Source organism: Mauremys reevesii, linkage group 20 (assembly GCF_016161935.1).
Source record: "Mauremys reevesii isolate NIE-2019 linkage group 20, ASM1616193v1, whole genome shotgun sequence".
Taxonomy (NCBI): Eukaryota; Metazoa; Chordata; order Testudines; family Geoemydidae; genus Mauremys; species Mauremys reevesii.
This window is the reverse complement of record NC_052642.1, coordinates 6298721-6360345: the sequence shown is the minus strand read 5'-3', so window position 1 is coordinate 6360345 and position 61625 is coordinate 6298721. Positions and strand designations below refer to the sequence as shown.

General features: G+C 54.4%; 1 protein-coding gene across 4 annotated transcripts; it reads left to right on the top strand.

Moving 5' to 3' along the window:
* The first annotated feature begins 2848 nt into the window (after positions 1 to 2848).
* Positions 2849 to 47921, top strand: SSC4D (scavenger receptor cysteine rich family member with 4 domains). Of its 4 annotated transcripts, XM_039507298.1 has the most exons (13): positions 2849 to 3658; positions 4878 to 5140; positions 17693 to 17873; positions 33745 to 33780; positions 34602 to 34907; positions 36663 to 36734; positions 37177 to 37491; positions 41148 to 41228; positions 42002 to 42076; positions 42545 to 42856; positions 43664 to 43741; positions 45533 to 45885; positions 46363 to 47921. In XM_039507298.1, exons 2-12 carry the CDS (start codon positions 5102 to 5104, stop codon positions 45847 to 45849), a joined length of 1812 nt encoding a protein of 603 aa, XP_039363232.1. In that variant the 5' UTR covers positions 2849 to 3658; positions 4878 to 5101; the 3' UTR covers positions 45850 to 45885; positions 46363 to 47921. The 4 variants fall into 4 exon arrangements, with proteins under 4 accessions (XP_039363232.1, XP_039363231.1, XP_039363233.1 ...); XM_039507297.1 differs by lacking the exon at positions 4878 to 5140 and having other exon boundaries at positions 2849 to 3518; XM_039507299.1 differs by lacking the exon at positions 4878 to 5140.
* Positions 47922 to 61625: the final 13704 nt, after the last annotated feature.

Here is a 61625-nt window from a genome sequence, read left to right as displayed (position 1 = left end):
AAAGGAAGAGAATCACCTGGAGGATTAAAGAATCTTTCTGTTCCCTGCCTTGAAGACAACAGCGGCAAAGAGAGAAAAAGATTTGTGTCTGCAAAGGAAAAATTGGAAAAGCAGAGGGGTGGAGTGTCTCAGTTTTCTCCCCTGCAAAATGCAGGGTCAGCTATAAAAGACTAAATAAAGTATTTTGCAGGGAACAGTCCTGCAGGGGTGGGCGGGGAGCAGTGGACAACACGACTTTGCTCTTTCCTCCTTCTGAGTCTTTGGTAGTTTTTTATTATGATGCCTTTTGTCGAAATCTTCTTCTTGCATGTGACCGGAGAGATACCAGTGCGGTTGCTTAGCAATTGATTTATAGCTCTAGCGCTCTTCTATGCTTTTGAACTGCTTTGGTTTCGTTTTTCTTTGGAATTAGTGAGGGTCAGATTCTGATCTCAGGAACAGGGGAGGAGGTTTTAAATGTTTTGCAGATTCACTAAGCGTGCACATGTGTCTGCAAGTTTACAAAACATTTGGAAAAGTTTGCAAGATAAAGAACATAAAAATGGCCATACTGGGTCCGACCAATGGTCCATCTAGCCCAGTATCCTGTCTCTGAGGTTGGCCAGTGCCAGATGCAACAGAGGGAATGAACAGAACAGGGCAATTTTCAGGTGACCCATTCCCTGTCATCCAGTCCCAGCTTCTGGCAGTCAGAGGTTTAGGGACACCTAGAGCATGGGGCAGCTGACCATCTTGGCTAATAGCTACTGATGGACCTGTCCATGAAATTAACTAATTCTTTTTTTGAAACCAGTTTTACTTTTGGTCTTCACAGCATCCCCTGGCAATGAGTTCCACAGGTTGACTGTGTGTTGTGTGAAGAAACACTTCCTTATGTTTGTTCTTAACCCCCGGCTTATTAATTTCAGTGGGTGACTTTTGGTTCTTGTGTTATGTAAAGGAATAAATAACACTTCCCTCTTAACTTTCTCCACGTCATTCATGATTGTATAGACCATTATCATATCTTCCCCCTTAGCCGTCTCTTTTCTAAGCTGAACAGTTCCCGTCTTATTAATCTCTCCTCATACAGAAGTTGTTCCATACCCCTAATCATTTTTGTTGCCCTTCTCTGTATCTTTTCCAATTCTAATACGTCTTTTTGGAGATGGGGCGACCAGAACTGCACACAGTATTCCAGGTGTGGGCAGTGGGGGGTCGGAGGGGGTGTATAAACACCGCACAGGGTACAGGTTCAGATTCATACTACGGCTTCAAGAGGCTGCATGGGGCAGAGCCGGAATAATAAGGAGGCTCTCGGTCAAAACTGAGGTGCATTGGTTGAGCTGTGTGTCTAGGACAGTTGGGTGTGACTGGAATAAAAGCATCAGCATTGAGGTGCATTGGCAGAGCTAGGTAAGGGGGTTCTGGACTAAAAAGCCCCATGTGATCAGGGCCGGCTCCAGCGTTTTTGCCGCCCCAAGCAACGGGGGTGGGGGGGGAAGCCGCAATCGGCGGCACTTCAGTGGCAGCTCTACTGCCGCCGCGTCATTCTTCGGCAGCAATTTGGCAGCAGGTCCTTCCCTCCCAGAGGGACTGAGGGACCCACCGCTGAATTGCCGCCAAAGAGCTGGACGTGCTGCCCCTTTCCGTTGGTCGCCCCAAGCAGCTGCTTCCTTTGCTGGTGCCTGGAGCCGGCCCTGTGGGTGGTGATACAGATGGAGATGGAGAGGTGTTAGCAGATCTGGGTGCAGGGCTAGGAAAGATCAGACTAAAGGTGCATTGGCTGGGTTATTTGAAGACCTTGAGGGCTTGTCTACACTTAACATGCTACAGCGGTACCTCTTTAGTGCTTAGGTGAAGACACTACCGTCGGTGTAGGCACTCCAGCTCCCCGAGAGGTGATATCGACCTAGTGCTGTCTACAGCGGGGGTTAGGTCAGATTAACTGCGTCACTCAGGGGTATGGATTTTTCACACTCCTGAGCGATGGCGTTTACCAACCTAATTTCCTAGTGTAGACCAGGCCTGAGTCAGACCAACAGAGAAGTTCTGTGATGCAGTCAAAGCTGGTTTTGGTCCATGAAGGAGGACTGCTCCTCTTCATGTCAAAGTGGATTTCGTACGGACAACATATCCATCCACTGTGTCCGTAGTATGAACATTTTCCTGGCTGCCGGTCCTAAATGTATTACTGTAGCCACTTGCTGATGTGAAACAACAGTCAATGCCCTCAACAGACCTTCTACTTTGTCAAGTTATTAGCAAAGCCACACCATCAACTACAATTTGAATATGGGGCCCAATGGAATGAATGTCTGTTGAGATCTAACCATTAGAAGTTGACACCGTTACAAGAGATGGGCTTAAGGGAAAGGACTCAAAACGTGACTGGTATTTAAGAGTATCTTTTTAAACTGTCGACAGCATGTTAAATATTGGTGAGAGTTCTCCGTCTGATAGGAGACATTATCATCAGCTACGAACTCCTAGGGTTAATGTTGTTTTCTATCACAATGCAGCAGCACTGTTAGAGGAGCAGTTCCTCATTGGAACCAATATGACAATTCACACCAGCTGAGGATCTACCCTGGGATATATCTACTGCTTTGCCAGAAAAGCCCAGGGAACCGACAAAAGACTTGGTTATGATCAACTGTCCTTGGGCCAGATTCAATCAGCTTGAATAGTTACCATCAATTCGCACCAGTGTAACGGAGGTGAGAATCTGGGCCCTGTTTCTGGAGGCTCCGGAGATGCCCAGGTAACACTATCTGACCACTCTGTGAACACATGGGTGGATGGAATGTTATCAGATCACTCTGACATCATAAATGTGGTTGTTGCAAAATCATCAGACTGTTCTTCGAAGCTCTAATCTATTATGTTTGTGTGCGTCCGCAAAGACCCTGGAAGCTCATTGGTGATAATCCTCAACTTGCTGCCTGCTGCCAGCAGGGCCTACAGATAAGGATGTGATGTCTCACTTTGCATCTCCCTCTGAACTTTGGCCGGACAATTTGCATTCCAAAGACAGGTTGCACTAACCAGAGCCCAAGGGTTCAGCTTGTCAACCCAAACAGCTGTAAAGGTGTGGCTCCACATCCCAGGACCATGTTTACAAACCTGAGAATGGATCTTCTTGAACCACCTTTAACAGATGAAGTTACACTGCGTATCCAGAAAACAAGTTCTGCATTTGGTCGTCAGCAGAACTGGGTTTGAAGCAGGGTGAGGTCTGCTTTTGTACAAACAGGACTCCCTTCTGTGTGCTGCGGAGACATGAACTTGCTACCAGAGCCCCATCAGAGTGCTAGATGGTGTTTACATGGGACATCTTTGTTGACTCCTGGGCATAAAGCGTCGAGGTAAAATAGCCAGCAACACTGTATTGGAGCACAAGAACCTCAACGACTCCTTTGCATTAGAGAAGCACGGAGAGGTCCCAGATGAGATCGAGTCTCCATTGTGCAGGGCGCTGCACAAACACAATAAGAGATAGCCTCTGCCCCAAAGCGCTGAGCCTCTACATTGACAAGGCAGGATTTTTATCCTTATTTTACAGCTGGGAAACTGAGGCACAAAGGCCCAGCTCCTGACAAGTACGTAGGCTCCAAACGTCTGTGAAATCACTGGGAGCTGGGAGCCTAAATGCCTTTGGCGATCCAGGCCAAAGAGGGTAAGTGACTTGAGGTTTGCAGCAATGCTGGGTGCTGCACACAGAGCTGCTGAGTCTCAGCTGAGGGCTTTACCCACAAAGCCAGCCTTCCAGCCTGCTGAGGGAGACGAGTGCTGCTTTGGGGTTGCCTTTAGATGTTTAGGAGGTGAACTCTGGGAGCTGGGACTGAGTAGCACTATGGGTACGTACAGCACCAGCACAATGGGGCTGTCTCAGGTCGGGCCCTGCACCTGCTACTGTAATACATAATATCATAAGGTGAGGGAGCAAAGGAGAAGAGTGTGTGGGGGGGATTTTCAGAGCACAATCTTACAGCACAGGGAAAGAGAGGAAGTAAAGTGGTAGCATCAGCACAGAGCCATGCTGGATACATGGGCCCAGATCTGCACCTCAGTCCCATTGATTTCAGTGGGTGATAGGAGCCTAAACACCTTTGAGGATGTGGGCTGCAGAGACTTCCTTTTTGCACTTCACATGCCGATGGCCAGCACAATGCAGTATTCTCTCCCATGCTGCTCTATGAGTGGATGCTTCCCGATACCCCATACGCACATACCCAGCTACCCAAATCACCAGCACAGACTGTGAGCACCCAGCAGGGGAGAGTCTGTTGTTAGCGTAGGCAGTAGTCAGGAACTAGCTAGCTCAAGATTTGTTCTCACCCTGGTTCTTTTCTTGCAGCAGAGGCTGAGTTAACTTCTCCATGATGACCACTTCCTCTGTGTTTTTGAATCAAGAACCTGTACTGAGGGATATAAACCCCCATGCTTCAGGCTCTGATAAGTGATGGGGGTTAGAGGTTGATACTTCAGGGAGGAACTGAATCACACAGGGCCTATAATAATATATGGAGATATACCTATCTCACAGAGCTGGAAGGAACCCTGAAAGGTCATGGAGTCCAGCCCCCTTGCCAGGACCAAGTACTGATTTTGCCCCAGATTCCTAAGTGGCCCCCTCAAGGATTGAACTCATGACCCTGGGCTATCCCTCTCTCCTGTCTGTATAGGGAAATTGACTGGGATAGCTAGAGCACTTTAAATTCCCACCCTACCTTATTTTGGCATAACTTCCCATGCAAACGCGTCCTAAGTGTTAGGAAGAAACTTCCCCTATGGGCAGGTTATTACATTTGTACTTTCTGGTGCTGCTCAGAGACAGAAGACTGGAGTAGACGGATCACGGGTGTGCTAAGATGGTCTTGTCTTCTGGCCCCCAGGAACCAGCTGATCCTTTTGCTACTGGAGAAGGGCTACATCTCCTCTGTCCCCGGGAAGTGGCTGTTGTGCTGTGGTGGGCAAGATGCCAGCCTGCAGCCCTCTTGGCTTCTCTTTCTGGTTCTGCTGCCAAATCGATGGCTGAGTCACCTAGGATAAATATTTCAGAAATGGCCCTGGATTGCGGGTGCTGAGTGTGAGACACCCGGGGGCCTGCTTTTCAGAGATGTTGAGCCCTCCCCCTGCCCCATCAACTCCAGCTGAAGTAAGTGGGAGCTGCAGGGGTTCAGTGCCATTAAAAAGCTACCCAGGGTGTCATGTTGGGTGCCTAAAAACGCAGACATTCCCAATCGGTATCCCCATAATTTGACCACTGTGGCATAAGTGACTGGGCCAGAGTCACACATCAAGTCAATGGCCGAGCTAACATTAGAACCCAGGTCTTCTGTGCCTCAGTTTCCCCACCTTTGTACAGTGCTTGGTGATGTATGGGCGGAAAGATCTTAGAGCGAAGCATTTTAGGGCAGATCCTCAGCTGGGGTAAATTTCCTTTGTGCTCTAGCTCTCCTGGGGTGGATGGTGGGTCTGGAGTGACACTCTAGTTCACAACGGCTTTTCCCTAGGTTGTTTCCTCACCTCTATTGTTTTAATTTGTTGGTCGTTTGATGCTCGGTGGTCAGCAAAAGGCAGATATTGCTGAGCTTGCCTCATGCCCGCTTTGCCTGTTGCCTTCATGTCCCAGGAGCAGGGAGCCTGGCGGTCTCAGGGGCCGGGAACAACTCGGAGTGGAGCTCGGGTTGCACCTCTTCCTAAACAAAATCCTGCTGGAGCCCTTCCAGACTCTCCCTGAAAACAGGTGCCACCTAGTGTACAGAGCTCTGCACGGCTGCTAAAAACCAACCCACACAAAAGTCGTTGGCAGAGTAGGGCAGATACTAGGGGTGGGCGGGGGCAGGACAGGGTGTTATCATTCGACCCAGATGAAACCCGGGGCCTTTTCCTGGTTTTGCTTCATGGGCGGTGAGTTTGCAGCCCTCATGCTTCACTTGAAATGAGAGCGGCGTTGACCGCTGGGGCGGGGAATTCAGAGGGGAGGCACATGCCAGGCTCACCAGCCTGGCTTTGTGGCCCAGCCATGGCACTAAGGGGGTGCGGAGTACGTGGCAGCAGCTCTGTGATCATTCATGCTGGAGGCTGAGCTGGTACTGGGGACATTTTCTGTTTGAATAGATGGTCTAGGCACAGCGGTACCATGAATCCCAGTTGAATAGGGGGCTGTAAGGAAAACAAGCCTGAAGGAAACAGAGTGGCCCAAGATAAGTCCCGCAGGCCTGTCTCCCAGCTGGGGAAGGACTGACCCCACCCCAGAGTCTAGTTCAGGGCTCAGCTGGGAGGTAACTGACCCATCACAGGGGAGGCTCAGCCCAGCTTCCCTTCAAGGGCCAGCCAGTCTGTGGCGAGCCACTTTGCTGCTCCCCCTCCAGGGTTGGGAGGAGCTGGACAACGCCTGCACTAGATGCTTCGAAGAGCCGGTCTCTGGGTTCCCGCCCGCTCCCAGAACTGCTTTGGAGGAGCAGGGCCAAGACCAGGGACCCAGCCGCTCGGAAGGCTGGAGCAGTTCGGAAAGGAACAGGCTCTCTCAGCGGGGGAGTCATTCAGGGCTCAGCACACGGGACCTGCTGGGGCGTCTGAACGGGAGGGTTGCCAGCAGGGGATGGGAAGCTTCTAGGTGAGCCAGAGGGGTGTAGAATCAGCAGACTGTCGTTTTAAAATCCTTTTTCTCTTAATGCTTTGGTCCGAGGGCTCAGACCAATGACACTCTGGTTTCCGGAAGGCTCTCTGCTGCTGTTCACCCCGCCCAGCCGCCCGGAGGGACCTGCGGGGTCAGAACGGTCCGTCCCCGGGGGGCTGGATACCTGGTGCGGTGCCCTCAGAGGACAGAGCTGCCGCTAGCCCTGCATCGTGCAGGGGCAAACGCAGTGGGGCCTGGGCACGCCCCCTTGGCACCGGCTGGCATGGCAGTGGCCCCATCCCCCCCGGTGCCCCTCGGGAGTTAACTTGGATGCTAGGGCAGAGATGGGCAAGGGGCAGCAGCTTGGCTCTTCGTCAGCTGTCGGTGGAAATGGGGCTTTTAAAGGTCTGTGGGTGCTCAGCGATGGGGGGCCGTGGAGGTACCGGGGAGATGCAGATGAATGCAGGCCTGTGCTGATGCATCCGAGATGGGAGGCTACACACCTCCCCTAGGCTGGCCCTGCCAGGGGCTGGCACAGGCTGGAGCAGTTTTAGGGGAAGCTCTAACTTGGGGCAGTCCCAGCCCTGCCGAATAGAAGGGCTGCCGATGGGTCCCCAGAATGCCCCCTATGTCGAGGGGCCTCCTCGGCGGGGCCCTGCTGCGCTGCCTCTTTGAATGATCCCCAGCCTGCCACGTGGGAAGGGACCCTCGCTGCTCCCTGCCCCCTTCCAGCCCATGGTGTGCAGTTTCTACGCTCCCACCCAAGATCACAGTCTGGCAGCCACGTGGGTCGGTAGCACGGCTTGCTTGGCACTCCCCGGAGCCCCCTCCAGGCAGCCCCTTTTCAACAAGGCGTCCTTGGGCTGCTCTTTCTCCCCTGGCCAGGGTGGCTTCTGCAGCAGGAAGCAGATTACCAGGGACAAACAAAGGTGATTTTGTTTAGGAAGGGGATGGGCACCTTTGACTGAGATGCTTCTGAGTGCAGCTGTCTGCCAGCACCATTTCGTGGGCACGTTACGGAGCCGGCAGCTGCTGCTCCAGCCTTCCTCTCCTCTGCCCTTGTCCTTCCGTCAGCATTTACTAGAGCACAAAGTTTTCTGAAAACATGTAAACAATGGAAATGAATCTATTCACAAATATCTAATAAAAGCCCCCTCAGCTGCACTGGGCAGTGCTTGGTAAACCTGAATGGGGGGTGGGAATTGATGGCTTCACACCACCTTTCTGCTCCCTTCCCCTCCATCATGGAGCTGCTGGGAGACATATCAGTTTCTGGTGCAAGTTAGAGCAGTCTCAGGGCTGCTCTAACTTGCACTAGGAGACAATGGTTCCCAAGGAGCTATTCAGCTGGCCAGGATTGCCAGAGTGCATTGTGCTACACCCTTGTCCCTTCCACTCCTGGAACACGCCCTGTGCCAGCTGAGGATTGTCCTACACTAGGGAATCAGCAGCAGCTGCCAAAGGGGACTTAAGAAGGACTGAGTTTGGCTGTCTGGGTGGAGTGTCATTGTGCAGAGGCAGAATAACTAGCCCTGGCTCTGATCCTGCTCTCGCATGAATGCAAGTGAAAGGAGAACTGGGCCTTATCTTTCCAGGCAGGAAAAGCGAAAGGGACAGAAAGGAAAAGATGGAGTTAAAGGGACTGGAAAACTATCCCAAGCGAAAAAGGAGCTCAAAGAACATCAGTCCTTTACTCCATATGGCGACGGGCCATTCACACTGCTAAGGAACCACAACTCAGATACAGACCCTGAGTCCTTACCCTGTGACACCCTCTGAGATCAGTGTTACCTGGGCATCAGAGCCAGCCTGCTGCAGTGGGAACCCCAGCAGGGCAGCCGGTGCCTGGTCCAGGTGTCCTCCTCCCCCAGTCTTAGTGGTTCTGGCTGGTTCCTGAGCTGGAGACTCTGGGGTAACTCCACTGGGCCTGTAGGTGTCTGGTCCCCATGGTTCTTGGGCGGCTTTGGTGTGGCCACCTGCCTGACTAGCTAAAGGCCTGAACCAAGCCTCTGCCCTGCTACAATGCCCCCAGGCTCTGGGGTGGGGTTGAAATCTGCATTCAAAGTATGTAGGTCAGGCCCCTCTCTGCTGTTCACTAACTAATTCATACAATGGCAGCTGTCAGAGGGGAGCTGGCTCAGCCTTGGTTGGAACCAGGGATGGCTCTCAGCCACTGACCAGAGCCAGGCAATCCCCCCTCCACCACAGCTCCCTTCCAGTCTCCTCTGCCGCAGGCGCAGCCTCTCCAAACTGCGTACGACAGCTAGAAATAAACTCTGAAATGCCTGATCGCTGAGCTCAGCAAACAGGGGAAACCCAGAGCTCGTTAGGACACCTCGGTAAGCGTCCTCCTCCCCACGCAGCAAAAACCTGCCCGGCTCTTTATATTGCACAATCCCTTCGCTATAAATCACCATGCTATTTCCCGGTAGCTTTGCAGCCAGTGCTCGCTCTCTCCTGCTCCTCCCCCCTCATTGTGGGGACTGCCCCTGTAGAAGACCCCTCAAGACAGCAGCCCTGGGTCCCACTCACACCACTAGGGGAGCGGTCTGCTGGAGCTGCCAGAGGAAACAGTGGGGTGCTCCGTTCCCAGGTCTGTGGTGCTGGACGTGAGAATGGCCTGGATCAGTCAGCAGAATCCTGGCCAGGCCAGAGACTTCTCTTGCCGTGTGAGCACCCTGAATATTAGCAGAGTCCTTGCGATTCCCTAGCCAGCAGGATCCAGCAAGTGAGGGTCTTTCTCTAGTCCAGCGAACAGAACACATTTATCCCACCTGGAATCCATAGTGTTGCTGACGGAGCTGCTGATCGTGCTCTCCTGAGTGTGCAAGGATAGGGGTGGGGGTGTTCACTGGTCCCCAGACCAGCTTTGGTGCATGGCCCAGTGCTGCCAAGCAAGGTGACACCGACACCATGGAAGTAAAGAGATTAAAAATAGTACAGTCTTGATTCATCGTGAAATTCCCCCCAATAGTTTATATGATCAACAGTCTAGTGCCCAGGGCTTCTTCGGGCTGCTGGACTGACCCCTGAATTCTGGCTTTAAGGAGAGTTGGTGTGGGGTGTTCAAACTTGGGATTTGGCTCTCGATCCAGTTTTGATGTAGAGTATTTACAGCCCGGACACCCCCGGCAAAGGGCCAGGATGGCCAGGAGTGTAGCAAAGTCGAGGCAAACTAGACTTAAGAATGCAATGCTCTTGTATGTGTGAGCTGCCTAATTAAAACTCCGATGTTACTGGAAAAGAGCCGTTAAATGCTTAATTGCTAATTACTAAGTCCAGAGATGAAAGTCATAACAGATGGTTAACAGTGCAATTAGTGACACGTATTCAGAGCCCGGCTTGAAAACAAAACAAAGGAGTTTAAAGAGAGAACTCTAGGGGATGGCTCCTGTGTCACTGAAGACAGTGGCAAAATTCCCATGGACTGCAATGGGGCTAGGAGCAGCCCGTACTCAGGATTGCTCGTTAGATACTGGTCAGTTTGGGTTCATAACATCCCCTAGATCTTGGGCCTCTCCTGTCCTTTAAGCATCCGTATTTCAGAGTGTGCACAGAGCAGGTACTTCAGATATTCTGCCTCTTTCTCAGAACGTCCGGTCCCATCTTCCTCACTGCTCAGGATTTGGCCTTTTGGCTTCTTGACAAGAATGGACCAAATTCAGCCCTGGTGTAAAGCTGCACATCTCTCAGTGCAGCCAATGGGAATCGTTCTCTGTACCAGCTCATGCTGACAAAAGTGCAAGGCACGTAGGGACCGGTCATTGGAGCGTTGGTGGCAGGAGCATGCTTGGCTGAGGACACCTTCCAGGAGGGACACACGTTTCGTATGTTGGCATCATCCATATGTGATCCTTGCACGTTGCACAGATACACGGACAGGGCTGGACGGGACCCATTATCTGTAACACAATCACAACAGTGTTGTTTGTGAAGCATTTTCTCTGGCCCCTGCCCCATCTCCCACCCCAGCAAAGTGCTCAGGAAGTGCTGTAGGAATTCAAAGATTATATATAAAATGAAAAATAAGCACACTGGGCCCGTTAAAGAAGGGCCCCAAAAATGAATCCATCGGCAATGCTCTGGGAAATAAATGGGTTTTCAATAGAACTGGTTGGAAGATGCCGGGGGTTCTCTCACCCCTATGGACTTTTATTTTAAAAAAATGTGAATACTAGCAAATTTCAGCTGAAAACTGAAATATTTTGATTTGGCAATTCTGCCACGGTGCCTCATGATCCCATTTTCCTCTATAGCCTGGTTAGACTACATCACCCATGATGCACCATGGTGTTCCCTCTTGGACAGCGTGGGTGATGCATCATGGGAGTCACTGGGTAGGTGCATCATAGGAGATGTAGTCTTGCTGATGCCCTTCTTTAATGGAGTCAGTGTGCCCCCATCCTCACCCCTGGCACGACCATTATGGCAGAGCTTACAAGGGGCCCCTTGGAGGACAACCTGTCTTCCACAGTCCCTGCACCAGGGGAATCCTCCCCCAGCTGGAACGGAGACTTTTAGGGCTCCTTCACACCCACTCTGTCCCTTTTACCCGGCGTAAATGGGCTGGACTCCGAGTAGTGCAAGGCTGTCAGCCAGGAATCCTGCATACGTTGTGCCCACTAATCAAGGGGTCATCTGACTCTGGGACCCCTTCCCTGCTGGTGCATCACAGCCGCTGGCCATCCCGAGGGATGCAGCCAACGTGCGTGAAGCAGAACGGTTAGTGCAGACTCTCAGCGGAGGCATTTCGTGGAAGAAAACATACAAATAGAAATGCCTCCAGTATGTGGTCTCCCCTCCTCCAAGACGCTAAATCAGCCTCCGCTTTTCATCAGCAACCCAGAGCTAGAACCCAACATACGAGTGTATCTCTTGCCTGCCTGCCTGAAACCCGAGTCATTCCACACCCCACTATGTCTCTTTAAACGTGTCCCTTTTCCCCTCTTTCTCCTCCTTTTGAGAAAACCCACCCCGGGATGTGATACTATCAATGCAGGGCTGTTTCCATACCATTTAAGTCAACTTCACGTCCAACAGCAGCAACATCCATTCCCGAAAGGTGAACGAGATGACAGGCTGGAGCTCGCTGGTTGCTGGGTGAAACATTTTTTTAACTCTTCCTCCTTTTTTTTTTTTGTATTCATTTGCAAAAAAAATTCTCCCCAAAGTTTCCTGCTTTCCCTCCTGTTTTCCTGGTGCCGGAGAGTGGGGGGGAATAGTGACTTCTGTCTTTTTATTTTTATTTTGTTCCTTTCGTTAACCAGCCAGCTCTTTTCTTTATTTCAAAAGAAGAGATTTATTTGTGGGATTTTATAGAACCATCGCTGCACTGGAAAGAAAATACCAAGCAGGTATGTGATTTTGATGGCACTCCTTTATTTTTTTTATCAGTGTGATCATTACCCATAGATAGCGCTCGGGCAGGGAAACAGAGCTTGAAAGAGTTTAGTTTTTCATAAGGGTTTAAATAGTTTCGAGAAGAGACATGGCTACAAAGAGAGATGGATCCAACCCTAGAACAATGGTGCAGAGGCTCATTTCTGTACCCGATGCATTTCCAATTCAAGCCGAAGGCAGGATTTTTAAATGAGCTGTTTTAAAGCTCCGTTTGTTTGAGACCATAGTTATGAGTTTGTGGAATGACAGTGTAGGGACTTTCTATGCCCTGTGTAATATCAATGTTGCTTTGCATGTAGGTTACTCCAGATGCACTGTCCAATATTTCGGTGAGTCTGTAGGTTGTGAGCGATGTCTCTACTCTGGCTGTAGGATGCATGCTAGTCTTTTAAATATGGTTCTATAACACATTGGGCTCAAAAAGCCTCCTGGATGGACAGGGTGCTTGTTGCAGGGTTGCGATCGCCAATAATGGATTAAAGCTAATTTTCAAGCAATGGGGATTCATGAAGGAGTTTCCCCTGGGGTTTAAAGACGAGGGGGTGTAATCCTGAATCGGGGGCTGGGAGCTGAGGAGGCTGGTGCTGGTGGAGAGGGATTGGGAGCAGGGATCCATTAAGTGAATTGCAGCTGGGCACTTTACACACACCAGCAACACAGCGCAGGCTGGGTGTTGCCACTGCAGCCTGGGAACCGGAGGGTGTCAGCCGGCTAAAGCCTGCCGGTGCCCCTGCCAGGGGCTGTCCATCGCTCTCTGGCTCTTTCACAGAAGTCACCGATGGTGATCATTTGTAGGGAAGGCGATTAGGAAAGGCTGCTCCTCCTCCCCTGTCTGGCTGCATTAAAGGAGGCAGGGAAGGCGGGTGGCACTGGGAGCTTTGCTTGTTGGGGGAAGGCTGGGATGGTTTCCTTTGAGCCTGGCCGCACGTCCTCCCTTGGTAGGGAACAGGTATGTGCTGCCGGCCCGGGAGAGCCTCATCTGCCCTCCTTCAGCCAGTCTAGGTTTGAGGGTGGGGCGGGCCGGGCAGGACAAAAGGTGCCATTATTCAGAAGGGAGCCTTGGCACAGTAGGGATGAATGGAGTATTGAAAAACGCACCGGCGGGGACTAGATTATTTTTCATCCCTTCATAACGGAGCCGTTTGTCTGCTGGCGGGTCCCCCCTGCGAGCTCGGGGAGCGGCATACGAGCAGGGAGAGCGCAGGAAGTGGGGAATTCTCCACGGTGGCACGTCCCGGACGTTACAGCGCTCGCTCCATTTTCTACAGATCCACATTACGGCGCTTGCTCTGTCGTGCCGATAGGTCTAAAGCGCTCGCTCTGTTGTCTGTAGGTCGCCAGCATCTTTAGCTCCTCAGTGCAAACGCAGCTCTGAGGTCGCCCATGACACACGTCCCCCAGGCTTTGGTTGTACCACATCGGGGCTTCTTTCCAAGGCAGCTAATGGAATTCCGGTTTGGGGGGTTGTTTTTGAGTCAATCTTTAACTAGTGAGGAGCAAAGTCGGTCTGGAAGCTCGGTTGCTCATTTGAAGCTTTTCTGAACGCCTCCTGGCTCCATAGGGCTGGTGATCTCACCCAGTTTGGTTTCCTGCTGAGATGTTTGGGGCTCGTCACCTCTTGCTAGGTCGCAAGCCCTCAGTAAACCAGCCTGTCTTGCAGTGTTTCTCTACCGCTCTTCCGGCCCCGCCAAGCCGGGAAGCACAGTGGAGCATGGAAGTGGGAAGGAAGGTTTGCACATAAGTTGTCTGTGAAGTGTCAGGGTGATTGATACTGTATCCGGATGGGCTCCCTTTTCCCCTTGTTACCTCACGCTCTTCACAGGGGAAGCGGCCTTTGACGGCCAAAACAGGAGGGTCTTTGACATCTAACGGTATGTGGCCCCAGCAGCCGTGCTCTTTGCTGATGGCTTCCATGCAATAAATCTGGTGGGTAGGGGACTAGTCTGGGAGTTGGGAGACCCAGGTTCAAGTCCTTGCTATGACACCGACTCCCGGTGTGACCTTGGGAAAGTCACTTAGCCTCTCTGAGCCTCGTCTCCCCGTGTGTCCAATGGGGATAATAACAGGGCCCTGCCCTGCGGGGATGGTGTGTGGAGAAATACATTAAAGATGGTGCTCAGGTATTATAGTGATGGGGCCTTAGATGGACGGAAAGTCAGTGGCGCTCTGAGCAGGGCTGAACTGGGCCTGGCGGCTCATAAAGCAAGATAAGTTCAGTACATCGTGGGGAGGGGGCCAGGCCTCAGGGAGTCCCTTTCCCAATCTATGGGCCAGGAGAATGAAGCGGGAGCTGCAAGTCTCTCTCTGGGGGCAGCTTGGGTGAAGATGGTCACGTGCTTCCCAGTCGTCTCTGGCTGGTCACGCGGAGGCTGCGTTTGACAAGGAGACAAGCCCAGGGGAGTTCAGACGTCTCCCAGCCAAGCGTGTCAGAGTTCAGGCTGCATCCGCATCTCTCCGGGTTATCTCCAGGGGCTGCCACGGACAGGGGGAAGCTGCCTATCAGAGCCGTGTGCTGAGGGGCAGCGGGTTACCTGGCATGGGCTGCGCAGTGCGTGGCATCTGGGAGCCCGTGGGAGAGGAGGTCATAGGGCCTAGCTGGGGGGATGCGTTCATATCTGCGCTCAAGGGCAGCAGGTACCCAAGCCAAGACTTTTCATTCAGGACTCAATGAATTAGTCCATTGATGCCTGCAGAAAATGTAGAGACGGGGCTTATATACCCACCAAACTCTGCCCGCTGGGTGTAAAGCGGGCACTGTCCGGCAATACAGGGACACTCCGGAGGTTCACACCTATGGGCATGGCTCGGCTCTTGCCATTGTTCCTGAAAGCTCCTTAGACGTCAGTCCAGCTTGGGCATCTATATCTTTATGTTCCTTTTCAGGTCAAGATCCTGGTGGGAAGGGGGAGTTTTTTGCAAACAGGCTGTTCTCGTATCCAGCTGAATTTCATGTCCACGTTTCTGAGGGGGCAGCTGCAGATTTCCCCTCTTCTAGCTTCACTAAGCGGCAAATCTGACCCGACCTCTGCAGCTGTGAAAGTTCCTGGAGTGGATGCAATGGACCTGGTGCGGTTGGCTAAGCAGGGCAAGGCCACGATGTGTGGAACCCGTCATTGGAAATCACAGCCCCTGCGCTCTGTGGGTGTGTCTACACTGCAGTAGAGGCCACAGATTGGTGTGGGAGGGGACAGCTCAACCTCCCCGCCCTCGCCACGCCTCCAGACCTCTGAACGTTCGCGGATGACCCTGAGCTGGGAGGGGTTGCAAGCACTTTGGAAGACAGTATTAAAATGGCCTTGACAAATTGGCGATTGGTGTGAAATCAACAGGGTGAAATTCAGCAAAGACAAGGGCAAAGTGCTACACTGAGGAAGCAAAAATCAAACACAAAATGGGGACTAAGTGGCTAGGCAGTAATCCTGCTGAAAGGGGCCTGGGGGTGACAGCGAATCGCAAATTGAAGATGCGCCAACAATGTGAAGCTGCGGTGAAAGAGGGAAGTATTCTGGGGGGTATTAACAGGAGTTTTGTATGTGAGACACAATTGTCCCACTCTGTTTGGCGCTGGTTGAGACCTCAGCTAGAGAACTGTGTCCAGTTTTGAGTGCCGCACTTTCAGACAGATGTGGACAAATTGAAGAGAATTCAGAGGAGAGCAATAAAAATGAGGGAAGGGTTTAAAAAAACCTGCTCTGTGAGGAAAGGTTGACAGAATTGGGCATTTTTAGTCTTGAGAAAAGAAGACTGAGGGGGATGCTTAAGACGGCCTTCACACATCTTAATTGCTGTTCTGAAGAGGACGGTGATCAATTGTTCTCCACGTCCACTGAAGGGAGGACAAGATGCAATGGGCTTAATCTGTACCAAGGGAGATTGAAGATAGATATTAGGAAAAACTTCATCACTCTAAGGGTAGTTAAGCTCTGGAAAAGGCTTCCAAGGGAGATGGTGGAATCCCCATCACAGGAGGTTGCTAAGGACAGGTTGGACAAACACCTGTCAGGGATGGTGTCCTCAGCGTTGGGAAGGAGCGGGGGTGGACTGGATTACACCTGAAGGTCCCATAATTCAATGACCTCCCTAGCACACCACCCACAGACCTGAGGAATTTGCCTCTACAAGCAGCTGCTGAGTGGCCTCCCAGAGGCTGAATGCTGTGGGCTTTGATTCTCTTGGGAAAACACCACCATATTGACTTCAGGCACTTACTACTTTAAGGCCTGACCCATAGTCCACTGAAGTCAGTGGAAAGACTCCCATTGACTTTAATGAGGTCTGGGTCAGGCCCATATGCTGGTGGGAGCGAGAGCCAAGCTGGGCCTAGTGGGTAGGTGGAACATCAGGGACTCATGGAAATGCGGGGCTGGAAGGGACCGCGAGAGGCCAGCTAGTCTGGCCCCTGTGCTGAGGCAGGACACTGGACACCTGCAATTATCTGAGGATTCCCTGGCCAGGTATTTTACTGAGTGGAGTGTGCACAGAGAAATGACCAATGCTGGCCCAGGTCAGCCTGCCATGTGGAGGAACCCATGGGAGAGGGCAGGGGTGAAGCGATCTCTGAAAGGACCCCCACAAACACATTGTCCTGATGCTCCCCATAGAAAGGCTGTAGGGCCCACCCCAAGGCCTGGAAATTGGAGAAGCCTGGGCCACCAGCACAGGGTCCCTGTACCTTTGCCCCAGCTCTGGCTCTCTGCCCCTTCCATCCCTCCTGCTCTCTGGCAAGGTGCTCCTCTGGAGCTGTGTTGCTGGGATAGCTGGCTCCAGGCTACAGATGCTCCACACAGGGGGTGGGGTGGGGAACCTTGGGCTGGATTATTTTTTCTGACTAATTTCCATGGGGCCAGGAGAGTCAAGGTGGATCCCCCTGATGTGGTTCACCCTGAACCTTCTGCAGCCACCCTGGGGCATATCCTACCCACTCCCCAGCCTGGTCACTGGATCATGCAGAGACCTGGGGAATGCGCTGCCCAGATAGCTGAACCCACATTCAACTAGAGGAGATCCCTCCGTGCACAGAGCGCTGAGGGACAATCTAGGCCGTTCATGCTGAAGGAAGCACTAGCTGACATTTGGCTACATCTCATGCAGTCTTCATTCTGCCTTAGGTGTGCTGGTCCTGTGCCAGGAGCACAACAGGGTCCGGGCTGCTCAGTACTCGGATGGGAGATTCCCAAGAGAAATGCAGGGTGCTGCAGGAGAAATGTTGGTGATAAGTCAGCACAGAACCAATGTCCCAGCCCAGGGCTAGCTGCTGTCTCTCCGGTGAGATGTAAGGTCCCGCCCACATGTGGTCATAAAAAATTGCATTGGCACATCTTGGCCACAACAAGGGAGTGAGGGAAACTTCACTGGAGGTTGTTACGTTCTATCTGCTCAGATTCCTCCTGCAGTGTCACCTGGCTACAGTATTCCTCACTTCCTCTCCTAAGCTGGTCTTCTTTGCTGTTCAACAGCTACTGGGTTCCACCCCAGAGGTGACTGCATTTCAGAGCTAGGCAAAATGATTCCTGTGTAGGTTTTGTGTCCTGCAGGATATAAAGTGCTGTATAAATGTAAGATTTTCATTATTTTACTGGTCCGGTTCCTGGCCTAGCACAACAGGCCGTGGGCCATGACGGGGGCTCCCAGGCACTGCAGAAATAACAATGAACAATCACTAATGCTTGTCTCGGAACTTTCCAGGTGTGGCTTCTCATCTGCTTCCGTGAGAGACAACCGGACGACCATCCAGCTGACGAGTGTAAAGCAGCGATGAGAACTGGTCCCCGGCCAGCTACCGAGCACCGAGTGTGGAGGCCGGGCCTCTGGGTATTCCCTGCCTTCCTGCTCCCAGCAGCACTGCTCCTCTTCCTCGGCCCCAGCGGTGAGCTCTTTCTTTGCACGGGGTGCAGCCTGGGTGGGAACTTGGCCCACAGCTAGGGAGCTGATCCTAGGGCAGGGCACTTCCAGGATCAGCTGGAGAGATGTAAATCTCTCCCTCCACATGCTGAACCTCCAGCCTGCAGCGCTGTGTCCGGTACAGGCGCGCCGGCTGATTGGTTGGTCCCCCAAGTCGGTGTGCAGAGCTCCTTGGAAGCAGCGAAAGAGCAGGCTGGTTCCAAAACCTGCGTGTGAGGGTCACTCCGGCTTCTGAACGCAATTGCCACAGGCCAGAGTTGGCAGGCAGCGTTGCCTAATGGGGAGAGTGCTGAACAGGGACTCTGGGTTCTAGTCCCAGCTTTGCCACTGGCCTGCTGGGTGACCTTGAGTAAGTTACTCACTTGCCCACTCTGTTTTCCCTTCCATAAAATGGGGATAATGATACTGATCTCCCTTGTAAAAGGCTTTCAGATTTCCTGATGAAAAGTGCTCTGTAAAGGTCTGGTATTTATCCCTGGGCAGAGAGTCAGCTGAAGGTAGAGTTGCCAATTTTGGCTGGAGGTTTCATCACATGCCATCATCTTTAATTAAAGATTAATCTTTAATTACTGGAGATTGCAGGAGAATCCTGGAGGGTTGGCAACCCTAGCTGAAGGTCTGTGCATCGCGTAAGTCCCGCTGAAGCCCAGAAGTCCTTAAATAGCACTTTATGGCATCGGCACAGGGGTGCATTTCACAGACGTAACATCGTCCTTTTGACACCTGCAAATTGTAGGCACAGATAGCGGATGCAGTTTTGCCCCTGCCATTATTTCAAGGCATAATCGGTGTCACTCAGACAACGGGTTTCCTTGATCTCTGGGCACAGTCAGGCCTTTCCACCTGACGTTAACTGGGTCTGCAATAACTGCAGGCATGAGAAGGCCGCTGCTGGTCCAGGACATTTTCCAAATCAAACCCCAGTCTCATGAATGATATTTGTGATGGCAAATGCAGTGGCCAGAGTCAGCTACTAATCAGAGCTGGGAGGGAACCGGATTTTTCTTGTCATGGGAAATTCTGTAATTTCTGTAATTTTTTTTTCCATTCTGAAATGGAACGAACAGAAACCTTTACTGAAGTTCCTGCAAAATGAAATTTCCGAGAACTCTTCATTTGGGGCCAGTCAAAACCGGTTTGGTTTGGGAAAATCAAAACGGCTTGTTCCGAGGTCAACCCTTTTGAACTTTTATAGGCAAAACCATTCGTTTTGTTTTCAAAAGGTCATTTGGAAATGAAAAGCTGAAATAGTCCGTTCCAAAACCGGGACGGTTCGACGGTTTTAAAAGGTTTCATTTAGGCTTTTTCTAAATAAAAGCGCGTTGAAATTGACATATGTTTCTAAACCTTTTGATTTTAGGCAAAAATGGCCTCGTCTATCGAAAACCCCTTTTGCTGAACATGTTCTGACAAAGCCGTGGTGGTAACCATAGGAAGGGTTATTGCTGATTGAACAGCTCGTAACCTTGTTATACACAGATGTGCCAGGGTTTTGTGCATGGGGATTTTCTACCACCCCCACCCCCATCTCCTGACAGGCTCTTTGCAATTCTTCTTTGGCCATGCCAAGCTGTTGTGCCAGCCTCCTGACACACCTGAGTCTGGCATTGAGCACTGACCAGGGGAGTGTTCCTTGCTTTAACACTGGACGTTGACGCTAGACAAATTCAGACTGGAAATAAGGTGTGCATTTCTAACCGAGAGGGTGATTAACCACTGGAACAACTTACCAAGGGTTGTGTGGATTTCCATTTTTAAATCAGAATGGGATGTTTTTCAAAGGTCAAACAGGGATTGTTCCAGGGAAGTTCTACACACGGGGGATCAGACTAGGTGGCCACACTGGCCCCTTCTGGCCTCGGAATCTATGACTCTGTGAAACGTGAGTGCTCCCCTAGCCAGTGGTTGGCTCTCCCCCCTTCTGCCCCCCTGCTGCCTGTGACTTCCATGCCCAGTAGGGTGCGATCGTGACTGGACTGGCTGAGGGAACCGAGGCTGCCCTCCTCCCAGCAGGGATGGAGGGAGGCGAGGAATGGGGGTGATTGGACAGAGGACAGCAAAAACAGAGAAGAAAAGGGACTTTCAAGATGCCTGGGGGGCTGGACGCTCAATTGCCATTAATGTCAATGGGAACTGAGCCTCTAAATCCCTTAGGCAGCTTGGAAACCCCCAGCTGAATGTGGGTGGGGGGAGCAATAGAGAGACAAAGTGCTGATTGCCCTGCACACCTGTCAGTGCTGTGCTAAGCTCCTCCCAGCCCCTGGAGAGAAGGCGCAGCTCGGCTGGAGCCCCACGAGAGTCCAGTCTGACTGCTCTCCAGCTGGCTTGCCCTCTCCTGAATACCTGGTGTCCTGGATTTGTTAATATCCACCAGCGCGGTTAGTACCATCCTTATCCATTTGACAGGGGCCCTCTTCAGGATCGGGGCCCTGGGCCAACACACAGGCCTTGCCTTCGCTAGGGAGAAAGGTGTTTGCTATCCCGTGGTAATTGACATGGTCTCAGTGCCCCTACATGGGACAGAGCACCCCACTGTGTGGGTTACAAGTCCTCATCCTTCGGCTCTGCGGGTGTGGACTAGGAGACGGTTTAGGCCCAGTGCCTGTCTAGGGGCGGGAGGAGACAAAGTCTCACATCCCAGGCTGTGGTCAGGATGTAGCCGGAGCCCATGGAGGTGGCGAGGTCACCGGAGTCTCTCTGGCCCTGTCTGGTCAGGACATCTCTCAGGATCAGGGCGACGAAGGCACAGCGGCGTCATGCTGGATCTTGGGGTCCCAGGAGATGGTGGGGGTGGCAGCCAAGATGGTGAAACTCACTCCTTCTCCGTCTGCCATCATTCGGTCAGCCAGCCTGGCGGTAGCCAGCCTGTCGCCCCAAAGGCTCTTTCTGAGGACCCACAAAGGGGATTGGTGGGTGGACTAGCCCATCACCTCCTTGTCTGGTTCACCGGTTACACCTGATTTCCGACACACCAATTTTGGTCCATTAACTTCCGGTCCCCCACTCCCCTCGCTTACCAGGCCTGATATTAACACAGTCCTTGAGTTCTAGCAGGAGGCTCTTTGGTTTGGACTAACTCGGTCTGTCTTGCTTTGCTACCTTCTCCCATCAGCATTTGTTGTTATAGGCTATGGCGACAGCTTGTGAACTTTCACACACTCTCTCCAGCGGCGCTCACGATGAGGTTACATGTGTAGACCCAATGATCCCAGCGGACACCAATCAGTCTTTGACTTCTAATGCCAAGGGCTCTCTTTAAACAGGGCGGAAAGCCTTGAAAGATGTGCAGAGGGTGAAAGCTCGGGGCTGGCTGTTTATTGAAACTTGGCGCTCCTGGGGAGATGGGGAAGCAGGTTCTCTTCTGCATGAACTTGGTGCCAGCTGCTGTGGTCCCTGCTTGGCCAAATCCCCAAGGAATGCAGGGCTGGGCCCTGAGATTTGAATTCCCTGGTGGAGTATCGGTTCGGGTAGAAAATAATGCCCTGAAGAATCCTAACAATGAAACCTGAGTTGTTTGAAGCCTGTTCGCTGAGGTTCATAGCAGCTTTCTTTGGCGCCTATCCAGAGACAGCCAGTCAATGGGTTTTGGTGAAAGCGGCACCTGATGTCGCTCAGTTTCTTCGCTCGGCGCTCAGTACCACGCTGACCGACGCAGCAGTCTCGCTGCAGCACTTGCTGGCATCTTAACGGAGACGACCAAACCTTGCCTTTGCCATCACCGAGATGTAGGGGGCGTACAAACCCGCAAGTCACAACAGCGATAGGAGGGGCAAAACCCTGATGACTGGAACCTGCGGGGACACGCCGCCGAAACCTCCGTGGAGGGAGATCGGCAGGGTGTGTGCCACGCTCGCAAAGAAATGGGGGTGAAGCTTGGGAAATGGCCAGACGGGAGAGGCCCCAAATCAGGACACTGGATCAAAGCCCTCGAGCTGGGAGAGATCATAGAATCATAGAATCTCAGGGTTGGAAGGGACCTCAGGAGGTATCTAGTCCAACCCCCTGCTCAAAGCAGGACCAAACCCAACTAAATCATCCCAGCCAGGGCTTTGTCAAGCCTGGCCTTAAAAACCTCTAAGGAAGGAGATTCCACCACCTCCCTAGGGAACCCATTCCAGTGTCAAGTATCAGAGGGGTAGCCATGTTAGTCTGGATCTGTAAAAGCAGCAAAGAGTCCTGTGGCACCTTATAGACTAACAGACAGTCTATAAGAGTCTGTTAGTCTATAAGGTGCCACAGGACTCTTTGCTGCCATTCCAGTGCTTCCCCACCCTCCTAGTGAAAAAGTTTTTCCTAATATCCAACCTAAACCTCCCCCACTGCAACTTGAGACCATTGCTCCTTGTTCTGTCATCAGGTACCACTGAGAAGAGCTGAGCTCCATCCTCTTTGGAACCCTCTTCAGGTAGTTGAAAGCAGCTATCTAATCCCTCCTCACTCTTCTCTTCTGCAGACTAAACAATCCCAGTTCCCTCAGGTTGATCTGCACTGTGCAACCTTGCTCCAGGCAAGCCCTACGTACACATTACAAGCAGGGTGACCAGATGTCCCAATTTGATAGGGACAGTCCCGATTTTTGGGTCTTTTTCTTGTATAGGCTCCTATTTACACCCGCCCCCCACCCCCGCGCCTGATTTTTCCCATTTGCTGTCTGGTCACCCTAATTACAGGGAACAATCCTGGCTCAGCCCCTGAGGGAAAGTTACCTAGATTCCGTCCATCTCTGAGCGATACGATTCTCTGCAGAGCCGGATGCTCGTTTGTTCCAGGGGATATTGCTCCTCTGTAAACCCCAGTCACTACCCTGTAGCGTGTGAGTGTGTGTGTGTGTGTGTTGGCCGACCCACAGAGAAGAAGCGCACGGAACAGGGAGCCAGGACACCTGGATTCTAGTCACGGCTTTGCCATTGACTCAGTGCGTGACCAGGCCTTAGTCTCTCCAATTGCAAAGGGAGGCTAATGAGACTTACCCCCCTTTATTAAGCACCTCTCATCCCCACCCAGCAGATAATGGGGTTCTCCTGAAGCTCATGTGGTGGAGGAGCTGACGGACAGGGCGAGAAAAGCACCGTCCCCTGGTTTACATTGTTGCTGGCACCAGGCGAGCTGTGGCAGGAGAATGCCTGAAAATGCCCTGTGTAGACACAGCCTGAGAGGGTTTGAGCTCATGCCACTCAAGTCAGCTGGAGTTTCACCACCAGCTCCAGCAGGGCTGAGATTGGGCCCCTGTTGCCCCCCAGCGTTGCCGTGAATACAGTAGGAACCACGGGGCTCACTGCATTTCATCTTCATTCCTCCTCTTTTTAGTGTTTGTTTGCCAGCCTCACAGAGCTGCGTGAAATGTGCCTGTTTCCATTCACTGTGGCACATGGAGACTGTCTGTGGCCTGAGTTCACATGGGGTCTCCCCCAGGGAGTTGGGGGGCTTGAATCCCACCTGCCCTAAAAACTCATAAAAAACCTCACAGGGGTTAACATAAAAATTCACCCTGGGCAGAGGGCTATGCTAGCCGTCGGCACCTGGTAAGGGTTCAGGTGGGACTGAAGTGGTGCCTAGGCCTTCTCGCTGCTGGCTCCTCTGCAAAGGGGGTGAATTTTACTACTGATGAAGAGAGGTTTTGGTTACACCTGGGCCAGAACTAAGAGCTAAACACTTCCTGTCACATGGTGTCTGGCCCTTTAAGGAGAGTTGTGCCCAGCCTCACCTGTGACTGATCAGCTGCTTCCCAGCTGAGCTTGATCCAGCCATTATAAAAGCCACCCAGTCGCTCAGTTATAAAGAGGAGCTGCAGGGAGGAGACTGGGACTGGGACTGTGACTGGGACTGGGACAGGGACACGGACACAAGCAGAAAGGCCTTAGCAGAAGACCTGAGTTGGGGGAATGACCAGGTTTATACATAGACTTAGGGCTAGTCTACACTTACCGACGCCGTGAGTTCGACTTCTCGGAGTTCGAACTATCGCGTCTGATCTAGACGCGATAGTTCGAACTCCGGAAGTGCCGCGGTCGACTCCGGTATTCCACCACTGCAAACGGCAGTGGTGGAGTCGATGGGGGAGCCGCGGAGTTCGACCCCGCCGCGTCTGGACGGGTGAGTAGTTCGAATTAGGGTACTTCGAATTCAGCTACGCTATTCACGTAGCTGAATTTGCGTACCCTAATTCGAACCCCCTTTTTAGTGTAGACCAGGCCTTAATATTGAACTGTTGTGTTTGAAGAATAAACTGTGCTCTGAAGGGGAGGGATTGATAAGAGTTTCTGGGCTAGGGAGAGAGGCCAGCAGCCTACAGCCCTAGCCTCTGCAGGGAGGAGATAAATTTCAGATCTGAAATGTGCCACCTGAACCCAGCTCGGATACCACAATGATGGGCACAGTCTAAACAGTAAGGTCTTGTCTACACAGGAAAACTATACTAGTACAAGATGCTACGGTGTGAGTTTATATTGAGTTAGCCGTGGTAATCCCTATATGGATGTTATTATTTTGATGTGAATGCCTTATTTTTATTTTTTTGTCTACCTTATGCCAATGTGGAAGGGGTTTAAGCTAAATTGGGAAAAGCCATTCTTCTTTGGGAACAGGAGTGTCCACACAGAGAGCTATACTAGTGCTGCTGTACCGTTGTAACTTCCCAGGTAGTGCCGGGATCGTCAAAGCAGATTAGGAGTTTGACACCAGAGCCAGTTGCAAAGTTTTGATGGAACAGTCGTCTGTCTACAAATGCAATTTCACTGAAATGGAAACATTGCGTAGGAACACGTCAATTTCAGTGACCTTTCCATACGGTAACATTTTGTTTTGACTTTTGTGGGATATTCAATATAATCTGTTCTATTGTCTAGTTAACATTTTAATATCCTAAAAAAGTCAAAACAAAGGGAGTTGACACTGGAAACAAAACATTTCAACATTCGTGTAACAAAGCTTTTCGATGGCTCTGGATCTTTTTGGAAATTTTTGTTCTGTGGGAAACTTTTGAAATTTCAGCTTTTTGTTCCAGTTCAGAACAATTTTTTTTTTGGAATTTCCCACCGACTGGGAATTCTGGTTACCACCCTGCTCTAATCATTGATTTCACAGCCAGAAGGGACCATTGTGACCGTCTTGTCTGAGCTCCTGTGTAACACAGAACTTTCCCAACATAATTCCCAGAGCAGATCTTCGAGGCCCCCAGCTGTCAGTGCATTTCCATTAGATTTTGGCACTTCACTCCCTTAGGCTCTTTGAAAACTCCCAGCCTCGATGGCTCTGCCTCGCTCAGAACTGGCTCAAGTCTAAAGCTTTTCAGCAACTGGGTTGGGGGCTGGAATGGAAGCCCGTGGCACTGGCAAGCTAGCATTGTGCAGACCGAACATCAGCGAGTGAGCGTGTCGTCCTTGTTGGCCTAAGCGGAGACCTTTGGAAAACAAGTGCTCGGCTTTGATTCATGCTTGGTCTGGTCTGGGGTGAGGAGCTGCAGGCTGGCAGCTCTCAGCCCTTCAATGGGAAAAGCTTGGCTGACTGAGGGCAATCCACTTCTCACGGATGGGCTTATACTACAACTGACAACTAACTCGCCCGCAATCCTCCTCCCTCCCCAATAAATTGCATGGAATTTGGAATAAATCACAGATTTCCCCCAGGGAGAATTTGAGACAGGAACTTTGTAACCGTAAACCACTCAGACAGGAACAGAGCATGCTGCCCTCTATTGTTTCATTCATTTCTTTTTGTGAATGAGACTTGGCTAAGTGGATAACAAAGGGCGATTTGTCCTCTGCGTTACATTATTGCAGAAGCAGCAGCGGGAAATGAGTGTCTGTGTAGGCGTATTGCACCAGGGCCTCATTGCCTGCCCTGGTGCAACTGAGATGGGAATCTGGCACTAGGTTGCTTGGTGGATTTTATTTCCACTGGGTCTGTTCCCTTTGCTAAGATGGATAAAGGAAGCCTGGAAGTAGAGCTGGTTGGAAAATGGCATTTCTATCCCACAGGAAATGAAAACATTTTAACATTTGCTTTCATCCCAAATTGGGACAAAAAGTCAAAATTTAGAAATATTGTGGGAACAGAAATACTACAAAAATGCCAGATTGGAAGCATCAAAAGGACCTTATTGAATCATTTTGTTTTGAGAACGTCAAAATAATTTGTTTTGAAACATAATGTCAAATATTTATTCTTCACATTAATATTTTGTATTCTAATGTAAACATCTAAATGAAGCAGCAAAGTTGAAATGAAACAAAATGAGAACGTCGAAACAAAACTCCATTCTGAGTCGTTTTGAAATATTTCTGGCAAAAATCCTGTCAGTGGGTACTTTTCTGTGAAACATTTTGATTTTTGACAAAAGGACATTTTCTGAGGGAAAATGTTCCACTGAAAAATTTTCAGCTGGCTCTGTCTGGAAGATTTGCTTTTCAAAATATCATTTTTTTCCCTGTTAAACATAGAAATACCAGAAATGTCAAGTCTGGGGTCTGCTGGTTTTGCTGAAGATAATCCTGGACATCTCAGATGCATGTTGCAAGTTCTTAATGAAAGGGGCAGGGATATGAAACTTTACCGAAGATGTCCTTTCTATCAAGTGTGTTTTAGGCTTTGGAGTTAAATAGGTGTCAGCAAAAAGAAAATGCAAAATCAGAGTTTTAAACAATCTGACTAACGATACTTTCCCTCACTGTGGGGTTTACTCAAGTGATCTAATTTCGAGTCGGTTCTCTTGAGTCAGCCCAGCATGGGTGAGATCAGTGATGCTGAGAGATCAGGCTGGAGTTGCTGTATCATTACTGGTGTTGCACTAAGACTTCACGGGGCATGTCCCATGGTTCTCAGAACTGCAGTACGCTGAGCTGCCCTATGAACCCTTTCCCAGTGTATTGTGGGAGAACTCGTCTGTCCCTTCTGTGCACGTGGGCAGAAGTGGTGTGTGAACCTGGCAACTCCTTCAAGGAAACCACTTCTAGCTTGATGTGCTCCCGATTTCTGTCCGTGGCCTTCGTTCCAGCCGGTGGTAAGGCCTGGATCCAGCTTCTTGACTCGTAATGTTGTCTCTTAGGGTTTGTCTACGTTCACAAGTTGCACTGATTTCAGATTTGTCGTCTTAGTGCTGCTGGAAGAACGTTTTTGGTGGAGAGCGCCCACGCTTCGCTGCTTCTGTTCACACACGTGGCAACGCTTGCGTCCACACAGCACGCAGCACTGGGGGCAGGTATCTGTGTCCTCGCTGCCTTTTGGGAGACGTTTGCTGGGCATGGTGGGATAGCCACAGTGATGACAAGGAAAAGGGCCTTGGGATTCAGTCAGTAGCCTGGGACTCAGGTGATCTCGGTTCAGTTCCCGGCTCTGCCCCGGACTCTCTTCATGACCTGGAGCAAGTCACCTAGGAGCAGATTTTCAGAAGGGCTTCATGTCTTGGATGCTCAGGTCTTTGGACAATCCGGCCCTACATTTCCCACTGTAAGCTGCTCAGAGCTGAGCCCCTCTGAAAACCTGGCCTTTAGTTTGGTGCCCAAGTGGGGAGCGGAGCTCTTTTGAAACTGGCCCCAGTTGTGGGTGCAGAGCCCTGGAAAACTAGCCCCCTGTCCCCCTGAATCTCTCTAGACCTTTAGCTTGCCTTGTCTAGTTAGACTGTAACTCTGGGGCAGGGAGTCTCTCTTGCTATGGGTATATACAGCACCTAGCACAACAGGGCCTCAATCTCGTCTAGGCCTCTAGGTGCAGAGTAATAAATAATACTTACGATGATTCTGTCCGGTCACAAGCTCTCCTGTGGCCCATAGATTCCTCCAGAGTGGATAAAAGCTGGATTTTTTGTGGCTAACTTAGAACCCTCTGAAGCCATTTTTGTCACCCTCACGAGGCACAAAAGGCCAGTGGCCCAATTGGTCTCATGCCATGAGTCACCTTTAAATTATCCTCTTCCTGGCTGCTGCATCTGGCACATGAGTTACAGGACAAGCTGCTTACGCTGAACTGACAACTGTGGTGGTGCTCTGCTTATGGGAAAAGGGCCGGGCTGGAAAGAGCAGGATCAGGCGGATTAGAGGCGTGAGGGGGGATACGGTAGAGAAATAAAACCTGCCGTAGAGTGAAAGACTCAAAGCGAAGGTTGCGGTGGTGGTAGGGATAAGGTAGAGAGAAGAAGGCCAAGGGATGACGTAGAAGAGATCCCCTGATCACGTGTTCATGTTCTGTGACTAAGACGGGGATTTTCATAGATTCTCAGGCCAGAAGGGACTTCTGGGATCTTCTGCTGACCTCCTGCATAGGCCAGGCCAGAAAACTGCCGTGAAATCACGTAAGGAAACAGCCAATTTAAAAATTGCCGGTGACAGAAACCGTTAGTAGATTGTTCCAATGCTTAGTCACGCTCGCTGTTACAAATGTGAGCCTCCTTTCCAGCCTGAGTTTCTCCAGGTTCAACTTCTGTTGTCTCCTAGACTGAAGAACCTGTTGCCAAATATTTGTTCCCCGTCTAGGTACGTATAGATTGTGATTGTCACCCCCTTAACCTCCGCGTCAAGTCTTTGGAGTCTTTCACTCTAAGGCAGGTTTGATTTGTTGGGAATTATTTTCCTGAAAGGTGGGGAGGTGGACGGGGTCTAACTTTCAGGTCTGGGCTTTCTCTGGAGGTGGCCTCTTCATCGGAGTGGATCCATGGTGGGTTTTCTGCTGGAAATAAAGCTTTTTGGGCCAATTCACGAATGCCGGGGAATAGACCCGGTGACTGTGAATGGATTGTGGCCCATGTGAAAGTTCAGTGCTCAGACCTTGTGTGAGAAGCACGCAGCACCACTCGCCTTTAAGGCACTTGGCCGTGTGCAGTGGTCTCTGGCAAGCAGCGAGGGGCCCAAGAACTCTGTGCTGCGTCAGGCTGTCCCCCGAGTGCAGGGCGCGCGTAGGTTGGGGGGTCTGGGCCAGACGCTTTAGAGAGAGAGGGCTGAGCCGGGACACTGGAGTCTGGGTCTGGAGCTCGGAGCTGGTTCTGGGGGCCCAGTGTCCATCCCAAGTAGCAGGCTGAGGTTTGAGTAACTCCCTGGGGTGGGGAACCCCCCAGCTGTGGAGCCACTGAGAGCAGATGCAGCCCAATGGGGAGACGCCAGCCTTCCCACAGCCAGAGCAGAGACCACTCCAGCCATGCCCTCTCCCCTGTGCAGGTGTCTGGGAGGTCGGGCCACCTCCTGGCACCTGGGGCAGTTCCCACCTGGGAGGAGCCTTGTGCATTCCAGCCCCTTCCCGCGGCAAGAGAGGCCCCGCCGTGGTTCAGAATTGGGCCCAGCCTGCTTTTTGGGGGTGCAAAAGGCTCCCCAAGGTGCAAAGCAGAAGGAGGACCCGGCCTGGCATCGCACCCATTGACTATGGGAGCCACTGGGTGTCACCGTTGCACTGTATATCCTGGGGACGTCGCCAGTTCTCTGTGCTCCCTGGGGGTGAGGTTTCCAATGGTGGGCATAGAGAGCTCCTGTCCTCTGGCCTGCCCCACGATCTGGCCTGCCCCACGATCTGGCCTCTTGTGCAGGCATTGTGCCGCCATTCTGAGTGGTAGCTTTCTCGCCCGTTCTGGGCACGTGCGTGAGGCCCCGAAGAATCGGGTGTCTGTCTGGCTAAGCACACGGAGACGTGGCCGAGGAGAGACTGGTTGGAGAGTTAAACCCCCTGGCATCCTGGAGTGGGGTCCTCTGGGGAGTCCTTGGCAAAGTCCAGCTGGCTCAGGTCTGAGGGAGTTTTCCTGCCTTTCTGTGTGGCCGGCTGTCCCTGGCTAGACTAGGGTGACCAGATGTCCCCATTTTAAAGGGACAATCCTGATATTTGGGGCTTTGTCTTATAACGAGGCCCATTGCCCCCCACCCCGTCCCGATTTTTCACACTTGCTGTCTGGTCACCCTATGCTAGAGCAGCCCGGTCAAAGATGGCTTCGAAGTGGGGCTCAGACACTTAGGCCAGGCCTACACTACAGACCTGTGTCGTTATACCGACCGTAACCTCCCGTCTGGACGGTGCTATGTCGATGGGACAGCTTCTCCCATGGGCATCGCTACCACCTCAGGGGAGGTGGGTGAACCACGCCGCCAGCAGAGCTCTCTCCCGTTGGTGTAGTAGCTACATGGGTGCTGCCCTGAGCTAGTGCGACTCTCTGCCCTGGCAGTGCTGCAGCTTGCGGCCAGGGCAGGTGTTGAAGAGGAAATCTTTAGGGGAAGAATTGCCTAGATTTTCCCTCACCAAAGCCTTCCCCTGGATCGCCATTTCAAGTGGCGCACACAACAGGGCCCACCCCATGGCGTCCCGTGAGATCCTGTGGTTGGCTTTAAAACAATGGTTTCTTTTTACTTTCCCTCTGACTTTGGAGCCATTGGTGCGTCACATGTTTTCAAGCTTTTCTCTGCAACTTACTTTTAAAAAAAATGCAAGTTGAGACTCTCACTTACTCACAAGACTCCAGGAGTTGAGGCTTTAAGGGAAGCGCCAGGTACTGCACGACTCAGAATAGAATTGCAAGGACTGGTGACGCGGCACAAGCCAAACACGGGGTGGCACGCGGTGAGCTCGTGTCAATTGTCACTGCTGCCTCGCCTTCGAGAGAACAGCCCCGACTGGCACCAGCTGAGGATCTAGCCGTGCCTGTCGAGCTGGAAGGAGGGACAGGCGTTCCAAGCAAAAGCACTTCCCATGCTTTGTTTGCCTGCTGGTGTTGCAAGGTTCTATGAAAAGACTTTTGTTTAATTAGGAAAACCAATGAGCTGCCCCTCCCTTCTGCAGCACCTGCTCCTCTCTGGTCTGCAGGGATCCAACTACACTGCATATGGGGATATAAACAGGCTGAGAAGGGGTATTTCTCAGGCAGCTCTTTGGTTCCAGTTTCCCAGAGAGGATCAGTTACTGGAATGGGATTCTTGCCTGTGATTTCCCCACTCGCTTCTCCCCTCTGTCTCCAGCTACACCTAGTGTAATTTTTTTTTTTTTAACGTGCATCTTCTCCTCTCCCAGGACTCAGCCAGACTGTCTCTGCTGAGGAGCTTCGACAGACAGGGGAGCAGATCTCCAGTGTGACCAGCGCCCCCACAGGTCCCTGGGCTCTCTGCCAGATATTCTGTTTGGTTCCTTGGCAGCAGAACCTGTAGCCCGAGTCCTGGTGCAGTCATTGACACCAGTGCAACATGAGTGTAACGTGCAGCTAGATCAGTGGGAGCATTTTACACCACTTTGCTGGTGTAAACGCCTGGATACGGCAGAATCTAGCCATGTGTTGGTGACCTGTGGCCAGTCCATTATTCCTGCCCTTGAGCCTTCCTTCTTCAGGGGACCAGCGTCCCCTGGGGTTGCTGCATTATGCTATTGCCTGGTATTGATTATGGGCCCAATTCCCTTTGTCCTGCACCTTGTGTTGTCATCGATGCCATGGGGAATCAGGCCCCCTCGGGGTGGAGGGAAGTTCACATTCCCCAGGGCCAGGGGGCAGACGGAGCGGCCTGCTGCATTCACAGCTCCGGCCGCTTCACATCCAAGCGACAGCGTTTCCTGCCTGTCAGGCAGGATGCCTGTGTGTGGTAAAGCCCGCACTGGCCCAGCCGTGACCCAGAACCTCAGCGCCCCTGGGGCATCGGCTCTATTGTTCCTTCCCCCTTTCTCTAGAGCTGTGTCTAGAACGGCACCTGCTGTCACTGCAGCTGCACGGCTGGGTTAGCTCCGACTCCTCACCCATTCAGATGGGAATTTCTAGCACCATCGTGCTGCAATATTCGTGACCTGACTGTGGCCAGGCAGAGGGATGGATTGTGGCATACCAGGAGTGTGACCTAGTGGCAGCTGCTCTAAGCTAGGTATACTCAGGTTTGAGACATACCAGGAGAGGAGATAGCCCAAGGAAGCCAAGACGCTGTGGGGAAGTGATGCTGGTGAATCGGGAGGAAGTGCCCCTGCTATTGCCCCACCAAAATCCTTCCTTGTTGACTTCATGTCCCCCTCCGCATCAGGGCTTGACTAATGCCCCGCTGGTGGTGATAGAGGGTCTGTCTTTCAGATGAGATGAGACGCTGGTGCTGACCCAATGTGCTCACCAAGGAGCCGCTGGCACTTTCCACCCGAGACGGCGCGTTAACCCAAGTGCCAAATTCCAGGGATTCCTCCCAACTCCTCAGTGGTTTCCAGGGGATAACGTCTCTCCTGTTCTGTTGTGGTTTAGAGGCTGCCACCTTCCACCCCACAGGTAGCTGCCTCTCAGCAGAGGGCTAAGTGATCTGTGCATATAGATAGATGGAGAGCTTGTTGGTTTCATTGTGTGTTTTAAAAATAGTACCGAGTAAATAATAATACTTAGCTCTTTACATCAGTAGATCTTAAAGCTCTTTACCAAGGAGTTCAGGGTCATTATCTCCATTGTAGAAATGGGAAACTGAGGCACGGTGATTTGGCCAAGGTCACCCAGCAGGCCAAAGGCAGGAATAGAACCCAGGTCTCCTGTGTCTCAGGCCCTGGTCCATTAGGCCACACTGTTGTCTCCCTTCATTTTTATAAAACAGGCTGTTAATAGTGCAACCGTGGTGGGGGGGGGAAAGAGCGACAACATTATACCCAGATATAAAAGGGTCTTGCTGTCTGAAAGCTGGTAACTCTCAAGTGGGAGCCAGAAGAACAGCTTTGTTTCATTTAACCTGCTAATGATACTCCTTGGCGCTTCTCTATTGCCTCTCGTCTAAGGATCTCCCTACACCGACATTAGGGAACTGACACCCAGCACTCGTTCTATCTCTGTGACGCTGACTCGCAGCATGACAGTGGGCAACTCACAGCCCTTGCTCCATGCCTCAGTTTCCCCATCACTAAAATAGTGACGATAACAATGATCTGTCTTTTTGTGGGAGTTTTCCTTTTTAAACCAACTGCTGTCTCTCTCCTGCTCTCCCCTTCCCACCCCCACCCAGACCTCAGATCTGTGTGGAAAAGGGAAGAGACAGGTAAGCGGAACTTGAAGTGCTCGGACGTTTGGAGACTAACTCCTTTGAATTGTCTCAGGCAGGAGCAGCCAAAGCACAGATCACGGAGTTCTGTATTGCAGCAGTCTGTGACCGGCCTCGCTGGGGGGAGAAATTCACCCCTACACGCGGCTCAATGCCTTTGCATCAGTCCTTTGACTCTGTATTTTTAGGACTTGAGTGATGCACAAGTTTTGTGCTGGGTCTTTGCACAGGGGCGAGTTTCATCCTGCTCTGACTAATCAAGCAAGCTCCAGTGGCTGGGCTAACACGGTTGCCCTAACAATTTCACCAACTGCTAGTTGCTTTCCTGGTTTCCCAACTGCTTCCTCATTCCACCGAGCTCCAGGGTCCAGGTGCCGCCACCGCAAAGACGGTTCTGCTAATGCACTCAAACGGGCTAGTGCAAAGAGAGCTGCATGGGACAACAAAACAAAACTCCCCTTAGGTAGAAGCCGCTGAGAAGCCATGTGGACTGGAGTGTGATGAGTGAACTGTGGCCAGTGAGATAACACGGACTCCAGAAATGTTTCCCCTTTAATCTGTGACAAACCACAGACCTCAGCAGTGGTAGCAAAGACCCTGAGGAGCAAATTCTGTCCTCAGCGACTTGTTTGCTCCTGTTACTGTGCATGGAAGGGAACACTGTATACTGACCGGAGAGGCGTGAAAGGCCCTGCTGGGACTGGGATATGTGTCTGGGCGGCCCTGGTGTGTGTTATACCTGATGCTTAATTTACTAAGTCATCCTCCTTAGCACTCATGCTGCTTGGTAAGACTGCCCGAGTCAGTTCTGATATCCCTTATCCAGTAACCCTTTCCTGGCTGTGGTCTCCTGGCACACCAACGAGGCTTGATCCTTTTCCTTCTCCATTTCAGGCAACGCCTCCGCTTCTGCTCCGTTGTCGTTCCCAGGTGAGATCTTCTCCGAACTGCTTCTGGACAAAGTTTTGTACCCGAAAAATGGGGTTTTGTCAAAAATGAATATATTGGGGAGGGGGGAAATGGAGATGAGATTTTGAGTTTTGCTTTGAAAAAACCAAATGGGTTTAAAATGAAAATTTTGATGAAATTTTTTGTGGAGGCAAAAAAACCCCCTGTTTCCTGACAGGAAATATGACTGGAAGCCATGGGGGAATTTTGCAGCTTCCTGGGCTTGTTCCGTGCCATAGAGCTGGGCATCCGCGGTTTTAGTGAATGACCGACTGATTTGGCAAGGCAAACAGTGTGTCATTTATACAGACGCATGTTCTGTTTCTAATTATTTGACAGATCATTTATGTGTGGCTGATTTCAGCCCAGGAATTATCCATGGATTGGTTTGCTGTGAGTATTAGCAATTTGCCACCTGCACCAGGTGACAGGTCACCCAAGTCACATGATACCATTTCTCTTCTCTCATCGGACGATTCTCTAACCCAACAAGAGCTTCCAAGATGGCCGAGTGAATGTGTCCGGTGCAGAGATGTAGTCCTGACCCTTTGCTTCCCTCAAACAAATAGAAACCCACTCACCAGAATCAAAGCAAATGCCAGCAAGACAGTAGCCTACTACTGGTATCAACTAACGGAGCTACTCCCTTTGCTTAAGTGGTAGCAGTCTGGGATTTGGTGCAGAAGGTCATAGGCTCAAACATCTGCTGATGACCCCTGGTGGGAGTCATGGTGCGTTCGTTACCTAATTAGGGCTAGCCTGTTGCCTGGTTACTTGTCTCACTGTGACCTTCCTCCTTGCAGAGGTGCGGTTAGTCAATGGGCGCAACCGGTGCCAGGGGCGCGTGGAGATCCTCTACAATGGCTCCTGGGGGACGGTGTGTGACGACGACTGGGACCTAGTGGACGCCAATGTGGTGTGCCGCCAGCTGGGCTGTGGCCATGCCCTCGCCATGCCAGCCACCCTGACCTTCGGCCACGGGCGGGGGCCCATCTTCCTGGACAACGTGGACTGCCGAGGGAGGGAGGTGGCCCTGAGTGAGTGCGGGAGCCGTGGCTGGGGCATCCACAACTGTTACCACTATGAGGATGTGGCCGTCACGTGTAACGGTAAAAAGGTTTGGTTCCATCCTACGGCGGGGGGGCAGGGGCAGTGAGGGGGTTACATGACTGATGCCTCTTCAGACCCAGCATCCCTCGTGTCCCTCTTGTGACTGACTCATAGGACTTCCGGTCACCAGGGCCCCCGTGCCCAGCACTGGGCTCTCGGAGGAGATGGTGCCGCGGGGCTGGGCTGCTGGGAATCAGAGGATGGGCCAGCTGCTACCAGCCATCTATGCTAGGGGCCAGAACTGAGCAGCCCCAGGGCCTGGCTTGGGTTGATTAAACTGAGCCCCCCCCCTCCACATCTTTCCTTTTCTGCCCTGCCCTTTGCTCTCACTGCGTCCTGGCCCATGGCACCACATTCCCCGCTCTGTGACCTCCCTTAGGGTAGGTCTGTCCTGCAATCAGAGGCAACTGCAGAGCGTGTAGACGTACCTGGATCTAGCTAGCTCGAAGAGCGAGAGCAGCGAAGCCGCAGCAGCGTCCGCTACCCCTTCGAGTACGCACCCCGGGTCTCCGGCAGCTTTGTCCATCGGTGCCGGAGCAGCTTCACTGCTAGTGTTAGTGGCGCGAGCTAGCTAGTGCTGTCTACACTGCAGTCGGGACAGCGCGTGTAGACGTACCCAAGCTAGCTCTGATTGGAAGGGTCACAGACCCAGTAAGGTTTAGTTTTTCTCTGCTGGGCCTGGTTTTTTTATTCCCAATCACTCACAGACCAGGGGCTCCCCTCTCAGACCTAGTCAGGGTGATGGGGGCAGATGCCCGGAGCTGGGCCAGATCTGCAGACAGATGCCAGCCCAGGCCTAGCAGCGAGGCAGGGGATTTGTGATCCCCTAAGGGGCAGGGACTGATTGATTGAGGAAGGCGTCCAGCCTTGACTGGAGGAAGGGGGCTGACCTGGAGGGGAAGGGGTGGTGCGTCTCAGGCTGCAGCTGTGAAGGGGGGTGGGGGGAGCTGGTCGGGAGGCGAGCTCAGGCCGGCTATTGGGGAGGAGATCTCTGGAGGCTGGGTGGGTTGATCCTGCTGCTGAATGTCCAGGCTGAAGTGCTCCGCTCAGGCCATTGGGGGTTTGTCCATCGCTGTTCATAGCAGGGATGCTGATGAGAGGGAGGCAGAGGCCAGGCGCCGTGTGAAAGAATTCCCAGTGTGTGGGGAGGGGGGTCCCAGGAGGCAGGGCCGGCTTTTGACCCAGAACAAAATGTACCCTGCTCAGCGGTGAACGCAGCCATGGGGGTGACGCTGCCCTGTCTGGGGCTCCTCCCTCCTGCCCAGACTGAGCTCAAAGACACAGACGTGAGTGCTGCTCCGCTAATAACGAGTGACCAGCCCTCCAGCTAGCCTGGTCTGCAAGGGAAAAATGACCCTTCCCTCTAGCACTACACACAGGTCTGAATAGCACTTAGCCCGTCTGCATCACTTTGCAAACAGGGACCAATCCCAGCAGCAGGATTGAGTGTCATTGTCCTCAGTTTCCCTCGCAGAGAGGTGAGGTAACTCCCCCAAGAGTGGTCCGGGTCAGAGGCAGGATTCGAACTCGGATTCTTTGCTCAGCGTTGCCGGCTCTCGCAGGTTGATTGCGAGTCTCCTGATATTTGCCGTTTTTCTAGCTGGCACAGCCACGTGTGTGAACATCGCTGCTCTCCCCTGGGCTCTGGAGGCTGGGGCAGCGTATCCAGCGGGTGTATTTATTACGGGGTGTGCGGGAAAGGAAAACAAGTAAAGCCACCCTGACGCCCAGCCTGGCTCTGGTTCTCTTTGCAGAGCTCTCCCCGACCCGGGCAAGCAAAGGACCGACGAGCAGAACCGCCACAGCCTTCCTGCAGAACGGGAAGAGTAAGCTTGTCGGAGATCGGCTTCTCGCTCCTCAGATTCCCTCCCTGCCTCCTACTCATTGTCTGGCGTCTTTCCGCCGGAGGCCAGGCCAGGGCGCCCACTCTCCCCATACCTTACCCCCAGGCATGGGCCAGCTCCCCCACTGAGAGCAGAAGAGGCAGGTGAGACCAAGGCTAAGGATGACCCCAGTGAGTTATTGAGGTGGGGCTGCTGCGTAGACCAGGGGCCGTCCAGAGCGGGTCTCCCACTTTGCAGGCGGGACGTCCCAACTCCATGGGCTACTTTTTGCTGCCACGTGCAAACTCGCGTCTCACTTGCTGCTCCCCATCCCCTCTAAGCCTCCTTGGGCACGGCCTGCTCCTGTCGCTCCCGTGGGATCCCGCTCTGTGCTCTGCCCGCCCCGGGGAGAGCCCTAACGCTAACCCCGGCTGCCCTTGTGCAGGCGATGGCAGCATTCGGCTGGTGAGCGGCGCCGACCCCTGCCGGGGCAGGGTGGAGATATTCTACCAAGGGACCTGGGGCACAGTGTGTGACGACGACTGGGGCATGAGCGACGCCAGCGTGGTGTGCAGGCAGGCGGGCTGCGGCCGCGCCGTGGCACACAAGAGCAACGCCTACTTCGGCTACGGCACGGGGCGCATCCTGCTGGACAACGTGAACTGCGAGGGCAGCGAGCCCCGCCTCTCGGCCTGCTACAGCCTGGGCTGGGGGATCCACAACTGCGGGCACCACGAGGACGCGGGGGTCATCTGCACAGGTAAGGGCGCAAAGCCTCATGGGAACGGCCACCATCTTGGCTGACCCGCCGGGGATCGGACCGAGGCGCAAGCCGTGGCCCGTGTGGATTGGGCGCGGAGGGGGCCGTGCTGATTGGAGGATTACCACCCTCCCCCATCCAGAGGCAGCTCAGCACAAGCGTCTGAGCCATGACAGTGCCAGCCCTGGATAAGCCTTGACCGAGACCAGCCCTCCAGAGCAGAACGCCTGAGTCCCTACGGGCAGATCCAGGCCCATGGGGGGAAGGGGCAGGGCTGCAGTGGAATCAGACCCTCTGTAATTGGCTCTGGAGAGGAGTGAGTAGCACGCACCGAGCCATGGGTTCCATCCCTGGTCACAGCTACTGCTCAGAGCTGTGCAAAACAACCCTACTCTGCTTCCTACGATCGTGACGCTAAGTCACACAGGGAGACTGTGGTGGGGCAGGGACTTGAAAGTAGGGCTCACAAGGCCTAGGGAACTAGCCACTGGACCGTCCTTCCTCATTACCTGCTAGGCTGGAACCCAGGAGATGGATAAAACACAATGGAGAGAGGCTGGGACTAGTCTGAGCAGCAATTGGCAAGGGAAATGACTCTGGCTGCCTGCGACTTCCCGGCGCTGGTGGAAAACAAGCTGCCTTGGTCAGGAAGTGGAGTGATTGGCTGTCAGCGGCTGGGCACTCAGCCATCCCCGGCCTCCCTTTCTCTTCCCCTCTTTCAATTCTGTATCTCTGTTGATTACCATTTATAATGTTAATAATCCCCTTGAATTCCCTCATTATCGCAGCTAATGACTGGCACACTAAGTGCCGTCACTTTTGCTTCCCAGCGATTAACTAACAAAGAGGCTGATGGGCGCAAAATGAGCAATTTTCTCAGGCTGTTCCTTTCTTGCCTAACTAGCCATTGTCCTGCAAGCCGGGGAGATGGAAACGCTGGCCCAGAGAGCCTCGGTGGGCAGGCGTGTATGGGGGTGGGAGCTGTTCTGAATGGGGGCGCCGGGTCCACGGAGCTGGGAGAACTGAACCTCTAGGGGAGATCGGCAGCCAGCCGAGAGAGGGGGCCTTGGTCCCGGCCCGCTGGGTGGAGAGAGACATCTAGGCGGAATGGGCGGGAGCGCTGTGGTGTGAGCGGTGCACTGTACCTGGGCCTAGCCGCCGTCACTGCCAAGCCCGGTCAGGTGCTACAATATTAGTTGCCAGGTGTCCAGTTTTCGACCGGAATATCCAGTCAAAAAGGGACCCTGGTGGCTCCGGTCAGCACTGCTGACCAGGCCGCTAAAAGACCGGTTGGCCGCAGCACCAGGTGGGTGGGCAGGCTCCGCGCAGCTCCCAGGAAGCTGCCAACGTGTCCCTCTGGCTCCTAAGCAGAGGGGCAGCCATGGGGACTCTGCGTGCTAACCCCACCCCGAGTGCCGGCTCCACAGCTTCCATTGGCCAGGAACCGTAGCCAATGGGAGCTGCGGGGGCGGCACCTGCGGTCTGGGGCAGCGCATGGAGCCACCTGGCCACCTGAGCTAAGTGCTGCCCGGAGCCTGCACCCCAAACCCCTGCCCCAGCTCTGAGCTCCCTCCCACACACCGATGCCTTTGGCCCCAGCCCAGAGCTCCTTCCTACACCCCAAACCCCTCATCCCTACCCCAGAGCCCGCACCCCAGCTGGAGCCCTCACCCCCCCCACCTCAACCCCCTGCCCCAGCCTGGACCCCCTCCCGCACCCTGAACCCCTCACTTCTGAGGCCACTCTAGAGCCTGCACCTCCAGCCCAGAGACCTCACTCCCTCTCACATCCCCACTCCCTGCCTCAGCCTGGAGCCCCCTCCCACACTCCCAACCCCTTGGCCCCATCCCGGATCCTGCACCCCAACCCCCTGCCCCAGCCTGGTGGAAATGAGCGAGTGAGTGAGGGCGGGGCAGAGTGAGTGATGGGGGGGGATGGAGTGAGTGGGGGCGTAGCCTCAGGGAAGGGGCGGGGCAGGGGGCAGGGCAAGGGGATTCGGTTTTGTGTGATTAGAAAGTTGGCAGCCCGATGCTACATGGAGCCCCGAGTGCTGGGATGGCTCCTCACGTCATCTGCACCTCAGTACTAACAGGGGAGTCGGTTGCAATTTGTGCCATTTCGTGCCAGCTAGAAGGAGTTCTTGGGCATGTGGCAGGTGGCCCTGTGCTGGGCAGCATGTGGCTACCCTGAGCCTCCAAGCAGCATGGTTTGGTAGCCAGCCCACTTCTCGCTTCGCTGTGGTCAATGCCTCTGGCTTCCCCTGGGAAAGGGGTGAGGAAGGTGGACCCCAACATGCCGGCCACGCTCCGCCGGGGTGGCAGCAGGACAGATTCACCTGCTTCCTTTCCAGCCGCGGGCCCAGCTCTCCGGGGATCTGGATAACGGGGCCTGGCTGAATTCAACATTGGGGTTTTTTTTGTTTTTTTGGGGGTTTTTTTTTTGACACTATTGACTCATAATATGGATGTTTATTTTAAAATTTTTATTTATTGACACTTGCCCAAAATGGCGGCTTTTAAGCATTTTTTTAAATTTTGACCAATTTGAATGTTCACAGTTGTGGGACATTACAGGGGTCAGTCAATAGGAAGGGTCTGGATAATTGTTTAATGACAGAAGAGGTTGAGATTCCAAAGGTTAAAAGCTTTGTAACCGTTGGCACACAAATTGTCAATATCACAGGTCAAAATATACAAAGTAAATAGCCTGAAATCAAACTCTAGTAAGTCCTCAGCTGGCATTTTTTGTATAAGTTGAACTTCTCTAGTCTGGCACCCTCGGGACCTGACCGGTGCCGAACCAGAGGATTTGCCGAACCACAGGAAGTCAATGCAGAGTGCCAGCGGGTCTCCATAGGCACGGGAAATAGGGGTGTGGGGGTGCTGCAGCACCCCCAGGCTTTGCACCCAATGTGGCCCCCTCCCGGGGGGCTCTGATGCCGGCCCCAGATCCCAGCTGCCAACTCCTTGCCCAAGATCCCAACAGCCGGCCCCAGGTCCTCCCCCTCCCTCCTGGAGCTCGAATGCTGCGAATCAGCTGTTCGCAGCACTCTGGAAGCGCTGGGAGGGAGGAGGAGGAGTTGGCAAGCGCAGGGCCGCGCGGCGTGTGAGAGGCTCTGGGGAAGGGGGCAGAGGGGGGAGCTTGGTGCTGGTGGATGTTCCGTACCCACTAATTTTCCCCCGTGTGCTCTAGCCCTGGAGCACCCGTGGAGTCGGCGCCTATGCCGGCCCACGGATGTTGCTGGCCCATGGAGTGCCGGATTAGAGAGGTCCAACCTGTACGCTTCAATTGCTATTGACAGAAATATTTTTTCAGCGGTTTGGGCACGTACAGGGAAACGGATATTTACTGACATTTACCGATAAAAATCAAATCCTTTCAATCCGTCGTCTAACACACACTGATCCCAACCTGTGGGTTACCACCTAAGTGCATTTAGCAGGACACTAAGCTCTGAACACGTTCCCAAGGCACCGGCCAGGGGCTGAAGTAGGAGCTGCTACGTGCAGCTGGAGGAGTGAAGAATGATTGACACCTGTCTATCTGTTCTCTGGACGGGCTCCCTTCTGGCCGCCCATCCTCTCAAAATGACTCCGTGCAAACAAAGTTACGGGCTGCTGGTCATGTGGCCTCTGCCTCTCCGTGTGTCTCCGCAGGGCTGCGGGTCTCAACGGTGGCACCATTCACCACCTCGGCTGGCCGGGACTACGGAGAGTCATTCACCGACACTGCCACAGGTAAGGCCAACGTGGCCTGTTCCTCCATCCGGAGGGAAGATGCGTGCAGACACCTACAGCTGCAAGGCAAGTGCATTGATTCTAGCAGCTACCCCATAACATTGTCCTGTGGAGGACACAGCTGTGATCCGAACCGGCTCACTGTCCTTCCTGGCCCAGCCCCCTGTACTGGGGAAGCAGGGCTCAGATCCCCTGTCCTGGGTTTTCTTCTCGCCATCTCCTCTAGAGACGCTGGGTGGCCTAGAGACACGGCTGACGAGAATTCAGCACAGTCCAGAGTGCTGTTCAGGTCATGCCGGGCTTCACTCCATCCACAGCACTGGGTGGGTTCCTTCCTGGGGCCCAGCAGCAGGATCACAGGGGCTGCAAACGTCTCCAGGTCCCTGGAAGCCTGCTAGTGGGATGCTCGCTGCACAGCTCTCCCCAGGGGTGCTGGGCTCTGATTTTGTTGCTACAGCCACTTATGGCATCCTGGGGTGGCTGTGATGCCAGGGAAATTCACCAAGGTCCTGCTTCAATGCATAGGGTGATGCCTTGCACAAAGAACTGCCCCCCATAGGGTCTAAAGGGGCCTGCTTCTCATCAGTCAGTGGTGAATTCCACCCTGGGTTCCTTGGGCCCAGGAGCCCCATCAGATCCTGTATCCTTTGGGCATGAGGTTGCATGGTGCGTGCTGCCATCGCGGGCGAGGGTGCCCCATCAACGGAAAACAGCCTGAGAGCAGGCTTTCCCCTGAACTCCCACCCTCCTAATGCCGCTGCTTGTCCTTGCAGTCACGGATGCCAGAGATCAGCCCTCGCCGGAGACTGAAGTGATCACAGTGGCGCTTCTGGCCGCAGGCAAGAGCAGTAAGTGTGTGCGCTCCCCGCAGGCGGGGCGTTGGCTCCGGACGGCCCAGGGCGTGTTCAGAGATTCCCCGCAAAGCCCAGGCAGCCACACGACACGCCTGCACTGGGCTGCCAAGGCTCGAACGAAAGCCTCGAGGGCCCCCGGTTCTCAGTCGCAGCCCTGCCGTATTCACTCAGCCCCTGCTCAGCCACATGGAGCACGTTGCGCCATTTATATGGCGGAGTAGCCGGTAGAAACGACGAGTCCCAGCAACGCCATGCTCTAGCTTGAGCCTAAAAGGGAGCACGGCATGCTGGGACCTGTAGGGTCTCTGGGCCCTACCGCCTATCCAAGATGAGGGCTGGCGCTGCAGAGCACCGGGCTGCACTGGGCCCATGACTGTATCGCTCCCCACCACCTGCCTCAGACAGAATCTCTCGACTTTCCGGCCTTCCACGTCACCTTTGCTCTCCGGGTCTGACCAACAGGTGGCAGCATCAGGCTGGTGAACGGGAACAACAGCTGCCAGGGCCGGGTGGAGGTTCTGTACCGTGGCACCTGGGGCACGGTGTGTGACGACGACTGGGGTTTCACCAACGCCCAGGTGGTCTGCCGGCAGATGGGCTGCGGGGTGGCGGTTGCGGCCACCGCCCTGGGCTATTTTGGTTACGGCACCGGGCCTGTCCTTCTGGACAACGTGGATTGTGCCGGCCGGGAGGCTAACCTGGCGAATTGCTTTCATCTGGGCTGGGGGCAGCACAACTGTGGGCACCATGAGGACGCCGGCGTCATCTGCAGAGGTGAGATACGTGTGGGTGCTCCACACAGCGCATCCTACCCCGCCCCAAGCAGCACACCTGGTTCCAATTCCCTCCAAAGCTAGCCAGATCTGGGAGCACCCCTGGGGAGGGAAGGTGATCCTAGGCCGGGCGTGCCACCAGCAGCCGGCCTCAGCATGCCTCGGGCCCCAGGGAGTGCCATCCGAGTTCCTGCAGCCTCTCTGGGTGCGCCGTGTGACCTGGGAAGCTGGAGTCCAGCCGCTCGAGCGGGAGATGGGCCACGCGGGGTGTTTGGGGCACATCGTATGTAGTCCGGGGCTCGGGGTTTAGTTCAGGTTGGACTTGGAGTGGGCTGGGCTTTCAGTGAGACTCCAGCCCAGCTCGGTGGAATCCCACGAGACCCCGGGGGGAATTTCAGACAAGCCCAGAAAGGCTCCTCCTGCTTCTGGATTCCCCCAGAACCGCAACCTTAGGGTCAGGTTCAGATGGGGAGGATTCGAATCCAAGCTCCCAGAACTTCAGAGGGTTCAGGTCTCAGGTGCTAGTTTTGGCCCAGTCCCTGGGTTTGAAGCCGGTCATCATTTCCAGAGTGGCACCCACTGCGGAACGGGATGCTGTCATTACGTGTGACCGATAAGGCTTTCTGCCTCCCCCGCGAATCCCAGTGCCTGCTGTCAGGCGATGTTTGCCCTTCCTCTGCTTCCTAAACGCCCCACACCTCAGCAATCTGCAGGGCGTCTCCTCTCCCCGCTGCCTCGCTCCAGCCCCCGAGCTGGAAACCAGAGATGTCCGATCATTGTTCTTTTCATCCATCCTTTGCTGGAGCAGGTGTGGACGAGTCCGGGGACCATTTCAGAGAAGATGTTTCTGCGACCACCACCTCAGCCACAACTCGTCCCAAGGACGGTAGGTACCCCATGGGGCCAGCAGCACCCCCCAAACCATCCTCAGGCAGTCACAGGTCTCCTCCCAGAGAAACCCCCTGGGGCCAGTGTTTGGCAGAGAAGCCAGAGACAAAGGCAGCTGAGGGCTGGTCTAGATAATGCCTGGTCCTGCCTTGAGTGCAGGGGATTGGACTAGAAGACGTCTCGGGGTCCCTTCCAGTCCTATGAGTTTGATTCTATGATACCGCCCGTGGCATTGGCTGAAACGTCGATCAGAAGTGATGGCTGCTATCCCTGTGCTGTGGAATCATATGGTTGACTCCCTCCCACAGTGTCTGTCATCGGTGGATCTCAAAGCACCTTTACTGTAGCACAGGGGTGGGCAAACTTTTTGGCCCGAGGGCCACATCTGGGTATGGAAATTGTATGGTGGGCCATGAATGCTCACAGAATTGGGGTGTGGGAGGGAGTGAGGGCTCTGGCTGGGTGTACGGGCTCTGAGATGGGGCCAGGAATGAGGAGTTCAGGGTGTGGGAGGGGCTCTGGGCTGGGGCAGGGGGTTGGCGTGGGGGTGAGGGCTCCGGATGGGGGGGCGGGCTCTAGGGTGCAGGAGGGTGGGACTGAGGGGTTCAGAGAGCGGGAGGGGGATCAGGGCTGGGGCAGGGGGTTGGCGTGGGGGTTGTGGGGGTGAGGGCTCCGGATGGGGGTGTGGGCTCTAGGGTGCAGGGGGGTGGGGCCGAGGGGTTCAGAGAGCGGGAGGGGGATCAGGGCTGGGGCAGGGTGTTGGGGCATGGGAGGGCGGCAGGGTTGCAGGCTCCGGGCGGCGCTTACCTCAAGCAGCTCCAGGAAGTAGCGACATGTCCCACCCTCCGGCTCCTACATGAGGCGTGGCCAGGTGGCTCTGCCGCACGCTGCCTACTCCACAGGCACTGCCCCTGCAGTTCCCATTGGCCCCATTTGCTGGACAATGGGAACTGCGGGGGTGGCACTTGGGGCAGCGGCAGCGTGTGGAGCCCCCTGGCTGCCCCTACACGTAGGAGCCGGAGGGGGGACGTGCAGCTGCTTTGGGGAGCCGTGTGGAGCAAGCCTCCGGCCCGGTAGTTTGCCCACCCCTGCTGTAGCCGCTGTCTATCCCAGTGAGGTAGATTAGCCGAGGAGGTTAAGCTGGGTGACGTGGCACGGGTCACACAGCCAGGCTGAGCCGGGAACAGAACGCAGGCTTTCTTGCTTCGTCAGATGCTCTATCCACCAGATCGTACTGCTCCGGGGTCCTGAGGCCTGCTCCCCTGTTCTGGACCCTGTGCGCCCTCATCTCCACTGAACTGCTAATACCGAGGCACTGGTGATGCTGGCCCCTCGCTCCCAGGGCAAAGTGAGCCACAGGACGGGGAGCCCGCATTCGCGGGACCCTGTCTTGGTTCCCTCATTGGCTCCTCCTCTGAGCACCTGTCTGTACCAGGGCAGCAGGTGCCTGCGTCCCGGGGGGCGCGGTGGGGGACTGCGACGCGCTCGCCGGTTCTAGGCTGGAAGCTGCTTCGAGTGCCCAATGCTGCTATTGCTCTGACGGTGGCTCGGCTGGGTGGATTCACTCCCCGTCTTACCGGGGGGAATCGAGGAAACAATTCCTTTGTATTAACCCCGTTAAGGAGCAGCCTTGCGTCCAGCTTGCTGGGATCGGAGAGCTGCTGCGAGTCCCCAGGAGGAAGGCAGAGGGCAGCCGGATGACGGGTGCTGTTCAGATGCCAGGGTTCTGTTGGGCAGGGCCTCCGGCTGCCCCGGGTCCCCTCACCCCACGCTGTCCCACCCCCTGCAGGATTCCTGCGCCTCGTGAACGGCAGCCACCGCTGCGAGGGCCGCGTGGAGATGTTCTACCTGTCCCAGTGGGGGACTGTGTGCGACGACGCCTGGGACCTCCGGGACGTCACGGTGGTGTGCCGGCAGCTGGGCTGCGGGGGCGCCCGGGCAGCCTGGGGGGAAGCGCGCTACGGCCCAGGCACCGGCTACATCTTCCTCGACAACCTCAAGTGCAAAGGCGACGAGCCCTCCCTGCTGCGCTGCTCCCACATCCGCTGGAACGTGCACAACTGCGACCACTCGGAAGACGCCGGTGCCCTCTGCGGGCTGCTATGACCGGCTCTGTGCCCACGGCCGCCCAGAGACGCCCGGGTGAGTCCGGGGGGCGGGTAGATCCTCTCTGTTTCCCCTACCGTGCCCCATCCGAGCCCAGGGCAGTAACGTGTCTGTGTGAGGGCAGACCAGGCCTTCAGGCCGAGTGCCCCCCTTTGCTGATTAAAGGACAGTGGCCAGTCCCAGGAGGTGAGGGCAACCCCTGAGCTCAGACACCCGTCCCAACCAGAACGAGTCCCGCTCTCCCGGTAGCAGAGCAGGCGTCGAACGGGAATGCCCCCCGCCCCCCCGGGAGCCGTTCAAAGGCAGCAGCTCTAAAGCAGGCCTAAAGCGAAAGGAGCCACCTGGCCGTGGTGGCCCGGCCTGTCGCTCAAGCTGGCTCAGCTTACCGGAGTGAGGAGCCGGGGGTAAGCGCTTTGGTTCAGAGGCCCCGGGATCTGCCCTGAGTTGTCCTTTGGCCGATCAGCCGGATGGAAAGCCCTGGCTGTCAGCTGACGTTGGCTGTTCCTCTTTCAGACCGACGCCGGCCCAAAGCGTGGGGAATTCCAGATGCCAGCGGCACCTGGCACAGGGCGGGCGAGCCAGCTGGTGCACCTATGGCACTGATGTCGGTGGGAGAGGAACACCCGCGTGACCTGTACATCGCTGTATATAGCACGTCTGTAACGGGCATGGAAGCCCTATTCTCGCTGCCATGCCCAGCAGGCCCCACCCCACCCCAGGGGCACTGGCGAATGCTACTTGGACAAGTGCCAGAGCCTCCTGCCTGACCCGTTACCCATGAGGCATAGAGCAGAGCTCCAGCCACTCATGGGCATCTCTGCAAACTCTCTGGCAGGGGAAGTTTTTGTCCCAAGAAAAACCCCAGAACGGAAGAAAAGCAAGAAGGAACATCGCTGCCCCGCAGCGTCTCTCTAGGAGAAACGGCAGAGACACACAGACCCAAGAAGCAGAGCCCATGGAGAAGGCAGAGAACGCTGGTGCCAATCTAGCATTGCTCGACTCTATGGAGAGTCACTGGCCTCGGGAGCTGGAACGGGCTATTCTGCAGGGTCGCTGGCGTTCAGATACTAGCTGTGGCCAGCTCTCATCCAGCCCACGGTCATAGTAACCAAGGGTCACATTTTCATATGTGCCCGTGTCCCATTTTCCAAAGTGACGTAGAACCAGATCCTCAGACGTATTTAGGTGCCTAACTCCCGTTGGTTTCAATGGAGTTAGGAGTCTACCATTGAGGATCTGGGCCCTAGGGTATTTAGGCACTTAAAGATGTAGATCTCAATGGTAATTATGTGGGCAGGCGCTTTAGAAAATCCCGCTAACTGCTTCTGCATCTTAAAATCTGGCCCGAAACCCCATGAAAAGCCAATGGAGCTAAGTTCCTAAGTCATTTTTGGAAAGGGACCGGGCCTTGTAAGTCCCATAGGAGCCTCTGAAAATCTTGTCCCGCATCCTGTTGCAATTGGATCTACAGGAGATATTTGGCAGCAGGTCTCAGTCCATGTCCCTGTGGCCAGGTGTTCCCATCAGAATGACCCACCACCCTGCCATGGCCCTCAGAACTGATCCACGGGCAAAGCTCCTGATCTGCTCCTCGAACGGGTGTTTGTGGATCTGCCCCTGGATGGGCCATTTGCAGGCCCCTTTGTGCATTAGAAATCTAGGCCCCGCTCCAGCAATCAGATCCATTCGGGTTTGCCCCCTGGAAGTCAACGGGGCTCCGTGTGCCCAGCACAGACCTGACTCCTGGGGACTGATGCATTAAAAACGTGGCGCTGAACTGGTGCGTTTCTTGGACCCACTTGGATGGTTCCACCTGGCAGCCAAGACGCCCGTGGTAGCCCCACTCGCTCTTGCGTATTTCCCAAGGAAGCTCTGTTTGCATTCTCGGATCCTGGCGAAGAAGTCTGGAAACCTGCTGGGATCCTCGAGGTTTGTCATTAACCCTTTGTCATTTCCCCTGCTAGGAGACTGGAGAAATGCTATTTTTTGGCGGAGGGAAAGGGAGGGGCTTGCTTAATTACGACTGAGGCAATCCCAGGCCTCTCTGTATAATTCCTTTGTTAATAACGGAGCGTGCCTATTCCGGTTTTTCCACTTTTCTTATACATTTTTTGGTGTGAATAAATAAAGTGTGCTGAGAACCCGCGGACTCGTTGCTCTGTGAGTCACAGCTCAGCTGGCTGCGGTCAGTGGATTCTGAACAGTCACTGTTTACAGGCTACACCAGAGGGTGCAAATTCAAAGTAACTTCATTGACGTCAGTGAAGCTGCTTCTGATTTACACCGGTGTCGCAGATCAGAAGTATGGGCTGAGGTTTTCTGTTCTCTAGTTGCCTGGAATACATGCTCAGACCACAACTTTTGGATGGAGATATATATATTTTAGTGCTAGATCCTCAGCTGATGTATATTAGTCTATTAGGGGGGTCGCACTTGGAGGCTTGCTGTGTGAAAGGGGTTGCCAGTAAAAAAGTTTGAGCCCCACTGGCATAGGGACAGCTATGACTGTGGTGTTGCCTAGTGGTTAGAGCAGTGGACTGGGACTCAGGAACCGCAGGTTCTGTTTGTGGCTCTGCCAGTGACCCTGGGCAAGTCACTTCCCCTCACCATGCCTCAGTTTCTCCAGTTGTACAATGGGATAAAGACAATGACCTCCTTGTAAAAAGCCCTAGGAGATGTCCTGATGAAAAGCAATCCCTCCCAGTCCTACCATTCTAGGGCTATTTTAGCCCCGTGTCCTGCTGGAGAGAGGGCAGCAGAGCAAACGCCAGGGCCTGGCTCTCCACTACCTTGCACCAGGCGGGGTTCAGTTGCCCCCAGATCTCCAGGCACATAGAGCCAGAATTGTCAAAGGGATTTAGGAGCCTAAAGAGAGGTCTGGTAGGAGCTTTGAAGGCACCTGGTCCCCTGGTTTTTAACGGGACATTGGTGCCTAACCTCCTCAGGCAGTTTTAAAGACCCCACCCCACCCCCCGAGGGTCTCTCCCCATTTATGGTTCCTAAATCCCTGGGAGTATCTTACCCCACTGTGCACAGGTGCCATGTGTCGCACTGTATACGGCGTCCCACCGTGCTCTAGTGAATCAAGTCAAAGGGTAGCATCAGAGCACCTGTCTCCTCCCGTCTCAGGCCTTGTGCCTTTCTGGGGTCGTATTCTGCACCTGTCAGATACAACTCACTCCCTTTAGCCTCAAGGTGGGGAGACCCAGGCCCCTACTTCTGTCTGACCTTGGCCTCCGGCTTCTGGGCCCAGTGCGCTCCTGCTGCCGTGCAAAGCGCAGTACATCCGTGCGGGACGGCAGGGAGGTGGGAATGCTTCTGAGTATCTAGGTCTTCCCGCCCCTGCAACTGGCTTCCCTTTCCCTGAGGCCCGGAGCGTGGTTTGAAATCAGCTGAGCACAGGACAGGCCTAGCTTCAGAAGGTGAGGCAGGCAAGACCACTGTGACGCCCTCCTGCAGAACCCAGGCTGGAGAAAATCCTTTGGCTCCAGATTACCCTCCAGCGCCGGGGATGGCTTCCTAGCAAGACAATACGGGTTCCTAACGTGGCAATGCTAGAGAAGAACCCGGGAAACATTTGGACCCAGGATGTTGGCCCACCTTTGGCTCTGGCTGACCCGTCCATGCTAGCTAGATGCTGTCTAGTCACGGCTCCAGGCCAGGGCGAGGGCGGACCTGGCTCCGGAGTGGGGGAACGGCCCGGGGAGTCCAGATGCGGCTATAGGCGTCCGCCACGCTGCAGGGTCGAGGCAGGCAGCTTTGAGCTCCTGACTGCTTATTTCCCCTGTGACAAGCGCCAGGAAGAGCACAGCTGAGGCTCCCGAGCTCGTGACCTGTGCACGGGCGAAGGAAGTCGCCCCGTCTGTGGGCGACGGCTGCATCTAATCAAATGCCCAGGGACCAAACGCGCCTCACATGGGCTCTTTTGTATTGGCCACCGTAAGCGTTTTTGTTTTTTTCTTTGCTTTCCCCGGCTCTCGCCCGGAGCCACTGCAATTCTACACAGATCAATAGCATCGAGCGGTTCCCTTCGTCCTCTTTGGACGGGAGCCGGTGGCGCAGGATGGAGAGAATAAATATTTCACGAGGCCCGGGCGAGCTTGCGTTTGGATTTATGGCCTCTGAGGAATAAGGGATGAGTCTGCGCCTGGGCGAGAGGTGATTGAAGGGGAAGGAGATTATTAAGCCAGGCTTGTGAGTCAGCTGGGGAAAGGGGACAGGCTCGAATTTGATTTCACTGAATTCTGGAATTTGGGGCCGGATTAGACACCTTTAAAAAATCCGGCCAGTGGCCTTAGAGAACACACTGCCCGGCACAGCGGCAGCATCAGCCTCCCCTCCGAGGTGGGCAAGTCGCTTGCCCTAGTTCACGCCGTGTGGCGGTGGCGGAGCTGGGATGAGCCCACCAGGCCCCTGAGTGCCAGGGCAGCGCCTGGCCATGGGGCCACCCTGGCAAGCATTGCTTAAAGGGGACAGAGAGCCTTTTCCAGGAGAGACGGGAAAATCAAGGTGATTTTTGATCTTGGCCAAACGTGGGTAAATCTGGGCTGTGTCCAGCCCCGGCCTCGCCCATCCCTCTCCCCTTGGGTCAGACGAGCCTGAGCTGCAACATTCAGCTCTGGAAGCAAATCTTCCCATGGGCAGGGGCTGGGCGGGGCCGGTTTGGTTCAAGCCCAGGGCTGGCTTGAAGGGGTCCCAGATCTGTGGCATCCACGGGGCACCTTTGGGACACTCAGTGGGCGGGTTTCCCAACCTGGAGACACCCAGGGGCTGGCTTCCTTATTGCTGTGTGACAGAGACGGGCCCAGGATTTGGATTAGATTTAGATCAGCGGCGGCTTGAGGCTCAAGCAGGATTCACCTGGACAAGGAGTATCCCGAGTGATTGTCATTAACGAGAACCAGAATTCTGGAAGGGGTCTTAAACCTGCTGCTCCCAGGGGGTGAGCCAATCTCTGGCTATTAGAGACCAGGGCTGAGACCTAATGTGGGGCCAGATTGTCCTGCATCTGCTACTGCGGGGTTCTTACACCTTCCTCGGGGCATCTGGTGCTGCCACTGTCAGAGACAGGACTCTGGCCCGTGGTCTTACCCAGTCTGCTGATTCCTATGTACCCAGCTGTTCTCAGGTGATTTCAGACTCGAGGGGCGAGAGCTTTGTGCGATCCATTGCTCTCAAGAGAGTCCCACCGTGCCAGGCTGCTTCCGACCGGGGTCCAGAAAACCTGGCCACTTCTGGCCTTGGCTCTGACCTAGACTCAAGCCCATATGGCCAGGTTCTGATCAGAGGGTTTGGATCCCTGCAGCTGGGGGCGGGAGTTGGGGTTCTGGGTCCATCCCACCGCTTGTCCTGGAGGTCAGGAACAGATGAGCCGTCAGAGCTCTGGGGCCAGGGCTTGGCTCCCCCAGCTGGGGAAGGCCGGAGCTCTGGATCCAGCTGGCCCCTAGTGCAGGCTCAGTGCTGTGTCTGCAGCAGAAAGGCAGGGTCCTGGGTTCATTACACTAGCTTACAGCGGGCGCTCGGGAGTCCTGGATTCACGGCTCCCTGCCTCAGACCTGCAAGCCTTGCCCTCAATGTAGCCTGCAGCTATGAGCTCTGCTGCTGTCGGCATGTGCCCGGGGAGCGGTGCCTAGGTGTGGGGAACCTTGACTGGAAGAGAAGAGACCAAGGGATTGGGAAATCCCCCCCCCCCCGCCCGGTTCCTAATGCCGGCCCTGAGTGGCCCAGAGCAGGAATCACATGTGCCTCCTGGTAACCCAGAAGCAAGTGTGTGTGTGTGTGTGTGTGTGTGTGTGCGTGCGCGCACCCCATTGAGACCAGTGAAGCATAATGCGGGGTGGGGGGGTCCCTCCGCAGGGTGACTGGTGCCCCTCAGGTCTAGCAGGGAGCGGCCCCTGTGCTCAGGTTGGGCCTGTGTGGGGAGCAGCTAAGGCTCTTTGCTCCCCCAACCTTAATCCGGCTTCGGTAAAAGAGAGAATTGGCCCCAGCTGTGTGCCTAGCGCAGAGGCCGTTGGCGAGCACTGTTGCTCCATCGCCCCCCTTTGCAGGCACTACGGCGCTGCGGAGCCATGTCAGACGTGCCCCCGGCCGGCTCGGGCGCCCAGCCTGCACCCTGACAGAGCCCTTTTGGCAGGAGCTGGCCTGGGCCGAGAATTGCCTTTGCGTAGAGCTCGGCCCGGCGCGCTACGTCGGCCCTTTGACACCAACCCAAAGCGGGAGGGGAAAGATAAGCCCAGGCCTTGGGTGCCTGGCTGGGTGGGGGCAGGCTTGGCCACAGCTGCCAGGGGTATCAAGGTGCAGCGTTCTGCTCTGACAGGTCTGCCTCAAAGGCCCGAGCCAAAGCCCCCTGCAATCCATGGGGATGGTTCTACTGACTTCAGACAGGCTGGGGACCAGGCATCCTCCCAAGTGGAGGGCTGGTGTCTTGTAAGGGGGTTCCTTCCCCCAGTGCAGGTGTATTTTGGGGATGGGGGGCAGCCTGCCCCATTGCGGACATTACCCAGAGTGGCCCAGCTCTGATCCACATCTTCTTACATTTTGATTGATCAGGCTCCCAAGCGCTGGGGCTGGCTCTGGTGTTTCGGTTCTGACCCATCTCTGAGCAGGTCTGAGGCTGGGGGGAAGGGAGCCGCCTAGTCGGGAGAGGCGTCGCGATGATGTGTCCCTGTCCGGCCCTCAGAGCCGCTGCCTGTAACCTGAGCAGCCCAGCGCTGGAGCAGGGATGAGTCACTAATGCACAAGCGGTTGTAGAGCTGGAAGCCACCGGCCCTGCCTCTGCCAGTGAAAGTGACGGCGCCCTGTTCCTGTGCATTTGCCCGTTCCTGGGCATCAAACCCCTCCGTGTTTCCCTGTTTGGAGATGGACCTGCCCACTCTTCTGCCTGGGGACGATGAGGTCACATGTTGCAATGTTGGGACCCTTTCACTCCAGAGGTGATAGAGGGTGCACCGAGCTCTTCTTACACACCGTGATGTTACCTGCAAGTCCAGTTGCTCACAAGATGCAGTGTTGTCCTGGGGGTAGAACAGCCGACCTGGGTTCCCATCCTAGCACGGCCACTGGCTCCCTTCTTTTTTTCTCTGCCTCAGTTTCCCCATCTCATAACAATTCTTACCCACCTTGGGTGAGCAGTGCTGGGGGCCACCAGCTAAAGCCTCCGCCTCCCGCCCGCTTGGCAGTCTAAAGTTGGGCACCTAACCACAAGGGCTGATTTTTCAGAGGTGCTGGGCACCCACTGATGTTAGTGGGAGCTGCTGGTGCCTGATGGTGCTCAGGATCGGGCCCATCGTGGCCACCTACATAGATACTGTGATAAAGACTTTCCTCCTGGTCGCCCTAGAGAGCACAGCCCCAGCGAACTCCATCCATCTTCATTATAGGCAGCACCAGCAGCCTGGCTTTCTCCCACTGCTCTGCCAATGCCATTTCTCCCCATGCCTGAGCCAGAGAGACCGTCTCTAGGGGCCTGAGGAGAGCTTAGTCCCCTGGGCTTGTCTGCTGAGAATGCCAGCAGGAGTGCAGCTGACTCTGGGCGATAATCCTATATGATGTGATGTGGGCACAAGACGTGCGGGCACTTGGCTGTGATGGTGATCCTGGGTGACATGGGTATTGGGAACAGGGCTGGGGGACAGCCCCTCCCCATCTCACTCCACAGCGGGCACTGAACCGCATGGCACATATTTTCTATCCTCCAGAGGCTGATTGAGATCGCCCCGATCCAGCAGGCCTTCTCATTAGAATAACAAGCTTACAACGGTCTAACTGGGCCCTGGCAGAGGAGAACGGAAGGGTTATGATCCCCCTTTGCCAGACAGGGAACTATGGCCCAGAGAGATCAGGGCTGGAATTTTCAATCCCAACGGGCTGAACTCTTCTGAAAATCAGCCCACAAGTGACATGGCCAAGGTCACAGCGGGAGTCTGTGGCGGAGCTAGGACCTGCACTCCTGGCCCCAGGTTTTTAAACATAAAACCATCCTTCCTCTCTGGCTCTTCATTCCATAACCCCAGTTAAGTGACGAGAAGCTATTTCAGGAACCGCGCAGTCACTAATGCAATTACTGAATTGGCAAGTCAGTGAACAAAGCAGGGAGCGAAGCCTGGGCTGGTTTGACACCTCGCTGTAGTTTCTCTCCATCACTTCGGCAGGGGTTTGACGGCACTAATAACCTTGCAGCACAAAGATTTGTGCCTCCCATTGTCCTTGAGGTTCCGAGGGCTCCAGCTGAGACTGGTAAATATCCACATTGGCAACATTTCCCATCTATCATTCTTTCCCCCGCCCGACTGGGGCGATTCCCCTGTGGGTCTCAGAGCAATAGTGTAATCCTGTTGCAGCCAGCTCGTCAGCCTGCACTGCCATCATTTTTATTTACAGAGGGCATGAACGCAATTAACTCACAGCAACGCAAGTGATGCGCGGTTCATCTCAATCCACCTTCCTCACAGGGTCCTGAACCTGTGTCTATGGGAGTTCCGGAGGGGCAGGGCGAGGGGTTCTCCAGCTGGCAAGATGCTTTCATGGAGAAGTGATTTTGTTTCACCTCCATGGTGCGCTCTGATGGCATCCTCTCAAGGCTGTTTTTCTTGGTTAATATCTTCTAGGACCAGGGCTTACGAGACGTGGGGAAGCCGGTACAAATTACCGGGGCCTGGCGGTCCGGAAGGGGGCCCGGCTTCGTCAGCCCTGTTTAGCTGGTCCGCCCTTGCTGGGGGGCCCGAACCCACTCTCGTCGGCCCTGTCTAGGACAAAAGCAGTCCACTGCCCCCCCAGATAAATGTTAGGGGCTCAGATTAGAGCAGGCTGGGAATTTTTTTGGCAAAATGTTTGTTTCACTGGAAAATGCTGATTTGTCCTCACTGAAACTGTTAGTGGGACAGGATCAGTCTGGATGAATTTTGCATTTCAAAAAAATGTGGAACAAGAGTTTCAGCGTTGCCCCGGTTTGCCAGTTTTGAAACAAATCATTCCATGTTTCATTTTGCAATTCAAGTTAACTTATAATAAAAAAAAATACAAATAAAAAAAATGATAAAGGGCAACATCGAAAGGAAACGTTTCAGAATGATCGACACGCAAATGTTCCAACTGACCCACGCCGAATTTGGTTCCGATTTTCGGCGCACGAAAAATGTTCGCGAGTTCGACTTTTCGCCCTGGTTTGGGACAGGAACAAATTTCAAAAATGGCAAAACACCTTGCGGGAGGGGAAAACAATTTCCCATTCAGCTCGAGTTCCGTTAAAATGGGGCCTGGGCATTTGAACGGTCCTTAGTCCTGGCTAAGTCCCACGCTGAAGGGTTTGTAAAGGCAAAGCCGGCCCCTGGTTGTGTTTTGCCCAGCTTTAAACAGAACCCGCGGGGTGACTTTAGCCTGGTCCTCGCTGCAGAGTTAACGCGGGTGTCGGCCCTAACTCGAGTCCCGCCCCCACACAAAGCCCCTTAATTCAAGCGCGGGGGGTGTTTTTAACTTGCATTGGCTGGGCCACGCCGGGTTTCAGGCTACGGCGGCTAACATCATCGCTCGGTGCTGCTCCGGTATTATTCTGCACCTCACGCGAGCGAGGCTGGCTCAAGAGGGGTTCACGCCGCGTGGAGAGCTCGAGGGAACGCCGCATTGACGGCAGCTATTGTGGGCCCATCGTTAGAGATCAGCTCAAGCGGCAAAAATGTGGCTTTACTCCTGGATCCGGACTGCAGAGGCTCCAGAATCCAGGGGTGTTTGGATCCGGGCTTGGCTCGGAGCTAAATAGAGATGAGGGCGACACCCGGATAGGGGAAGTGAGTGTGAAAGTGCTGCTGGGACTCCCCTGAGTGGAGGCAGATGGAGGCCAGCTGCCAGGCTGGAGCTTCTGCTTCTCTCCCTGGAGGAGGATGGGGGCGTCTGTGTGAAACAGACCCCCCCTGTGCAAGGCACCTGCTCCTGTGCCGGATGAACCCGGAGCAGCACATGGCAGCTTGGGAAGGCAGCCCACCCCCACACCTGCCCTGCTGGCTGGAAGATGTTGTTCTGCGTACGGAGGGAGCTGAGAGCTCGTGGGGTCGTTCTGGGAATGCAGGAGCTGGGGGACCACCTCCCGTGCTTGGATCTGGCTGGGTTTCCTTGCCACACTCAGCCCCAGGACACTGAGCACCGGCAAGGCAAACACCAAAATGCTGCGGAGTGGGGCAGGGGATGGGGAGCTGCAACGTGGGCCCTGGGATCTCGCCAGCCTTTACATCAGCGCACCAGGGGCGGGTGTCATGCGTTTCCCCTTCTCCTGCCTGGTGGGACTTGGCCGCAGTGGCATGGGATCCTGGCTGCTGCCCTGGGGGAAGGTAGAGGGACTCCCCCATCTGCTGGGTGTTTGCATTGAGTAATGATGCCACCCCAGCCCTGGGGCAAAGCACCAGTGCTCCCTGGCTCCTTGCTGGGGCAGGGGAGGGGCCCTTCCCTTTCCCCTCCCCCTCTTGGGGAAGGGGCCCTCCCCCCACCCAGGGCCAGGGCTCTCCTGGCACCAGTTTGGTTTCATCCTTTGTTGCTTCTGATGGGGAGGTGCAGTGGGGCGGGGTTGCTGGGGAGCGGAGTCTCCTGCTTAGGGGACTTGTCACGCTTTCCTTCCGGCCCCACACCAGGGCTCGGGGCAGCCCCTGGAGAGAGCCGGGGTGTGTGTGTGCACTGTTCCTGGGGGCCGGGCGAGTGGAGCAGCACCTCCCTGCTTCTGCCTCGGGGCCCCCTCGGTGAGCCTCCGGCCTGCCTCCCTGCTCTCCGGGGGACGGGGGTCCTTAAAACCCCCTCTGGGTCAGAGCCCAAGGAGCAGAGCGAGGCGCGGTCCCTTTAATGGCTGCGACCAGCTCCTCTCACACCCTGCTGGAGCCGCAGGAGGGACGCTGCGGGGAGCGTCGCTTTCCGAAAGGGGGGACGCAGGGGAGGAAACCCTCCCAGGTAGGCCATGGTCCCACACAAAGCATCTGCCCCTCCTGCCTTGTGCTGGCTGCCGACCAGGGCTGCCCATGGTCAAAGCCAGAGAAGCCTGGTCGAAAGTGGCCAGGTACCAATGGGACCTCCTCCCCTAGCAGATCCACTCCCGGGGCCTGGGCCTCAGGACACTCTGGTGCCAAAAGAGGCCTTGCAAGTCCCAGCTACCGCCCCGACTGCTCCCAGCCCGGAGTGGCAGGACCATGACAGCAGCGGGCTGAGGGCAGGGAGGGGGCAGCGTGCACTGCTTGTCATTGGAGCAGGACTTACTGCAGCCCCGAGGCTGCTCTAGTTTACGCTGGCTCCTGGTTGCTCCAGAATAGGGGAAGCGCAAAGACGTGTGAAAGCTGCCTTTGTTTCCCTCTTTCCCTGTAGCCCTATTCTGCTCCAGCTCACGGGTCATCCCCAGAATTGTTACGTCCTGCCCCTGCTTAAACCCATGTCTGCCCTCTGCTACCCCAGTGAAAGACCCTGGGAGACAGCAGGGAATCAGTGGGGTAAGGGACGGCAGAGTTTTCCCTTCTCCCCCCAAGGGAATTGGACACGCAATTGTTTCTTTCCTCCTCTGACTCCTCCAGAGCCGTGTGTGGGACCCCTCCGCAGACCCTAACAATCTCCTTCTGGAGCAGGGATTTCCCCCACGCCTGCAGCTCGAGGACATGGCGTGTGCAGGGAGAAGCGTTTGCTGGGGCTAGTGTTTGCTTATTCTGAGCCTCAATGATGAGCAGCAGGACTTGATTCCATCCTGCTTCAGGGCAGGCATGCAGCATGCGTTAGAGGTGCTTACGCCAACCGCGGGACATGACACCCCTATGGCTTAGGGGCTATATACAGGTGCTTGCCTCAGGCTCTGCATGCTCACCTTGTGAACCTGGTCATCAACTGCTTGAATCGACCCCGAAGGAGCCAGGTCTCTGCAGCACCACTCAAATTACACAGACTGGTTCATCCACATCGCACAGGGGGGAAAAAAAAGACCCACCTGCTGCTGCCAGTCCATCAGGGAAATCCATGAGCGGCAGCAGCGATAAAGGGACATAGGACAAAACGGAACGTGTGCATCTCCCACCTCCCTGCACTGGGCTGGCCTAGATAAAATTGAGATTTGCAAAACCCAAACTCCGGTGGTGTCTCTCATTAGTAGTGTTACGCTCGTCCCTGCACGCAGAATGGCCATGTTCAGAGGAAAATAACTTTGTGAGAGTGATAAGAAAGAACAAACGTAAAGTCCCCATAAAAGGGGCACTCGGGACCTGGCTGTTACCTGCAAGGCCAAGTTTAGACTGGCAGAACCTGGAGGAGTTTGCTGGTGAGGTGGACAGACCGGTGTGACAGGGAGCTCTCATGCAGCAAAGCTCTCCCTTGCTAAGGCAGAGCTAACACAGTGGCTTACGGGCCTGGTCTCTCTGAGGCGTGTGTTACTCGTAATTATTTGCATTGCAGTAGCACTTAGAAGCACCAGCTGAGGTCAGGGCCCCATGGTGCTAGATGTGGCATGGACCCATAGTAAAAGACAGCCCCTGACCCAACGAGCTCACCATCTAAATACCATCTTCCTTAGCGCTGAAGGAAGCTTCTGCAAGAGACAGTTTTTCACCGAGGGGGACCCCAGACGCCCTTACCCCCAAGCCACTGCTCTAACCACTAGGCAAACTTTTTAATCTGACCGCTTGGCAAGCAGTACCTATGTGTGCACGCGTGCTCATTGGCTGATGTCTGTGTTTTTGCTGAGATCCCTGTAGATTCTGCACTGGGATTCCTTCTGACCATCAGCCGAGCTAGAATGCAGATCCCTTCTGGAAGGAGACTTTCCGGCGTGGCTGGGGGTAGGTCTCCCATGACACGCAGAGGGAATAGGGGGTGCCCTGCCCTTGGAGAAGGCAGGGAGGTTCTCCCAACCCTCCAGGAACGGCTCAGTAGCTCCAGGCTGCGTCTGCTGCTGCTGAGTCACTCTGCAGAGCCATATTCCAGCAAGACTGCAGCAGCCGGACTGGCTGAGCCGCACCATGCTGGCTGCCCCTAATGAAAATAAATGAGAGAGCTGATTATCCCTCGCAGTGTTCTTGCTGAGTCCATCTGCAGAGCTGGCTGATTGGAGGGGGAAGGGATTGCGGTCTGCAGAGGGGGTTCTCCGCCTCCCCTGCAGCAGCTGAAGGGGTGGGGGAACCCTGGGGGGCTCTCTGGCCCGTGCCAGCCGGGCAAAGTAATGCAGGGCTATAAAGACAAGGAATGACTCAGAGCCAAGGTGAAATGGAGCCATTAGAAATCAATCCACTCACAGGGCAGCTTTAATTGAGCCGGTGGCTTCTGCCAGGCAGTGTTCAGTAAGGAGCTGGTGGTGTGCCCAGCGGGGGCGGGGGGACGGAAAGGAATGGGGCAGCAGACGGGGCCAGCGTGCTCCCATCTCCCCTGCTGCCCCCCTCACCCCATTGCAATGTAGTCATCACACAGCGTCCTATGAACAGCAGCTTTTTTATAATTTGAGGTCACCCCTGGTTTCTCCATGGGCCCCCCCCCACACACCCCGCCTTTTATGTGGCTGAGCAATTGAAAAGCCAGCTTTGAGCCCATCCCTAGTGTCCTGGGTTGGAGAGGCTGCAGCCTACGGGGAGCCCTGCTGACCTTTCCCTATCGCCAGGCACCAGCTCTAATGTCTTTGCCTTGCGGCTAGAATCTGCAGCCCTGCTCCTCGGGGGGCGTGGGGCCAGATGCCTGCAGACCTGGGACGTTATCGGGAAGACTCCCATTGGCTTCAGTGGGCTGCGGATCAGGCCCCGTGTTGCCCATGGTTTCCTTCTATTATGTGGGGTGGAAGATTCAAGCGCTCCTGAGGAACATCACCCTGCAAGCTGTTGCCAGGCCTTAGCACGTGAGGTGGTGGGGGATTGTGGGTTGACTCCAGCAGAGTGTGGTTTATCAGCTCACGCTCCGGAGGCTAACAGCAGCTAACCACGGCCTACTGAGAGCCTAGGGTGGCCAACTTTGTAATATTTAAAAACTGGACACTCCAACAGGAGGGCCCCTCCTCTGAGTCCCTACCCCCACCCAGCCTTGCCCCTTCCCCCGAGGCCTTGCCCCCGTTTGTTCCTCTGTCCCCCTCCCCCTGGTGCTCACTGCTTTCACCCCACTCCCCTCTGCCTGGGTCATGAGGGACTTGCCTGCAGAGCTGGGGCTGGGAGCTGCAGCCACCCAACGCAGGTAGGAGGCAGCCCCGGTTGAATAGGGACTGGCAGGGTGATGACCCAGCGCTTCCCACTCCTGCAGAAACTAGACTTTGGGTGTCCGGTCAGTAGATCTGACTGGACCCTGCCAGGTACCCTTTTTGACTGGACTTTCTGGTTGAAAACTCGCCACCCGGCCACCCTGTGGGCGCCATGTCCAGCGAGATCTTTGTAGAAGATCCACCAAATACGTCAGCCAGCAGGACAACTCTCTCCCTTGGTCGGCAGCCTCAGCAGAGACATCAAGGCATGAAGACCGGAGACCTGCCATCTCCAGACGTAAAGTCGGTTGCGGGAAGGATAAAAGGACACATTAGTCTCCTGTGGGACGGGATAGTGGCCTAGGCTAGACAGTGCTGGATGGATGGAGAAGAGGACTTCGCACTCCAGGGCTGCAAGGTGGCTGTCTGTCGGTCCAGGAGGAGGAAGTTCCCTGAGACTGTGGGGTCTTGTTCACGTACACACATACAACGAGACTGCATGGATTTAACTAAATCAGTTCCTAAACTGGTGCAACTTTTGTGTGCAGACAAAGCCGTGGAGCTGCCAATCCAGCACCTTTCATCTTCAGGACAGTCTGTTTCATGAAAAATGTACCGTTCACATCTCCTTTTCCAATGCAAAATGAATCCCAGAAGAGCCCTTTCCCTGTCCACACCTGGGTTTAACCAAGATGGTAAAGATCCCAATTGAGGGTGGCTGTAGGGCTCAGCTATAGGCTGTAGTGGTCAAGGTATCCTCCCAGCTCCTGTTCCGAGGCCCTGTGGGGTAACGCCTTAGAGGGAGAACGCAGGAGGCTCTGTCTCCAGCTCTCCTAGTGGGCTGTGTCGCTCACACTCCTCCGGCATTGTGTCAGTTGTGCATGAATGATCACTTCTGCAGAGCCCCAAGGCAAAGGTTGGGAGAAAGCAGCTAGGGCCATGAATTATCTCAACCAGGACGGGGCAGGGAGAGGTGTGCAATGAATCAAAGGCTGGACAAGGCTCAGAGGCTTTTCTGACAAGACCCTTACTAATGGGTTTCAGCAACTCTGAAGGGAGACTAAGAGATTTATTTATAACACATAATGAGAAGCAGGGTCTATCTATCTATCTGCCCGCCTGCCTATCTACCTACCTACCCCCCGCATCATTATATTTGGGCACCAAGTGTATATAGGGCACCTCACCTGAAGGTTTAAATTAAAGATGGGCCTGAGCTGGGACCCGAACACCCCTGAGCATTGAAATATGTGGCTCTGGATGTAGGATTTGAGGTATGGACCCCACCCCATGCCTAATGATGGGCCAGAGGCATCTGCTAATAGGGGACTTGATGGTCACCAAGGAACAATGGTTGACCAAGGCTCTTTCTCTGGTACAAAATGTTATTGTTTAAGGACTTATTGGTCAGCTGTAAAAGTGCAGCACCTCCCAAAAAGTGTAACACCTATGCCAAAATATTGCAAATTTTTCTTTTTCTTTCTTTTTCTTTCTTTCCAGAAGCAGCAACAAACAACACAGGAACTAAAGTCCAGTTTCCAGTTTGTTTGTACCAACATCTTGGTACAATGTGGAACATGCTTTGGTCTAACCCCGTAAACCCTGTCGCCAAAAG

What these genes read in the sequence shown, in the direction of transcription:
- SSC4D (XM_039507297.1), top strand. Translation starts at nt 3,429, where the DNA reads ATGAGATCGAGTCTCCATTGTGCAGGGCGCTGCACAAACACAATAAGA. An exon ending in CCTCTTCCTCGGCCCCAGCG is followed by an intron (nt 17,874 to 33,744) that starts GTGAGCTCTTTC and finishes TCTCCATTTCAG; the next exon opens with GCAACGCCTCCGCTTCTGCT. An exon ending in CGCCGGCGTCATCTGCAGAG is followed by an intron (nt 42,857 to 43,663) that starts GTGAGATACGTG and finishes TTGCTGGAGCAG; the next exon opens with GTGTGGACGAGTCCGGGGAC.